The sequence below is a fragment of the Salmo trutta genome, chromosome 3 (assembly GCF_901001165.1).
Source record: "Salmo trutta chromosome 3, fSalTru1.1, whole genome shotgun sequence".
Lineage (NCBI taxonomy): Eukaryota > Metazoa > Chordata > Actinopteri > Salmoniformes > Salmonidae > Salmo > Salmo trutta.
The window spans coordinates 49,509,508-49,581,596 of record NC_042959.1 but is presented as its reverse complement, the minus strand read 5'-3'; the positions used below and the strand labels follow the sequence as shown (position 1 = coordinate 49,581,596).

The window sequence follows — 72,089 nt, the reverse complement described above, 5'->3', positions numbered from 1 at the left end:
ACAGTATTATATAGAGCCCTAATTGCATGGAACTTCTGTCCATCTCATATTGCTCAAATAAACAGCAAACCTGGTTCCAAAAAACAGATAAAGCAACACCTCGCAGCCCAATGCCTCTCCTCTATTTGACCTAGATAGTTTGTGTGTATGCATTGATATGTAGGCTATATGTGCCTTTTTTTAATGTATGTAGTTCTGTCTTTGAGCTGTTCTTGTCTATTGATGTTCTGTATTATGTCATTCTGTATTATGTTTCATGTTTTGTGTGGACCCTAGGAAGAGTAGCTGCTGCTTTTGCAACAGCTAATGGGGATCCTAATAAAATACCAAATACCAAATGACAATTTAGTTGAGGGCTTATTAACGAGCAAAGACGTTATAGAGGAGGGAGGGAAGAGAAAGGAGCTTCGGAGGAGATGAATGTGATGAAGTAGGGTGCATCTTTAATTTAAGGATTATATCACAAGCTCGGGGATTTAATAACCAGCTGTCATGGTAGAGGATGTTATACATCTCAAAATAAATAGAGCTCCAGACTGGAAGGTTTAGGTCACAGTAAACAGGATGGGAAGGGGGAAATTGGCGTCTCATAACACGATTTGCTTAGCAGAAACCGTTATCCAGGGGCACCTTGCCCTGTCCCTATTGTTCATGTGGCTGATAATGTGATTCAATGTGATTCAGTATCAGACTCAGGCAACAGTTCATTTTGCAGGAGCAAGTGGTGTATTTTACTTCAGCTTGAAGCTGGGGTTTTTGCTAAGCCAATCTTAAAGGAGTTAGATTTGACATCTCCAAGTATAATGTAACTGGAAAAAATGGTTGAAACAAAACATCAAGACCTTTTAGGTCCTTGAGGACCTCAACTCTAAAAACCGATCAGGCCATGCCATCACAGTACAAAGTTTAAAGTATGAAATAACTGATCTGTGATAAACAAAAAATATGCTTGTTTGATCTATTCAAATTATGTCAAAGCAGTACAAACCGCGAAAAGTAAACGCACTGAGGTTAACTCTTACACAGTGCTGTGAACTCTGGTTCCTCTCTAACTAGAAAGCCAAGAAAGTTTAAGAAGCTATCTGGCAGTCACTGGCAGTGATGAATAGAAAGATTGAGTGAAGTGGACCGTTGCTCCTTCAGAAAAGAGGACAAGTGTTTGACAGCAGGAAGATAGAGATGCAGACTGAGAGGAAGAGTAAAAAAGAAAGGAACGTTGTGGATCACTTGAGAGAAAGCCCATGCATCTGACAGCAGTAATAACCCTCAGCTGTGCAGAAGTGCCCGCATCTCGTTGTCATCTGTGTGGAATGCTCTTTCATGCCCTCTCGTCCTCCCATCAAGTGGAGTGCCAACCAGACCTCAGCCTGCTAATGTACTTAGCTCTAATTCCAAGGCCCAGGCTCACCTTTTTATTTCTCTGCCTAGTAATCCCTTTTGCTCAGACATTAACAAGGCCTTTATCCCTTCCGAAGTATATTCGCTGTATGGAAACCTAAACCCGTTCCCCCCCAGGAGAGGAGCTGGAGGAGAGAGTAGAGACTGATGAAATCCTCCTTGAGTGAATTTGGAAGGATATGGGGATGGATTCTAAACCCCTTCATGGATTTGTTGAATCTATTTCTGGGACACCTGAACGAACACCCCGGGATATGAGATTGGCATGACATTCGTTTTGATTCGATAACAATGTGAGCACGATGCTCTCTCTCTCTATTTTTTTTTTATTTTTATTTATTTCACCTTTATTTAACCAGGTAGGCAAGTTGAGAACAAGTTCTCATTTACAATTGCGACCTGGCCAAGATAAAGCAAAGCAGTTCGACAACATACAAAAACACAGTTACACATGGAGTAAAACAACATACAATCAATGATGCAGTAGAAAAAAATAAGACTATATACAATGTGAGCAAATGATGTGAGATAAGGGAGGTAAAGGTAAAAAAATGCCATGGTGGCAAAGTAAATAAAGTATGGCAAGAAAAACACTGGAATGGTAGATTTGTAGTTTGAAGAAAGTTAAAAGTTAAAATATAAATAATATGGTGCAAAGGAGCAAAATAAATAAAATAAATACAGTAGGGGAAAAGGTAGTAGTTTGGGCTCAATTAAAGATGGGCTATGTACAGGTGCAGAGATCTGTGAGCTGCTCTGACAGCTGGTGCTTAAAGCTAGTGAGGGAGATAAGTGATTCCAGTTTTAGAGATTTTTGTAGTTCGTTCCAGTCATTGGCAGCTGAGAACTGGAAGGAGAGACGACCAAAGGAGGAGTTGGCTTTAGGGGTGACCAGAGAGATATACCTGCTGGAGCGCGTGCTACAGGTGGGTGCTGCTATGGTGACCAGTGAGCGGAGATAAGGGGGGACTTTACCTAGCAGGGTCTTGTAGATGACCTGGAGCCAATGTGTTTGGCGACGATTATGAAGTGAAGGCCAGCCAACGAGAGCATACAGGTCGCAGTGGTGGGTTGTATATGGGGCTTTGGTGACAAAACGGATGGCACTGTGATAGACTGCATCCAGCTTGTTGAGTAGGGTATTGGAGGCTATTTTGTAAATGACATCGCCGAAGTCGAGGATTGGTAGGATGGTCAGTTTCACGAGGGTATGTTTGGCAGCATGAGTGAAGGATGCTTTGTTGCGAAATAGGAAGCCAATTCTAGATTTCACTTTGGATTGGAGATGATTGATGTGAGTCTGGAAGGAGAGTTTACAGTCTAACCAGACACCTAGGTATTTGTAGTTGTCCACAAATTCTAAGTTAGAACCGTCCAGAGAAGTTATGCTGGATGGGCGGGCAGGTGCAGGCAGCGATCGGTTGAAGAGCATGCATTTAGTTTTACTTGTGTTTAGGAGCAGTTGGAGACCACGGAAGGAGAGTTGAATGGCATTGAAGCTCGTCTGGAGGGTTGTTAACACAGTGTCCAAAGAAGGGCCAGAAGTATACAGAATGGTGTCGTCTGCGTAGAGGTGGATCAGAGATTCACCAGCAGCAAGAGCGACATCATTTATGTATACAGAGAAAAGAGTTGGCCCAAGAATTGAACCCTGTGGTACCCCCATAGAGACTGCCAGAGGTCCAGACAGTAGGCCCTCCGATTTGACACACTGAACTCTGTCAGAGAAGTAGTTGGTGAACCAGGCGACGCAATCGTTTGAGAAACCAAGGCTACTAAGTCTGCCGATGAGGATGTGGTGATTAACAGAGTCAAAAGCTTTGGCCAGGTCAATGAATACGGCAGCACAGTAATGTTTCTTATCGATGGCGGTTACGATGTCGTTTAGGACCTTGAGCGTGGCTGAGGTGCACCCATGACCAGCTCTGAAACCAGATTGCATAGCGGAGAGGGTGCGGTGGGATTCAAAATAGTCGGTAATCTGTTTGTTGACTTGGCTTTCGAAGACCTTAGAAAGGCAGGGTAGGATGGATATAGGTCTGTAGCAATTTGGGTCAAGAGTGTCACCTCCTTTGAAGAGGGGGATGACAGCAGCTGCTTTCCAATCTATGGGAATCTCAGACGACACGAAAGAGAGGTTGAACAGGCTAGTAATAGGGGTTGCAATAATTTCGGCAGATAATTTTAGAAAGAAAGGGTCCAGATTGTCAAGCCCAGCTGATTTGTAGGGGTCCAGATTTTGCAGCTCTTTCAGAACATCAGCTGAATGGATTTGGGAGAAGGAGAAATGGGGGAGGCTTGGGCGAGTAGCTGTGGGGGGTGCAGTGCTGTTGAATGCAGTAGGGGTAGTTAGGTGGAAAGCATGGCCAGCCGTAGAAAAATGCTTATTGAAATTATCTATCTCTAGCCTCCAATTAGAGGTCTGAGAAGATGATTGACATGTTTATTCTTGTTTCACCTCTCTCTATTTCCCTCTCTCCCTCGCTCTTTCCTGCAACTCCCACCCTCCTATCTGGGAGGAGAGTGTAAATTCAGTACAGTATGTACATTTACTGGATGACTCATAGGATTTAGCTCTTTTGTGGGGAGGTCAATACACTTCCAACACCGTGAAATGATCTTGAAATGTCCACTTGGAGCCCAGTAAGCTATAAAACTGCAGTTTCAGATGGATGTATTTATTGCCCAGCCCTGACTGACAGCCACACAAAATCAGCCCTGCAGCACTGAGTGTGTGTGTGTGGCACGTGTGTGTGTGGCACGTGTGTGTGTGGCACGTGTGTGTGTGTGTGTGTGTGTGTGTGTGTGTGTGTGTGTGTGTGTGTGTGTGTGTGTGTGTGTGGCACGTGTGTGCACACTGGCTTGTGTCAAGAATTGCAACGCTGCTGGGTTTTTCACGCTCAACAGTTTCCTGTGTGTATCAAGAATAGTCCACAACCCAAAGGACATCCAGACAACTGTGGGAAGTATTGGTGTCAACATGGGCCAGCATCCCTGTGGAACGCTTTCGATACCTTGTAGAGTCCATGCCCTGACAAATTGAGGCTGTTCTGAGGGCAAAATGGGGGCTGGTGCAACTCAATATTAGGAAGGTGTCCTTAATGTTTTGTACACTCAGTGTATGTGCATGCATGCATAAATGACCACTTTTACAATCACGTATGTGAGAATAAGTAAATGAGTGTAACTGAAAATGTGTGCGTCACAATGTGCGTGTGTGTGTTCACACTACCAATTTCAGAGGACTATCACTGTCAGTCAGTCAGGCAATGGGACACCAGGATGGACACCCTTCTGGAGATCAGAGAGAGCCTAGGAATGTGTATGATAAAAGGCAGATGGAGACCTTGATCGGGGCATGTGTTGGGTGGGATTGGCCACCAATCAAAGTGAATAACTGAATATCAACACATCAACATGAAATAATAATCAGGGCAATGACATAGCAGTCTTGACTATACTGTAGCACAGCTCGGTAGTGATTCTCTTGAACTAAGCTAGAGACCAAAGGGCTACACACTGAGTGTACAAAACTTTAAGAACACCTTCCCTAATATTGAGTTGAACCCCTTTTGCCCTAAGAACAGCCTCAGTCCATCTGGGCATGGACTCTACAAGGTGTCGAAAGCGTTCCACCGGTGGAAAACACAGCAGCATTGCAGTTCTTGACATACTCAAACCGGTGCGCCTAGCACCTACTACCATACCCCGTTCAAAGGCACTTCAATATTTTGTCTTGCCCATTCCCCCTCTAAATGGCACACATATACAATCCATGTATCAGTTGTCTCAAAGCTTAAACATCCTTCTTTAACCTGTCTCCTCCCCTTCATCTACACTGACTGAAGTGGATTTAACAATTGACATCAATAAGGGATCATAGCTTTCACCTGGATTCACTTGGTCAGTCTATGTCATGGAAAGAGCAGATGATCATAACGTTTTGTACACTCAGTGTACATCCAGCATATTGAACATCATTTTCTAATTGATCTTGATTATTAGAGGCCGATCTCTCACCAAATCACCAGGATCATACATATGCTATCTATAAAACCTGATCATAAGCAGAAACAGTATGTCAGATTTTTTGATTCTACCCCAGGAGATTTTCCCAGGCTAATGTTAGCTAATGTTGGATTGCAACATGCTTTTGTAATACTTCTACAATGCCGCATTTATCAATATTGCATTGCTGCTATTGCTTTTGTTTCATGTGTGTTGTGGTTTTCATTGTTGGTCCCTGGTGTGTAATGAGGAGCAAACAGACGCTGCACTTGACACATTTATGAAATTGCTTATTCCAGTTACTAATAAGCATGCACCCATTAAGAAAATGACAGTAAAAATGATTAAATCCTTGTGGATTTATGAGGAATTAAACATTTAAGGTTGAGAGGGACGAGGCAAACGGAATGGCAAATAAGTCTGTGCTGCACAACCGATTGGCAAACGAGAAATCATGTGACTAAACTGAATAAAAAGAAAAAGAAACTACACCGTGAAACAAAGACATATGACATAAAGAATGATAGTAAAAGCTTTGGAGCACCTTAAATGAAACTTTGGGAAAAAAGGCTAACTCAACTCCATTATTCATTGAATCAGATGGCTCATTCATCACAAACCCGACTGATATTGCCAACTACTTTCATTATTTTGTTCATTGGCAAGATAGCAAACTTAGTCATGACATGCCAGAAACAAACACTGACACAACACATCCAAGTATATATGACCAAATTATGAAAGACAAGCATTGTCATTTTGAATTCCGTAAAGTGAGCGTGGAAGAGGTGAAAAAAGATTGTTGTCTATCAACAATGATAAGCCACCAGGGTCTGACAACTTGGACGGAAAATTACTGAGGATAATAGCAGACAATATTGCCACTCCTATTTGCCATATTTTAAATTAAGCCTACTAGAAAGTGTGTGCCCCTGGGCCTGGAAGAAAGCAAAAGTCATTCCGCTACCTATGAATAGTAAAGCCCCTTTTACTGGCTCAAATAGCCAACCAATCAGACTGTTACTAACCCTTAGTTAACTTTTGGAAAAAAATAGTGTTTGACCAGATACAATGCTATTGTACAGTAAACAAATTGACAGACTTTCAGCATGCTTATGGTGAGGACATTCAACATGCACAGCACAAATGACTGATGATTGGCTGAGAGAAATTGATAATAAAAAATATTGTGGGGGCTGTCTTGTTAGACTTCAGTGCAGCTTTTGACATTATCAATCATAGTCTGCTGCTGGAAAAACTTATGGCTATGGCTTTACACCCCCTGCTATATTGTGGATAAATAGTTACCTGTTGAACAGAACACAGAGTGTGTCCTTTAATGGAAGCCTCTCCAACATAATCCAGGTAGAATCCAGAATTCCAAAGGGCAGCTGTCTAGGACCCTTACTTGTTTCAATCTTTACTAACGACATGCCACTGGCTTTGAGTAAAGACAGTGTGTCTATGTATGTGGATGACTCAACACTATACACGTCAGCTACTACAGCGACTGAAATGACTAAAACATTTAACAAAGAGCTGCAGTTAGTTTAAGAGTGGGTGGCAAGGAATAAGTTAGTCCTAAATATTTCTAAAACTAAAAGCATTGTATTTGGGACAAATCATTCACTAAACCCTAAACCTCAACTAAATCTTGTAATAAATAATGTGGAAATTGAGCAAGTTGAGGGGACTAAACTGCATGGAGTAACCCTGGATTGTAAACTGTCATAGTCAAAACACATTGACACAACAGTTGCTAAGATGGGGAAAAGTCTGTCCATAATATAGCACTACTTTACCTTCTTAACAGCACTATCAACAAGGCAGGTCCTACAGGCCATAGTTTTGTCGCACCTGAACTACTGTTCAGTCGTGTGTTCAGGTGCCACAAAAAGTGACTTGGGAAAATTGCAATTGGTTCAGAACAGGGCAGCACGGCTTACCCTTGGATGTACACAGATAGCTAACATTAATAATATGCATGTCAATCTCTCCTCAGACAACAACATTGATGTATACGCTGACTCGGTGAGCGAGTGTATTAGCATCGGTGATGTTGTACCCACGGTGACTATTAAAACCTTCCCTAACCAGAAACTGTGGATTGACAGCAGCATTTGCGCAAAACTGAAAGTGCGAACCACTGCTTTTTATCATGGCAAGGCGACCGGAAACATGACAGAATATAAACAGTGTAGCTATTCCCTCCGGAAGGCAATCAAACAAGCTAAGCGTCAGTCTAGAGACAAAGCAGAGTCCCAATTCAACAGCTCAAACACGAGACGTATGTGGCAGGGTCTACAGTCAATCACGGATTACAAAAAGAAAACCAGCTCCGTCGCGGACACCAACGTCTTGCTCCCAGACAAATTAAACAACTTCTTTGCTCGCTTTGAGGACAATACAGTGCCACTGACACGGCCCACTACCAAAACCTGTGGGCTCTCCTTCACCATGGCCAACGTGAGCAAAACATTTAAACGTGTTAACCCTCGCAAGGCTGCTGGCCCAGACGGCATCTCTAGCTGCGTCCTCAGAGCATGCACAGACCAGCTGGCTGGTGTATTTATGGACATATTCAATCAATCCCTATCCCAGTCTGCTGGGCCCACATGCTTCAAGAGGGCCACCATTGTTCCTGTTCCCAAGAAAGCTAAGGTAACTGAGCTAAACGACTATTGCCCCGAAGCACTCACTTCTGTCATCATGAAGTGCTTTGAGAGACTAGTCAAGGATCATATCACCTCCACCTACCTAACACCCTAGACCCACTCAAATTTGCTTACTGCCACAATAGGTCCACAGACGACACAATCACAATCACACTGCACACTGCCCTAACCCATCTGGACAAGAGGAATACCTATGTAAGAATTCTGTTCATCGACTACAGCTCAGCATAACACCATAGTACCCTCCAAACTCGTCATTAAGCTCAAGACCCTGGGACTCGACCCCACCCTATGCAACTGGGTCCTGGACTTCCTGACGGGCCGCCCCCAGGTGGTGAGGGTAGGAAACAACATCTCCACCCCGCTGATCCTCAACACTGGGGCCCCACAAGGGTGCGTTCTCAGCCCTCTCCTGTACTCCCTGTTCACCCATGACTGCGTGGCCATGCACGCCTCCAACTGAAATCATCAAGTTAGAAGATGACACTACAGTGGAAGACTTGATTACCAACAATGACGAGACGGCCTACATGGAGGAGGTGAGGGCCCTCGGAGTGTGGTGTCAGGAAAATAACCTCACACCCAAAGTCATCAAAACAAAGGAGATGATTGTGGACTTCAGAAAACAGCAGAGAGAGCACACCCTATCCACATTGACGGGACAGTAGTGGAGAAGGTAGAAAGTTTTAAGTTCCTCGGCGTACACATCACGGATAAACTGAAATGGTCCACCCACAAAGACAGCGTGGTGAAGAAGGCAAAACAGTGCCTCTTCAACCTCAGGAGGCGGAAGAAATTTGGCTTGTCACCAAAAACACTCAAACTTTTACAGATGCACAATCAAGAGCATCCGGTTGGGCTATATCACAGCCTGGTACGGCAACTGCTCCGCTCACAACTATAAGGCTCTCCAGAGGGTAGTGCGGTCTCCACAACGCATCACCGGGGGCAAACTATCTGTCCTCTGGGACACCTACATCACCCGATGTCACAGGAAGGCCAAAAAGATCATCAAGGACAACAACCACCCGAGCCACTGCCTGTTCACCCCGCTATCATCCAGAAGGCGAGGTTAGTACAGGTGCATCAAAGCTGGGACCGAGAGACTGAAAAACAGTTTCTATCTCAAGGCCATCAGACTGTATTTTTATTTACAATGACGCCTTCCCTGGCCTAATCTGGACGATGCTAGGCCAATTGTGCGCTTCCCTACGGGACTCCCAATCATGGCCAGATGTGATGCAGCCTGGATTCGAACCAGGTACTGCAGTGTGTTAGACCACTGCGCCAGTCGGGAGCCCAATGTATGTTGACTTTGACATGTTGTGGCTATTCTTACACATATTTCATTAGGGATTATATATTTAGGTAGTATATATATATATATATATATACACACACACACACACACACACACACACACACACACACACACACACACACACACACACACACATATATATATATATATATATATATATATATATATATAAATATATAGCAATCAAAGAAAATATTTCAAAAATCTCTCAAATGAATACTATGCAACCATTGAAACAACTGCATTAGCTCGGATTTACAATATGAACTAATATAAATACAAACACTGGTATTTCACTTACCAGTCTAAGGTAGTGTCCTCTCCTTTAGCTGTTGTCTATGACACTTTCCCGTTAGATTTCTGCTAGAATATCGTCCAAAATCTGTATACCTGGATGTTGATTTAGCTTTTACAGAATTAGTAGCCATACTGTAAATTCTAAATGTGCAAAACACTTAGTTTTTATAACTCACAGATATGCGTAACGCACTTCGACATGCTCTTGCATAAATGTCCAAACGCCACTTGACTATTACGTGCGAGATTAGCTGAAAGATTTTTCTTCTTATACTCTGGTAAAGCACAGCTCATTGGCTATCTAGCTAGCTTGGTTTCAAAATGATAGGTAGTCATTTTGACAAAGATACAGTCAATCAGGTGAACATCGCCCGTGTCATCGGTGCCAATGATGTTGTATCTTCCTGGCTAAAATTGGCTTTTCAGTGGATATACTGAATGCAGAGTGATATAGCAAAGGCTGGTTACTTTTTAGAGTGTCTGAGGAATAAATATGAATGTAATTTGACTGGTTGAAACAACGTTTAGCTTTTGATTTTCACAGATGTATTTATTTGCAAGTTGAATGAGTGGAAATACAAAATCGACCGTGCATACTATATGGACCTTTTTAGGATATGAAAAAGGATTTTATCAAACAAAACTACACTACATTTTATCTCTGGGACCCTTAGGATAACAAATCAAAGCAAGATTTCAGAATGCAAGTAAATGATTTACCTTCAGATGTGAATATATCAAACCTGTCACTTTCTGCCCATATAAGACACTTATATGTACCTATTATTTTGTTTGTTTAAAACTACGTTTTAATCACATTGTGCATATTGAGCAACAACTGTCCCGTTGACGGGACACTGTAACGGCCGTCGTTGAAGAGAGTAGACCAAGGCGCAACGTGGTTAGTGCTCATCATGAATTTATTAAAGATAGAACACTTTAAACAAAAAACCGACAGCCAAACAGTTCTGTCAGGTGCAAAAAAACTAAACAGAAATTAACTACCCACAAACCCCAAAGGAAAACAGGCTGCCTAAGTATGACTCCCAATCAGCGACAACGATGTACAGCTGTCCCTGATTGAGAGCCATACCAGGCCAAAACAAAGAAATACAAAGCATAGAAAAAGGACATAGAATGCCCACCCAAATCACACCCTGACCAAACCTAAATAGAGACATAAAAAAGGCTCTCTCAGGTCAGGGCGTAACACTGATCCATATGAAGTTGGTGAGGCATTAACCTTGAACGGTTAAGGTAAGGGTTACGGTTTAGGATAGGCAGATCTTAAGGTTAGGCATTAACTCAGAATGGTTATTAAGGTAAGAGTTAAGCTTTAGGATAGGCTTAAAACTAAACTCTCAAAAACAACTTTGTATCTCTGTATTTGAACAAGCAACTTTTTGGCACCAGAGGCAGATGCTTTTTATTCTTTTTTTAAAATTTCACCTTTATTTAACCAGGTAGGCCAGTTGAGAACAAGTTCTCATGTACAACTGCAACCTGGCCAAGATAAAGCAAAGCAGTGCAACACAAAAAGAGCTAAGACAACAACGGGTAAATGGCGATGACTGGGCAGAGCAGGTCAGTTTGGTACATACAGGACCTGAGTTCGAGGCTGGGGCCGACATGTAATGCTTAAAAACAACAAAAAACAACTTCACGCTGGATTCAAAAACGCAACCACTGGCAACAGAGGCAGATGCATAACCATATCGAACATCCCCATACACAAAGCCTTAGCAAAACCAAAACCTACTTGAAGGTGATATATTGTATCGCCTATAGGCACAAGCTGTGTGATTTATTTTGCTGTATTCATTGTGCTTTGTCCAATTTGTCCTTTCCCCTTCTTCCTCCAATGACATCCTCACAGTTAAACTGTTATCTCAGAGAGGCTGCAGTGTTGCCTTGACAACAACATTTGTTGCTCATGGTCTTGTTTCTGCTTTGGATTTCTGGGGTGGGCATGATCAGTGCATTTGTCAGCAGACAACAAGAACAAAATGTGCATTGAGTCTATATGAGTGCAACACAATAGAACTACACATTAACAGAACTTTGGACCATTCGCTACACCACCACAACAACTCTGTTGACAGAAGGGATGTTAATAATATTACAAGAGTAATTAATTAATTCAACTATGAATCTTTTCCCCATGCTTCTTAATGGCCTAGAAACAGTGTGAGAGTTCCCTGACAATACCGGGACACTCCTTCTCCTCGTAGATCAATTAAATGGCGAAGGAGTAATGAGACACTTCAAGGGGCCAAGCACTCCTATTCACCTATCATCCATATTTCACATGCTCACATTCTCCTTCGATTGTTTAAAATAGGTTAAAGGGAATATTAGTTGTGACGTGTATACAAGTGGCTTTGCCAGGGTTGATTTGTCTCTCTTTCTCTCTCTCCTTTCCCTCTAACTCTCTGCACTCTCCCCACCCCTCTCTCTCTCTCCTCCTTGTCCCCCCACTCCACGATTCAGCATATCAAGGAGCCGAGGCCTCAATCGTGCAATCCTGGACCTCCAGTAAGTTTCATGCAGTGTCTAATGAAAAACGTCCTTTTTAATTTCTCTGCAGCCTTTTGAAGTTCACTCTCTTCTCCTCTGCTAAGACTGAGCCTTTGAAGACACTGACAACTCTGAAGCTCTGCTGCATGTACTCTGACATGGTTTGGCTGACTGGATACAAGGATGGATTTGATGGCAAAGGGATGCTTATGGTTCATCGGAGTGTGTGTTGAGGGAGTGTGTGTCGGGGGCGTGTGTATGTGAGTATGTGCACATGTGTGCGCCTGCATATAAAGGAGTTGATTGGGAGGGGCAGGTGAACGAAGCGCTGCCATTTCAGCACCAGTCAGAGTCATGTATATTTCAGCACAGAGAGAGAGAGTGTGCGATTTGTACACGTTTGCTGGAAGCTTAGGAGCCCTATACATATAGGCTATGTCCCTCTCCCACCCAGATACTGAGCTAGTAGAGAGGCTGGTTGCACCCACATGGAGACCATGCAGAGTAGTGATTAGACACTGACTTAGAACCAACGGATTATTTATCTAGATTGTTTAGCACTGCTGTGTTGCCTTAGTAAATGACTTGCTCTTCCTACATTGTGTCAGCATCACACACAACTGGATCAAACTGTTATTGACAAAAACAAACTCACTGTGTCACACATTGTTTAAAGTGGTATGTAAGTCACAATCAATGGACTCAGACAGTGGTGTCCTCTGCACGTTTGAAATGAAATAGCAATCATTCTGAATGAAGCTTTATCAGCATGTAATGCCATTCTTACACACTTGCCGAGGAGAAAATGGGATTTGAATTGCAGAATGACATTAGTGTGGTGCTGAGACTTCATTATGCCATGTGGAGCAGGGAGACAGATACTATTAGCCAATGTGGATTACTCCCCCCCAAAAAGGGCAACCCCAGCACATTTATCATAATCATGATGGGGACGTGCAGGGAATGATTGAAATAGAGAGAAAGTTGGGGAGAGATGGCGAGTTATTAAATTGATGTCCATCCGAATGATTGCCCTGGTCTGTTATTTAGAAAAAAATCATTATGGAAACATGTCCGCGACCTTTCAGATCTGTTGGTGGGATTGGGATCTGACAAGGCCTGGTCGTTTTCAGTTTTATCTCACAATTAGGCTGGACCCTGTTTTGTAGACGGAAAAGGGGAGCTCCGAAAAGGAAGAGTTTCATGTTCGTCAATTAGCTTTTATTGTTTAAATACATTATGAAAGAGATTGGTGTGTGTTTTTTCACTATTTAGTCACGGCATGGGGTTGTTCAGTGACAGACATGTATTTGTTTAACATCCATCACTTGATTGTTTTGTTTCAAAGAGACATATAATCATGTTTTTTTTGCTAAATGCTATATATCCGCCTCACTCTCAAATAAATAAGTAGTACTGATAGGTTTTACACAGTCAAATGTAACAAATAATGAATTGCTTATAAATAACTGTACACATGATACATACAATATTCAAAACATGTTTTTAAAAACATTATTCACTACAGTAATATGAGATCTGTTTGTAAAACATTGACATTCAACATTTTAGTCATTTAGCATATGCTCTTATCCAGAGTGACAGAGTAGTTGCATTCATCTTAAGATAGCTAGGAGAGACAACCACATATCACAGTCAAATATACAGGATACAAACATTCCATTCCAGCTAAATCATTTATATATAGCATTTTGGGAAAACACATTTTCATACATATCTAAAATCTGAGAAGAGTAATAACATTTTACACACATATGAAGGTACCCATAAGCAATCATTTATGATGAAAAAACAAAAATGTGAAACATTTGTGGATATAGCATTTTGGATATAAACTCTTAATACAGTGCATTCGGAAAGTATTCAGACCCCTTGACTTTTTCCACATTTTGTTTTGTTACAGCCTTTTTCTAAAATGGATTAACTCGTTTTTTTCTTCTCATAAATCTACACACAATACCCCATAATGACAAAGCAAAAAATAACATATATATTACATTTACATAAGTATTCAGACCCTTAAATCAGTACTTTGCTGAAGCACCTTTGGCAGCGATTACAGCCTTGAGTCTTCTTGGGTATGACGCTACAAGCTTGGCATACATTCTCCTCTTCAGATCCTCTGAACCTCTGTCAGGTTGTATGGGGAGCGTTGTCAGCTACTTTAAGGTTTCTCCAGAGATGTTTGATCGGGTTCAAGTCCTGGCTCTGGCTGGGCCACTCAAGGACATTCAGAGACTTGTCCCGAAGCCACTCCTGCGTTGTCTTAGCTGTGTGCTTAGGGTCATTGTCATGTTGGAAGGTCAACCTTCGCCCCAGTCTGAGGTCCTGAGTGGTTTGGAGCAGGATTTCATCAAGGATCTCTCTGTACTTTGCTCCGTTCATCTTTGTCTCGATCCTGACTAGTTTCCTAGTCCCTGCCACTGAAAAATATCCCCACAGCATGATGCTGCCACCACCATGCTTCACTGTAGGGATGGTTCCAGGTTTCCTCCAGATATGACACTTGGCATTCATGCCAAAGAGTTCAATATTGGTTTCATCAGACCAGAGAATCTGGTTTCTCATGGTCTGAGAGTCTTTAGGTGGTTTTTGGCAAACTCCGAGCAGGCTGTCATGTACATTTTACTGAGGAGTGGCTTCCATCTGGCCACTCTACCATAAAGGCCTGATTAGTGGAGTGCTGCAGAGATGGTTGTCCTTCTGGAAGTTTCTCCCATTTCCACAGAGGAACTCCAGAGCTCTGTCAGAGTGACCATCGCATTCTTGGTCACCTCCCTGACCACGGCCCCTTCTCCGCCAATTGCTCAGTTTGGCTGGGCGGCCAGCACTAGAAAGAGTCTTGGTGGTTCCAAACTTCTTCCATTTAAGAATGATGGAGGCAACTGTGTTCTTGGGGACCTTCAATGCTGCAGAAACTTTTTGGTAGCCTTCCCCAGATCTGTGCCTCGACACAATCATGTCTCGGAGCTCTACGGACAATTGTTTCGACCTCATGGCTTGGTCTTTGCTCTGACATGCACTGTCAACTGTGGGACTTTATATGAACAGGTGTATGCCTTTCCAAATCATGTCTAAATTGAATTTACCACTGGTGGACTCCAGTCAAGTAGTAGAAACATTTCAAGGATGATCAATGGAAACAGGATGCACCTGAGTCTCATAGCCAAGGGTCTGAATACTTATGCAAATAAGGTATTCATTTTTTCATTTTTTCTAAAAACCTGTTTTCATTATGGGGTATTGTGTGTAGATTGATGAGGAAAACAATGAATTTAATCAATTTTAGAATACGGCTGTAACATCACAAAATGTGGAAAAAGTGAAGGGGTCTGAAAACTTTCCCAAGTGTGTGTGTGTGTGTGTGTGTGTGTGTGTGTGTGTCCTTCGTGCTTGTGTGCGTGCATGCATTCCTGAAGATGAAAAATTACCCCTTCCGTTACTAGTACATGCCAGTTGGCATATTTGGGCCTTTGTCCAGTTAATTAAGGTCCTCTTTGCATTGGGCATTTTCACTCTGCTGCCACAAGTGAGAGAATCTGAGGGAGTGCAAGGCTTCTTACTCATTGCTTGCCAATAATAATGGGATGTGTTATCCCATTATTCTCTAGTGTCCTCCATAGTATGCAGATGGCAAACCTCAACTTCATCTGACATAACGTCATCGTGAGGCTGGAGATGGTGGGAAAATGAGTTCTCATCTCAGTGGATTATTTCCCATCTATATGTTTGTTCTTGCCTGTCGGTTATTTCTCTTCTTCACCCAACTTTCCCACCTACACCTCCTCCTTTTCCCTCTTCCTTATCGTCTTACTCTTCCTCCTTCCCCCACCCCTCCTCCTCTTCCTCTGTAGTTGCAATGCTGGAGCGGGAGGCTCTATTTGAGTTCAGCTTCCCTCCGACCTGGGTGAAAGAGGGGGAGAATCTGACCCTGCAGTGTGGCTTCTCCTCGGCCCTGCTGCCCTTCCAACAGGACGTGGCCTGGTTCAGAGATGGTGAGTGGAAGTGGCTATTAGCTTGGTCCCAGATCTGTTTGTGCGGTCTTGTCAACTCCTATCGACAATGACTATAGGAGTTGGCAAGATAGTACAAACAGATCTTAGACCAGGCTAGTATGAATCCTTTCCAAATATCAACTAGTATTGGAATAGTTGGCTGTATGGTCTGAACTGTATACAAGCCATACTTTATACACTAAGTATACAAAATTAGGAACACCTTCCTTATATTGAGTTGCACCTCCTTTCACCCTCAGAACAGCCTCAATTCATCGGGGCATGGACTCTACAAGCTGTCAAAAGCGTTCTACAGGGATGCTGGCCCATGTTGACTCCAATGCTTCCCACAGTTGTGTCAAGTTGGCTGGATGTCCTTTGGGTGTTGGACCATTCTTGCTACACATGGGAAACGGTTGAGCGTGAAAAACCCAGCAGCATTGCAGTTCTTGACACACTCAAATCAGTGCGCCTGGCACCTACTACCATACCCCGTTCAAAGGCACTTAAATATGTAGTCTTGCCCATTCACCCTCTGAATGGCAAACATACACAATCCATGTTTCAATTGTCTCAAGGCTTAAAAATATTTATTTAACCTGTCTCCTGCCCTTCATCTACACTGATTGAAGTGGATTTAGCAAGTGACATGAATTGAGGATCATAGCTTTCACCTGGATTTACCTCAGTCTGTTCCTAATGTTTTGTACACTCAGTTGAATCGCCAAAAGCCTTCCCACTGGGCACAGACATCAAATCAACATCTATTCCATGTTCGTTCAACAGAAATGACATGGAAACAACATTGATTCAACCAATGTGTGCCCAGTGGGCTGTTTTTTGTTGCCTCAGCTTCTTTGTATTATTCTGATGTTTATCACTTGCTAGAGGGTGCTGGGCCCAAGAAAACTGGTATAAATGAAGTAGGACCTGCACACAGGAATGCCACCTCCCTTCTACAGGAGTCCAACTGCGCCAGTTCAGCAGGGTGGAGCTTCAGACCGCCCTTTGCTCCGCTTCCCTCACCCTGAAGGGCGTGCACAAGGAGCAGGAGGGCATGTACATGGTGCATCTGCATACCTGGGAGGGGGTCAAAGAGCATAAAGCCTACATTTTTGTCAAATGTAGGTTCTGTGATGTTTTGTGTGTATCTGTGGGTCTGGTGTGAGGTTGCATGTTCCCTATAACATTCACAATAGCAACTCTGAGTTTGGAGTGTTCATAGTTTTTCTGGTGAAAATGTGGCCACCATACCTTTGGTGGCAGTGGTGAGATTTCGGTGCCAGTAGGGGCCCTATACCAACATTAAGGCAATAATAAGAAACCACAATGCCAAGAGCAAGGCAGCTGACCAGTTATGATCTTCAAGACACTAGCCAACACTACAATAAAAGTAGCTTCTTCCCAAAGTTGCCTGGAGACCTTGAAATAAGTCTGGGTCCCACAGGTTTCTGAGGTGGGGTTTAGCAGTAGTGCGTTTCAAAACAAACCTAACACTTCCACACTTAATTTAAACCCACCACATTCACAGTCACGTCCACTGAATATTTAATGACTCCAGTCGCCCACACCTCCCCACCCCCTTGTCCCTCCTCTCTCCCTCATCCCCACCACTGCAAACTCCCAGCCAGAGTAAGACCTCAATATCACTAGCAACCATTGCACTGCATTGTATTTTCTGTCTTATTAAAAAAATCTTGGTCCTTAACTCCTGCTGGAGTTAGAGTCATTAGGGAGTGGAAGTGGATTTTTTCTGAATTTTCATTACAAATGAGAGGTAAGAGAGAAGAGACAAGGGCTGTGTTTGGTTTAGCCTTATAGCTTATCGGAGGGATGGAGGGAGGGAGACATATGTAGGGACCTCTTCACCACCGAGTACAGCAAAGTAAATTATGGATTGAGGGTGTCTACCAGTTCAAAATGGTCTCAATAGAATATGTCAAAATAGTGAAATGTCTGACATTTGACCGCAAGGACATTTATGACCAGTCATGCTGATACCTAGGCAATTGGTCATGACTCATCGGCCTTAAAGCTGAGATCTGCAAAAAGGGAAACAGCGCCACCGGTCTCCCAAGGCACATTTGTTATTGTTATTGCTGTTCTATGGCGCGTGCAATGATGTCCGAGGTTTGAAGTAACGTATTTTATTGTTGTAATATTGCAAACGGACGTGGCAGTTTCACCGCAACGGATTCCAACTTCAATTTCTCACACTTGCAGCATAAACTGTAAGAAAGTTGGAAAGACGTTTTACTTGACATTTCTCTACTCTTTTGTTGGTGCAAAAGCAACAGTCTCTCAAGCCTCAGAGAATAGAAAACGGGTCTAATACATGTCACATCTTATCTCTTTAATCCTCTTAACATAATTCCCTCATTCCTTCTCTCTCTCCTATCTCTCACTCCTATCTCTCCTCTCACTCTCTCTTTTTCTCTGTCTCTGTTTATTGTTCTCCTTTGCGCTGTCTTTATAGCTAATGCAGATTTGACCTGTTAATCTTACCTCCAGACAATACATCACCCTTCCCTGGTCTTGCTTTCACATGGCTGCTCCAGACAGACTTTGTGGGAGGGTTTAATTGAACTGCTGTGGATTACATTACCTTGTTGGCTTTTAATTATCCCTCTCTCCTTCTCCCCCTCTCGCCCCCTCTAATTTTTACTCCTTCAATTCAAGGGGCTTTATTGGCATGGGAAACACATGTTAACATTGCCAAAGCAAGTGAAATAGATAATATACAAAAGTGAAATAAACAATAAAAAAACGAACAGTAAACATTACACTCACAGAAGTTCCAAATGAATAAAGACATTACACATGTCATATTATGTGTATATATACAGTGTTGTAACGATGTACAAAAGGTTAAAGTACAAAAGGGAAAATAAATAAGCATAAATATGGGTTATATTTACAATGGTGTTTGTTCTTCACTGGTTGTCCTTTTCTTGTGGCAACAGGTCACAAATCTTGCTGCTCTGATGGCACACTGGTATTTCACCCAGTAGATACGGGAGTTTATCAAAATCCTTCTCTCCCTCACTTTCTCTCTCTTTCTCCCTTTTTTCCATCTCTCTTTCCCTCTGCGTTACTCTCCATGTCCCTGTCTCCCTCTCTTTCTCTCCGTGTCCTCTCCCTCTCCAGCCTTTCAATTCAATTTCAATTTAAAGGGTTTTATTGGCATGGGAAACACATGCTTACATTGCCAAACCAAGTGAAATAAACAAAACAGTAAACATTACACACAAAAGTTCCAAAATAATAAAGACATTTCAAATGTCACATTATGTATATATGCAGTGTTGTAACGATGTCCAAATAGTTAAAGTACAAAAGAGAAAATAAATAAACATAAATATAGGTTGTATTTACAATGGTGTTTGTTCTTCACTGGTTGCCCTTTTCTTGTGGCAACAGGTCACAAATCTTGCTGCTGTGATGGCACACTGTTGTAGTTCATCCAATATATATAGGAATTTATCAAAATTGGATTTGTTTTTTTTAAATTCTTTGTGGGTCTGTGTAATCTGAGGGAAATATGTGTCTCTAATATGGTCATACATTTGGCAGGAGGTTAGGAAGTGCAGATCAGTTTCCACCTCATTTTGTGGGCAGTGTGCCTTCGGCGGCCTTTCTCAATAGCAAGGCTATGCTCACTGAGTCTGTACATAGTCAAAGATTTCCTTAATTTTGTGTCAGTCACAGTGGTCAGGTATTCTGTTTAGGGCCAGATAGCATTCTGGTTTGCTCAGTTTTTTTGTCAGTTCTTTCCAATGTGTCATGTAATTAATTATCTTTTTGTTTTCTCATGATTTGGTTGGGTCTTATTGTGTTGTTGTCTCTCTCCCCCTCCTCCTCTCCCTCCCTCCTTCCTCACTCCCTCCCCTCTTCTTTCATGCCTTCCCCATTCCCTTCCCTACTCAGATGCGTCTGCAGTAGTGTCTGGTGGTCCAGGCTCTCCTCTGGCCCTGAAGGTTTCTGATGTACAAAAGGACTATGTCTTCCTCACCTGGGAGCCTCCCAGTGCTGATGGAGACTACCAAGTGGAGGGTTACTTTGTGGAGAGGTGCTTTTCGACTGTAACACCGGTGTTTCACTAGTATATACATCGTTATGTTATACTAGGGAAATTGTGTTTCCATAGCTAGGGCTGACAGTGAGGAGTTGTGAAGAGCAGAGTCAACATCCACTGCATCATCAAAACAATTGCTTTGTGAGAAGGTGTTAAAGTTCGCAGTTAGCCATTGTTATGTAAATGATGGAGAGGCCTTTGCATGGATACCGTACCAAGGACATGGGTTCAGGTCTCGTATAACCTTTTCACACTACTAAGCCAAGCTGGCATGCATACCTGAAAATATATATATTTTTTTTTATTTAACTAGGCAAGTCAGTTAAGAACAAATTCTTATTTACAATGACGGCCTAGGATCAGTGGGTTAACTGCCTTGTTCAGGGGCAGAACGACAGATTTTTACCTTGTCAGCTCGAGGATACGATCTAGCCGGCCCAATGCTCTAACCACTAGGCTACCTGCCGCCCCAGGACAAAACAGTATGTTTAGCGTTGGCACAATTGTGTGAAAAGGGGATTAGAATTACTTTGAGGAGGTAAATGGCAATAAACTACTCTCAGGGTAAATTCTCGAAGTGCAACGTGCGCTCTCAATATATCACGGATAATGAATAGGTCTACTCAGGTGTACGTTCGATCTAAACGATAAGAGTTATCTTAGATATGAGCTATCGTTGTTTACTCAAAATCAACAACACACAGCAAACAAGACTAAACTGTTGGGCCACGACTTACTCTGCTGTGTGTGAGGAAATTGGAGCGGGCAGATGAAACCTCAGCCAACTTTGATGTAATATCCATTTGGCAAAGCCCAAAGAAGATGGATGATATGCATGATAATAATTCAACATGGAACACAGCGCTAACAGCATCAAAGCCCTCCCATAGGTAACTGGTGCTCACTAATCACTGACGCTGATCGATGGGTGTGTGTATGCATACTTTCATCGGACTTACACATCTTCTCTATCATGCATGCAGAGGGCACATTAAAGACTAATGTTGCATCTCTCTCTCTGATGTTTTATACTATATATATATATATATATATATATATATATATAATATATATATATATATATATATATATTTATATATAATATATATATATATATATATATTTATATATAATATATATATATATATATATATATATATATATATATATATATATATATATGCATCAGAGAAAGACCTAACATCAGAGACCTAACCTTCCAGTTGCCTAGCAACACATACACAGCTTAATGTTCTCTCATGCTATTTCCTTACTTTGTTTGCTTTCCCAGGTGGCATTGCTTCATGTTCAGTATTGATTTATCAGCATTTGACGGCTGCTTTTCTTCACATTTTCTTCAAAATGAGTTGTGAGACTTGTTATTTTGAGATTATATATTTGGGTTGAAAAACAAATGTCCTTTGTTGGCTGAAATGTGCTTTTCTTTTATGCAATCAAAAATGTTTACAAATGTAGTTTATAATGACAAAATTATATTTCATGGAGAAATAACAACATTGGGGAATGTTGCGCTAAAACTTTTTTGTAAGTCATAAAGTTGTGAAATACATTTTTTGAAGTCTCTGAGCTCCTTTCCCTTCTCACATGGTCTCTTTCTCTCTCGCTCTCACTCTCCCTCTCTCTCTTCCACTCTCTCTCTCCCTATTCCCAGGTGTGACATTGGTAGTGGGCAGTGGGTGAGCTGTAATGACACCATTCAGAAGGCATGTCACTACCCTGTGAGGGGTCTGAGTGATAACACCATCTACCAGTTCAGGGTGTGTGCCGTCAACCAGGCAGGTGTGGGACGCCCCTCTAATGCCACCGAGCCTGTCATCACCACCGACCCTTTAGAACACACCAGAACTATGGGTAATCTGCACACTCAGATTTACACACCGAACACACTCTGGGTAGAGGTCATTACATAGAGAGAGACATAACATAGGCTAAATAGAACACATAGAGTATATATAACACATGCGTGTGTCTGTGTTTCTGTGTGTGTGTGTGTGTCTGTGCTTCTGTGTGTGTCTGTGTCAGTGTGTATGTGCTAAGTTCATGCACAAGAACATACAGTATGCATGTGTGTGAGTACGTGCGTCCGTGTGTGTGCTGTGGGTGGGGGCTATGAGAGAGAAAGAGGAGCGGAGAGGACAGGTAGGTGCTCAGGTCAGACGCTGTGGATCATTAGGCGCAGATGAAGTACAGCCAGAAGCTTGGCTTGCCTCTGACTGTTTCCCCCATCTCTCTCTCTCTCTCTCTCTACCTTTCTCTCTGCTGAGCCCTGGCATGCTGGCATTGAATGGACGGTTTCTTCCATGTTATCTACTCATTGTGTTATCATGCGTTTCCTTTCTTTATTTCTCTCTCTCTTTTTCTTCTCAATCAGTTATCAAGGTGGACAGAGGTAGAGAGATCACCATCACCAAAGATCAGCTGGAAAGTGAGAAACCACTTATATCATCATTGTAGTACTATTAATAACAGTGTTTGTAGCTATGGCACTATAGCATTTTCAATGGTATCCCCCAGCTACTTACCCTAGACCGAATACTTACGATACAGTATCACTGCATATTTCTGCTTTCCCCTTGGTACTCTTTTGTCATTTGAAAACATGTGTTCTGCAATTCTATACAGTTTGACATGATGTATCATTCCTTCCTCTCTTGAGGGGATTTTATTTTATTTTTTGGTGGGGGGTTATATGGAGGGGTATTTTGAAAACACAGTATAAGTGGAAAGTGAAAGTGATTTTTAGTTTTTGTTTGGTAAAACCGATTTTTGGGGGGAGGAAACAGTTAACTGTAACACTTTTGCCATGGGGCAGAAAGAACATGTGGCAGTTTAAAATTGTAACATTTGTCAACTTCGTATTCATCATTTCCACCACCAACATGTGTGAAAATGGCATGTTTCTATGTATTGATTTCCAATGACATCATCAACCAATTAGCAGACAGGCAATGCCTACTAACAATTGGTCAACATCACGCAATGCACACACTGTTGTCATTGGAAACACTTGTCTTTCACTATCTTTTTTTACTACAAAACCCCCTGTGGCAATTTTGCCTATGATATTTAATATAACAACGTCATGTTTCTTCATATCTTCCATCATGTAATTGCTTTGTGAAAGCAATGTACTTTGTTCCATTAGGTGGACTATTCTCTATGGTGTTCTAGTAAATGCACATTATAGGCCAGGGTAGTCAGAGTGCTTCTCTCTGAATAGGAATCATAACATGCCCCTGATGTAGCTCAAAGAGGGAGGAGGAGGCAAACACCATGGAAACACCAGGGAATGGTGTACCATTATGATGAGAAATAAAGTACTCTCTCAGCCTCATAGACTGCCATACTCTCTTTTTCGAGGCACCCTGGTACAGCTTTAGGTTTCAATGAATCAATGTGTGTGTCTGTGTGTGTGTGTGTGTGTCTGTGTGTGTGTGTGCGTGCGCTTCTCATTAAACATTTTTTTATATCTGACCCTTGCTTGGTCATGTGATCCAATGCTCTGGGTCTTGTTTAGCAGGGTACACCGTAGCAAAAATATTTGCAATGGAAAAGGAAAATATGTGTTCCTATTGGACAAGTTCAGATAGTATACCTCCCCGTTTCAAAAGGTTTTCTCCTTCTGACCATGACCCTGTTGTCTTTACTATCTTCTACACCCATCCTCCCTTTTCCCTCTGACCTCAGGTCAGATGAAAGTCCCATTCCCTCCCACTGGTGTCCATGCCTGTGAGGTGAGTGACAACTACGCCGTGCTTAGCTGGACTGAGCCGGAGCCCAGAGGCAAGGAGCAACTTACCTTCTATGTGGAGAGTTAAGGCCTGTGCTCGTACTCATACGCACAATACAGAGACACAGGCACACACACACACACACACACACACACACACACACACACACACACACACACACACACACACACACACACACACACACACACACACACACACACACACACACACACACACACACACACACACACACACAGACCACCTAAACACTCATTAAAACGCAGGTCCAATTAACCCTCAACCCAGCCATCTCAGTGCGTGTAGCGTCAGCCCGCAGCTTCCCATTGACCTGTTTTACTGTTGTGGTTCTGTAGACCAACTTTAGACTCAGGGCCAAATTAATGAAGAGCTTTGACCACTATGCTAACTAAAAATTAAAGGGGAGGGGGGTGGGGAAACCACTTATATGGCTGCCGGTGTCAGTTTGTGTGGGCATCAGTGCACTCATTAAAAACTGAGACCTTGAAGTTGCTCTCTCGTGGAGTGCGTTTTGGCGTTGCTAGTTAATTTGCTTTTTCATGAACTAACAACAAACGTTCCCGTAATGTGCAAGGAATGTTTCCAAGAGACCATTCCTTTAATGTCAAATAGAACATACCCGGAACGCGGTTACCATGTTCTCAGAACTTAAGATATTAAGAGTACAAAACATTTCCATGACATAGACTGACCAGGTGAATCAATGTGAAACCTATGATCCCTTATTGATGTCACCTATTAAATCCACTTCAATCAGTGTAGATGAAGGGGAGGATACAGGTTCAAGAATGATTTTTAAGCCTCGAGACAACGATTGTGTATGTGTGACTTTCAGAGGCTGAATGGGCAAGACAAAATATTTTAGTGCCTTTGAAAGGGGTATGGTTGTAGGTGCCAGGCGCACCGGTTTGAATATGTCAAGAACTGCAACGCTGCTGTGTTTTTCACACTGAACAGTTTCCTATGTGTATCAAGAATGGTCCACCACCCAAAGGACATCCAGCCAACTTAACACAACTGTGGGAAGCATTGGAGTCAACATGGGCCACCATCCCTGTGGAATGCTTTTGACACCTTGTAGAGTCCATGCCCTGACAAATTGAGTCTGTTCTGAGGACAAAATGGGAGTGGAACCCAATATAAGGTGTTCCTAATGTTTTGTACACTCAGTGTATGTTCTAGACACATTTCATTGGAACGTTGCAAGAACAAAATATTTACGTATCCAGTTTTCTGTAGGTTAGGAGAATATTCCATCAAAGTCCCACCAAGCATACACGGAACATAAAATGTGAATGTTCTAGACAAGTTAAATGAGAATGTTGCGAGAACATTCATGAGTCCCCCCCAAAATGAATTACACATCACTTATTGATGCCAAGCCAAGCAAGGCCCTGATTGGTGAACCACTGATGGTGCATGCATAGGTTAGGGATACACACACACAGGTGCTTTTAACATAGCGTTTTCAACGTACATATTTTATACACATCATTGCATTATGCATGTTCATTTATAGAGTAATTATTATTCAACATGTCCTAACCTGGGATTTGAACTCACAACCTCTTGGTTTGCCGTACTTCTATCTTCCAGATGCGCCACCATGTCTGTCATGTGTCAGTTCTATTAGCATTGATTTTATTTACTTATTTCAGCAATTTAACGGCTTTCTGTTGTCACGTCCAGGCCAGTATATAAGGTTAATTGTTTTGTAGTTTGGTCAGGGCGTGGCAGAGGGTATTTGTTTTATGTGGTCCAGGGTGGTGTGTTTGTTCAAAGGGGGGTTTGATTTAGTATTTCCGGGGTTTTTGGTTGATGTTCTATGTTTATGTATTTCTATGTGTAGTCTGGTGAGTGTGTTTCTATGTTGTGCTGATTGGGGTTGGGACTCTCAGTTGAAGGCAGGTGTTGTCTATCTGCCTTTGATTGAGAGTCCCATATATGAGGGTGTGTTTGTTATTCGTGGGTGATTGTTCTGTGTTGAGCTTTGCTTGGCCAGACTGTTTGTAGTTGTTCGTTCTTTTGTTTTGTTATTTTGTACGTTCATTTTTGAAGTTAATAAATTCTCAAAATGAGCATACACGTACCTGCTGCGTTTTGGTCCTCCTTCACCGACGACAACCGACATCTGTATAGTTGTCTAATATTGGTGGGGCATATTAACCTGTTTAATGACCTGTTTTAAAGATAGCCCGGAATCACTGTGATCAATAAAATATTTTCTTGAGTGTACTTTCAACAGAGCTGAGATTTACTTCAAAGTGTATTCACCGAACCAGTTGTTTCAGATCTACACAAGTGCCTAGGTTAGGGTTTCTTCTGGACAGGGCCTCTGCAAGAACACATGCCCTAAAGGTATCGAAACGTTGGTGGAATATTCTCCTAACCCTCAAACTGGACGCATTAATGTTCTTGCAATGTCCCATAAAACACGTCTAGGACATTAACCTTGTATAATCTGAGAACGTTGTAACCACATTCTTGATAAGTTCTGTTTGACATTAAGGGAATGTTCTCCTAACTTTAACACCAAAACATGCACAAAAAAGTCTCACAAGGTTTTAGCTAACATAGATAGAATGTTCCCCTAACAAACGGAAAACTGGACTCTCAAACATTAGGGGAACATTACGTGTAACATTACAAAAACGTTCTCTCTCCCTATAATTGTTAGCTGGGTCAAAGCTCTCTCTCTAGGCTTTGGGGGTGATTAAAAGTATAACTCTTGGTTTTATAGGTTCACGGTTGTGAATTAGCCACAGTTTTGTTCTGGTTTAGTTTTAATGTTAAGGAGGTTTTATAGTACATGTTGTGGTGTGTGTTCATACATGCCCCAAACTATACAGGACACAAGTGTTCCTATTTTGATGAATGTTTTACAATGAGTTTGTCAAAGTTCTGGTTTATCAAAATGGCCGCCTAGGAAAATAAAATGTTCCCTAAAGAATTAAAGTGCTGGGAGGTATCATTCATTTTACATCTTGCCCAAAGTGCCCCAGTTCTTCAATATCAACCAGGACTCTGCATTCTAGATGCCCAACAGCTTGCAGTTCCAATAATGAGAAGAAAAGTGGCAAACTGCCACAGGAAATTGCTTTTTATTGGACTTTTATAAGTAACTCTGTAATAAAACTGTCCAATCCATCAAAAGCATCTGAAATTATCAAGATCTCCCGCATTCGGTTCCACCCAGGAATATTCAAATATCCTCGGCTCATCCTTGGGCTTGCACTTTATAATTTCTGATCTCCTTTTAAACACTGGGTTTTATTCAAATGTAAATGTAAAAAAATTACTAAAAGATATGGGAGCCAAGTTAATGGAGCAGAAGAAAATTCTTCTTTTTTTTGTCATTTAGCAGACGCTCTTATCCAGAGCGACTTACAGTAGTGAATAAATACATTGCATACATTTTTTCTCCGTACTGGTCCCCCGTGGGAATCGAACCCACAACCCTGGTGTTGCAAACACCATGCTCTTCCAACTGAGCCACACGGGACAAGATACATAATAGTGAAAAACAATTTCATTAATAGAACTGTCTGTCTGTCTGTCGGTCGCAGGGAAAAACAGTTGGCAGCTGGCCAGCATGGACATCACGGTGGGCTCTCCCAGGTTCCCCATGTTTAACCTACAGAAGGGGAAGTCCTATTGCTTCCGGGTGCGCTCCGTCATCAAGTTTGGCGTGAGCGAATCCTCAGAGCCAAGCCTGCCAATCTCACTGGGACAACCCCAAGGTGAGGGAGGGGAACAAACTATTTATTTATTTATTTAATGTTATACTAGTTCCATTGATATGGATTTGTGTATACTGATAGAACAAAAAACTGTTCTAGGGTTATTCTACACAGGGACAATGGTTCTTCAATTAAACCTTTTTCATCTAGGGTGGTTCTTCCTTCAGGACTTTCTCTATGGAAAAGTACTGAACGCACTGTCCCATTTAAATGAACTGAGATCCTCTTTTTGAATGCTGTTTCTATTGTGTGTTGGATAAATATTGCTAATTCTCTTGCCACTAATTCTACAACAGAACATGATGGGCCAGTTTCCAGGACACAGATTAAGCCTAGTCCTGCTCCATTGGCATTTCCAGTTAAATGTTTTTTTAGTCCATAGAACCATCCCAATGTAGAAAGCAATGCTTAGGCATTAGGACTATATGAATAGTCAAATTTGACATTGCAACACCTAGGCCTAAATGACTTGTTTTTTCCTCTCAGGTTTACAGTCCATGGTCTGAAGTCGAAGAAGGAGTATGTGTTCAGAGTGAAGTCTGTGGGGCGAGCTGGGAACAGTACCTACTCCAACGAGTCTCCCCCTATCTTGGTGAAAGCAGCTCTCGGTGAGTACCAGACAAAAACTGCGGACTGACCCACAATGGTGGACATGCTCCTGGGACATATTCATTAGGGCAAACTGAAATAATTAAGAAATAATTAAACAAATAAAACTAGTGTTTCTTATTGGACAAGTTCAGATAGTTGCTCCCTTTTTTCCCTGTCCGTTTTCCTCCATTTGGTGCCTGATGAATACGACTCTGCTATCATATCAAACAGTTACACCTGACAGGGACACGTGGGAACGTTTTGATAGTTGTGAATGCTTTCGTAGTGATCTCTTATTCACACTTTCACTGGCTAATTTGATGGGATAAGGAGGTGTAATGTCAAATATTAAGTCATCATGTGAATAATTTCACGTTTCGCAACAAAGCATCCTTCACTCATGCTGCCAAACATACCCTCGTAAAACTGACCATCCTACCAATCCTCGACTTCGGCGATGTCATTTACAAAATAGCCTCCAATACCCTACTCAACAAGCTGGATGCAGTCTATCACAGTGCCATCCGTTTTGTCACCAAAGCCCCATATACTACCCACCACTGCGACCTGTACGCTCTTGTTGGCTGGCCTTCGCTTCATAATCGTCGCCAAACACATTGGCTCCAGGTCATCTACAAGACCCTGCTAGGTAAAGTCCCCCCTTATCTCCGCTCACTGGTCACCATAGCAGCACCCACCTGTAGCACGCGCTCCAGCAGGTATATCTCTCTGGTCACCCCTAAAGCCAACTCCTCCTTTGGTCGTCTCTCCTTCCAGTTCTCTGCTGCCAATGACTGGAACGAACTACAAAAATCTCTGAAACTGGAAACACTTATCTCCCTCACTAGCTTTAAGCACCAGCTGTCAGAGCAGCTCACAGATCACTGCACCTGTACATAGCCCATCTATAATTTAGCCCAAACTACTACCTCTTCCCCTACTGTATTTATTTATTTATTTATTTTCCTCCTTTGCACCATATTATTTATATTTGAACTTTGAACTTTCTTCAAACTACAAATCTACCATTCCAGTGTTTTTCTTGCTATACTTTATTTACTTTGCCACCATGGCATTTTTTTTTGCCTTTACCTCCCTTATCTCACATCATTTGCTCACATTGTATATAGTCTTATTTTTTTCTACTGCATCATTGATTGTATGTTGTTTTACTCCATGTGTAACTCTGTGTTTTTGTATGTTGTCGAACTGCTTTGCTTTATCTTGGCCAGGTCGCAATTGTAAATGAGAACTTGTTCTCAACTTGCCTACCTGGTTAAATAAAGGTGAAATAAAATAAATAAAAATAAAAATAAGTTGGGGTCCATTTTCTTTTTCAGTCAGTCTTTGTTAGTAGCCAAGGCTTGTTACTGTTTTCTCCTTTCTCTTCATCAATCTATTCCTGATCTCAATTCACCATTAGTTCATAACAGCCTCATGAACCCATTACGTGATGACAGGTATTAGATTTAATGGGTAGGCTCCTGATTTTCTTTTGGTTTGTCCACAAACACAATGAAATAAATAGACTTGTGATGAGGTAGATGTAATATTCATATGTGTAAACATACTGAATTATAGTTGTATGCATTTTACCGCAGTATCATACTGTGCTATGATTGGTTATGACCACCCAGATGGTTAGGTCATGGTCAGTTGATCATAGTTGGAGATAAGTGAACATGCCAGTTGTAGCTAGCTAATAAAGAGCTACATTAAGAAATATCCTGTAGTACTGCATTTTATTATTTTGTACAAAGCGTGCAAAACAAGACATTGTGTCAGAGTAAAAGGTCTTAAAAGATGGATTTTTCTGGAGTTCCTTCACCTCGAATGGACTGGGAGTCTACAAACTTACCCGATGCATGGCGTAAGTACAAACAGCATGTGGAGCTAATGTTCACGGGTCCTCTGAAGGAAAGAGGAGAAGAGGAAAAGTGCAGCTACCTGCTCCTCTGGATCGGTGAAAAAGGGAGAGATATTTACAACACATGGACACTTACTGAGGCTGAATCAAAAGGTACTGAAAACATACTACAATCGTTTTGAAGCATATGTTGTGCTGAAGACCAATCCGATTTTCACTAGGTACAAATTCCATGAGAAAATACAGGGAGCTAGCGAGTCTTTTGAACAGTTTGTGACTGAGCTGCGTCTGCTTGTGAAAGACTGATTATGCAAACAAGGATGAGATGGTCAGGGACCGTATTGTATTTGGAATACACTCACCACGAGTGAGAGAGAAACTTTTGAATGTTGGGTCTGAGCTAACGTTGGACAAAGCTATCGACATAGCCAGATCTCACGAGCTAGCACAGGCTCAAATGAAAACAATTTCGCGCGGCAGCACGAGCGCATCACGTGAACAAGCAGTGCACGCAGTCAGGCAGACATCAAATCACACCTCCGGTGCCCAGAGAACGCATTTTAGAACAAAGAGAGACAACTCCAAAACAGAGCGACATAGACTCAAAACGCCCCAAAACATGTGGATACAAAGTGCATGGCGAACAAGGAAATTGCCCAGCTAAAGGCAAAGAGTGTACTAAATGTGGTAAATGGAATCACTTTGCAAAAGTGTGCAGAGCTTACCGTGGAAAAACAGTACACGCAGTGAGTGAAGATGAAATGTCAAAGAGTCAAACGATGATGAACTGTTTATTGATTCAATGACACAGAAAAGTCAAATATCAGAGACAGAGCAAGCCTTTGCTGACATCGAGATAGGAACACAAGGCTCAAAGCTAAAGTTCAAACTAGACACTGGTGCACAAGTAAACATTATTCCTCTGAATAAGTACCGCAGCTTGACATCTGAGTGCGAGCTACAGCCCACCATGCGCAGACTGACTGGTTATGGTGGTGAACAGCTCCCAGTAAAAGGCACACGCACTTTCAAATGCAAATACAAGGAAAGTGACATGATGTTGGACTTTTACGTTGTTGACACTAGAGCACCTGCAGTGCTAGGTCTTAAAGCATGTTTAGACATGGACCTCATCAAGCTAGTTTTATCAGTGACAGCACCAGTAGAGACAGAAAATGTACTGGAGGAGTTTGCTGATGTTTTTACAGGAATAGGATTTTTCCCAGGAGAATGTACCATTCACCTTGACCCAGACGCAACCCCTGTGGTCTACCCACCGAGAAAGATTCCCCTTGCACTCCGTGCCCGTCTGAAGAAAGAGTTGGAGAGCATGGAGCAATCTGACATAGTCACCAAGGTTTTACAGAACCGACTGACTGGGTAAACGCGTTAGTGGTGGTGGAGAAACCACGCACAGGCAAGCTCCGAATATGTCTCAACCCAAGAGACTTGAACAAGGCTATCAAATGCCCCCATTACCCTTTACCGACGCTAGATGGCATCACACACAAGCTAGCGGGAGCACACTACTTCAGTGTCATGGATGCTAGATCAGGCTACTGGGCTATCAAGCTCACAGAAGAGTCATCTAAGCTCACAACATTCAACACACCGTTTGGACGCTACAGGTTCCGTCGCCTGCCTTTTGGAATTATCTCATCCCAAGACGAGTTTCAGCGAAAGATTGATGAAGTGTACGATGGCCTCGATGGAGTTGTGGCAGTTGTGGACGACATCCTTGTTTATGGTCGAACCAAAGAGGAGCACGCCCAAAACCTCCGCGCGATGCTGCAAAGGTCCCGCGAGAGAGGAGTCCGGCTCAACCCTGAGAAGAGCACAGTCGGCGCTAGAGGTCAGCTACTTCGGACATCTTCTCAAAGCAAATGGAATCAAGCCAGATCCACAGAAGATCTCAGCAATAAAAGAAATGGAGCCACCAAAGAACCGTGCAGAGCTGGAAAGAATGCTTGGCATGGTCAACTACTTAGCCAAGTTTGCACCCAGCCTCTCCAATGCTAATGCACCCCTGCGTCAACAGCTAAAGCAGTCCAGTGAGTTTCTCTGGGACAAGCAACATGACATTGCTTTCCCGAGAGTGAAAGACTTGATCACGAGAGAACCAGGACCAATCCTTGCCTACTACGACCCCAACAAAGAGCTCAGACTCCAAGTGGACGCGTCGAAGTATGAACTAGGTGCAGTGCTACTGCAAGAAGGAAAGCCCATTGGCTATGCTTCCAAATCTCTCACAGACTGAAATCAACTACATTCAAATCGAAAAGGAGCTCTATGCCATCCTGTTCAGATGTAAATGTTTCCATCAGTACGTATATGGACGACAAGTCATTGTGGAATCCGACCACAAGCCCCTTGAGTCAATCATGAGGAAACCACTAGCTGCAGCCCCTCCAAGGCTACAGAGAATGATCCTTCAACTACAAAAATACGACTTCACAATCACTCACCGTCCAGGCAAAGACATCCCTGTCGCAGACACTCTCCAGGAAGTTTCTTACCTACAAGGACAGCAGCCTCAGTGAAGGCATGGACATGCAAGTGCACACTGTGTACAGCAACTTACCAGTTAGTGACACAAAACTGAAGGAGATCCAAGCAGAAACAGAAAAGGACTCAACTCACACAGCTGAGGAAAGTCATACAGGATCGATGGCCTGAGGAGAGGAGAAAATGCCCTCAAAGCATCTCAGAATTCTGGAACCATCATGATGAACTATCACAGATCAACGGAATAATTTTCAAAGGAGAGAAAATCATTATTCCTACCAATCTCAGAGAAGAGATTTTGACAAAGATCCATGCTGGACACATGGGCATGGAAAAGTGCAAACAGAGAGGACGGGACATTTTGTTTTGGCCCGGAATGTGCAAACAAATAGAGGACAATGTTGGTAAATGCACCATCTGTCTTGAACGATGCCCCTCAAACACCAAAGAGCCAATGTTACCTCACTGTATCCCAGACCGACCCTGGCAGGTCGTGGCAACCGATCTGTTCACCTGGAACAACGAGGACTACATCGTAACAGTAGACTACTACAGCAGATACTTAGAACTCGACAAGCTTCACAGCACCACATCTGCAGCTGTGATACACAAGCTGAAAGCAGCCTTTGCCAGGCATGGCACTGTAGAGACTTTAATATCTGACAATGGGCCCTGTTACAAATCAAATGAGTTTGAATCCGTCACAAAAGCATGGGAGTTTACACATGTCACCACAAGCCCACATTACCCTCAAAGTAATGGCCTTGCTGAAAAATCGGTGCAGATTGCTAAATCACTCATGGACAAAGCAAAAGCAGACAAGAGAGACCCCTACTTCAGTCTCCTTGAATACCGCAACACTCCAGTTGACAACTTCAAATCACCAGCCCAGCTGTTGATGAGCCGCAGACTTCGCTCAATCCTTCCCAGCACCAACCAGCAGCTGCAACCTGAGGTCGTCAGCTACAAGGAAATGCATGAAAAACAAAGCGATACTATGACAGGTCAGCTAGCCTGTTATGGATAGGGGGCAGTATTTTCACGGCCGGATAAAAAACGTACCCGATTTAATCTGATTATTACTCCTGCCCAGAAACTAGAATATGCATATAATTATTAGCTTTGGATAGAAAACACTCCAACGTTTCTAAAACTGTTTGAATGGTGTCTGTGAGTATAACAGAACTCATTTGGCAGGCCAAAACCTGAGAAGATTCCAAACAGGAAGCGCCCTCTCTGACCATTTCTTGGCCTTCTTGATCATCTCTATCCAAAACAGGGGATCTCTGCTGTAACGTGACACTTCCTACGGCACCCATAGGCTCTCAGAAGGCGGCAAAAAGCTGAATGATGTCTTTGCAGGCCCTGGCTGAAAAACACTAGCGCATTTAGATAGTGGTCGATCAGAGAACAGAGACTGGAGGCGCGTGCACGAGGCGACACCATGTTTTTATTATTTCGTCTTTGAACGAAAACAACGACTCCCGGTCGGAATATTATCGCTTTTTTACAAGAAAAATAGCATAAAAATTGATTTTAAACAGCGGTTGACATGCTTCGAAGTACGGTAATGGAATATTTAGAAATGTTTTGTCACGAAACGCGTCGGGCGCGTAACCCTTCGTCACCCTTGGATAGTGCCTTGAACGCAAGAACAAAACGCCGCTATTTGGATATAACTATGGATTATTTTGAACCAAACCAACATTTGTTATTGAAGTAGAAGTCCTGGGAGTGCATTCTGACGAAGAACAGCAAAGGTAATCCAATTTTTCTTATAGTAAATCTGAGTTTGGTGAGGGTCAAACTTGGTGGGTGTCAAAATAGCTAGCCTGTGATGGCGAGCTATCTACTCAGAATATTGCAAAATGTGCTTTCACCGAAAAGCTATTTTAAAATCGGACACCTCGATTGCATAAAGGAGTTCTGTATCTATAATTCTTAAAATAATTGTTATGTTTTTTGTGAACGTTTATCGTGAGTAATTTAGTAAATTCACCGGAAGTGTTCGGTGGGAATGCTAGTTCTGAACGTCACATGCTAATGTAAAAAGCTGGTTTTTGATATAAATATGAACTTGATTGAACAAAACATGCATGTATTGTATAACATAATGTCCTAGGTGTGTCATCTGATGAAGATCATCAAAGGTTAGTGCTGCATTTAACTGTGGTTTTGTTTTTTGTGACATTATATGCTAGCTTGAAAAATGGGTGTCTGATTATTTCTGGCTGGGTACTCTGCTGACATAATCTAATGTTTTGCTTTCGCTGTAAAGCCTTTTTGAAATCGGACAGTGTGGTTAGATAAAGGAGAGTCTTGTCTTTAAAATGGTGTAAAATAGTCATATGTTTGAAAAATGGAAGTTTAGGGATTTTTGAAGAATTTGTAATTCGCGCCACGCCTATCATTGGATATTGGAGCAGGTGTTCCGCTAGCGGAACGTCTAGATGTAAGAGGCTAGGCCACTGCCACCACTGATCGACGGAGAGTCAGTTAGAATCCAGGAGCATGGCCTCTGGAAGCCAGCAGTCGTCATCCAGCCAGCTGACACTGAACGTTCATATCACGTCCGCACCGCAGAAGGAGCGGTGTACCGCTTGGTGTATCGTCACCTACTGAACACAAAAGAACACACTGATGAGATGAACTGTTCCCCTGAAAGAGAACGTGATGGACTAAACACACACACAGCACAACATACACCATACTTACCTGCAACACCACAAGAACTGTTGACTGACACAGAAGCATGCTCAGCATCATATCGCACAAGGTCAGGAAGAGAGGTCAAACCCAGGGCTGTCCTAGACCTGTGAAATGTCAAAGGGTGTAGGTGGATCGCTGCCCTAAAAGAGTTCCAGCCTGTAAACTTGTTATTGAAAATTCACTTGAAATGCTTTGGTGTTGTATTTGTTTGAAATGTTAAGATGTCATTTCTACAGTGAAAGCTGAGTTGCTGAGAATCCCTTGTTCGAAAAGTAACAGTATGTTGGATCATTGTTTCAGAATCTATGTTGATTCAGTTGGTGTAGTATGCAATATAAATGGTTACTTACCTCGAGTTAAAACTACAGAGCATGTATTCAAAAGAAATGCTTAGAATATCACTCCGCAAGGCAATCAAAGAAGCTAAACGCCAGTATAGAGATAAAGTGTAGTTGCAATTCAACAGCTCAGACACGAGATGTATGTGGCAGGGACTACAGACAATCACGGACTACAAAAGTAAAACCAGCCACAATGCCGAGACCGGCATCTTGCTTCCGGACAGGCTAAACACATTCTTTGCACGCTTTGAGGATAACACAGTGCCACTGACACGGCCCGCTACCAAGGTCTGTGGGCTCTCCTTCTCTGTGGCCAATGTGAGAAAAACATTTAAACGTGTTAACCTTCGTAAGGCTGCCGGCCCTGACGGCATCCCTAGTCGCGTCTTCAGAGCATGCGCAGACCAGCTGGCTGGTGTGTTTAATGGCATTTTCAATCTCTCCCTATCCCAGTCTGCTGTCCCCACATGCTTTAAGATGGCCACCATTGTTCCTGTTCCCAAGAAGGCAAAGGTAACTGAACTTAATGACTATCGCCCCGTAGCACTCACCTCTGTCATCATGAAGCGCTTTGAGAGACTAGTCAAGGATCATATCACCTAGACCCACTTCAATTTGTTTACCGCCCCAATAGATCAACAGATGATGCAATCGCCATCACTCTGCTCACTGCCCTATCCCATCTGGACAAGAAGAATACGTTTGTGAGAATGCTGTTTATTGACTATAGCTCAGCATTCAACACCATAGTACCCTCCAAGCTCATCATTAAGCTCGAGGCCCTAGGTCTGAACCCCGCCCTATGCAACTGGGTCCATGACTTCCTGACAGGCCGCCCCCAGGTGGTGAAGGTAGGAAATATCACCTGCACTCCTCTGATCCTCAACACCGGGGCCCCACAAGGGTGTGTGCTCAGACCCCTCCTGTACTCCCTGTTCACCCATGACTGCGTGGTCAATCACACCTCCAACTCAATCATCAAGTTTGCAGACGACACAACAGTAGTAGGCTTGATTACCAATGATGACGAGACAGCCTACAGGGAGGAGGTGAGGGCTCTGGGAGTGTGGTGCCTGGAAAACAACATTTCGCTCAATGTCAGCAAAACAAAGGAGATGATCGTGGACTTCAGGAAACAGCAGAGGGTGCACCCCCCTATCCACATTGATGGGACCGCAGTGGAGAAGGTGGAAAGCTTCAAGTTCCTTGGCGTACACATCACTGACAAACTGAAATGGACCACCCGCACAGACAGTGTGGTGAAGGCGGCGCAACAGAGCTTCTTCAACCTCAGGAGGCTGAAGAAATTTGACTTGTCACCAAAAACCCTCAAACTTTTACAGATGCACAATTTAAAGCATCCTGTCGGGCTGTATCACCACTTGGTATGGTAACTGCACTGCCCGCAACCGCAAGGCTCTCCAGAGGGTGGTGCGGTCTGCCCAACGCATTACCGGGGGCAAACTACCCACCCTCAAGGACACCGACAGCACCCGATGTCAACAGGAAGGCCACAGAGATAATCAAGGACATCAACCACCCGAGCCACTGCCTGTTCACCTCACTATCACCCAGAAGGCGAGGTCAGTACAGGTGCATCAAAGCTGGGACCGAGAGACTGAAAAACAGCTTCTACCTCAAGGCCATCAGACTGTTAAACAGCCATCACTAGCACATTAGAGGCTGCTGCCTATAGGCATAGACTGGAAATCACTGGCCACTTTAATAATGTTTACATATCTTGCATTACTAATCTCATATGTATATACTGCATTCTATACTATTCTACGGTATCTTAGTCACTTCATGTTTACATATCTGGCATTACTCATCTCATATGTATATACTGTTTTCTATACTATTCTACGGTATCTCATTCACTTAATAATGTTTACTTACCTTGCATTACTCATCTCATATGTATATACTGTATTCTATACTATTCTACTGTATCTTAGTCTGTTCTGCTCTGACATCGCTCCATATGTATATAGTCTTAATTCATTCCTACTTAGATTTGTGTGTATTGGGTATATGTTGTGTAATTTGTTAGATATTACTTGTTAGATATTACTGCACTGTCAGAGCCAGAAGCACACTCATTTCGCTATACCCGCAATAACATCTGCTAATCACGTGTTAGTGACCAATAAATAAATATATATATTTTACCTTTATTTAACAAGGCAAGTCAGTTATGAACAAATTCTTCTTTTCAATGACAGCCTAGGAACAGTGGGTTAACTGCCTTATTTAGGGGCAGAATGACAGCTTTTTTCCTTCCCAGCTCGAGGTTTCAATCTTGCAACCTTTCGGTTACTAGTCCAATGCTCTAACCACTAGGCTACCTGCCGCGATTTGATTTGCTTTTGTTTTGGCTTTCTGTAACTTTGTAGCAAGTAAGTTCTGCATGGTGCAGTGGTTTGGAAAGGTAAAAAGGTGCCTATTGTTGGAACAACTTCAGAGGTGACCTATATATTTTCCAACTGTCCCGTGTATCTACATGTAATGCCCTCTCTAGAATGCCTTCCTTGCCAATTATTCAACAATGCCGTGGAATAACTCAAATGTAATAACCAACAGGGGTGCAACTTTCCCTGGGGAAGGGAGGAACCCCCCCCCCCCCCCCCCCCATTTTTACCATTGGAATGTGATACTAAACGAGGCTTTTTGGGCCATGCGGACGCCTCGGAGCGGTCGGGTAGGCTGTTTGGAGTGTTTATCTGACTGGATAAAAAAAATGTCCAGATAATTATGTCCCCCCCACTTCTAAAACCAAAGTTGCGCCCCTGATAACCAATAATGATGTATGTAATAAACCAGTAAAAAACATTTATCCCTGGAATACACTCCATTAGAACTAACGTCTTTGTATCTATGTAGAAAACAGAATTAGTGGTGGTCAGAGAGCTGAACATAAGGCTCTGGTGGAGGTATACAGGAAGGAAAAAAACATTCCCTCTACTACCTTAGCTGTGTCACTAGGCAACGAATGGTGGTGTCCATGGAGACTAATGGAAAGTTAAAATTGTCACCTGTCTCTTTTTGCAACTGTGACCTGTAATTTTATGATGTGCAAAAGAGTTATTGTTTTTAGACTCAACAGAACAAAGCAATTGAAAGTCTGCTATACTACAAAATAGTTTAGAAGTGTGGAGTAAACCGTACTTTTTCACTGCCCAGGGTCTTGTCCAGGAGGAGGACGAAAGCAAATGGAAACAGGGATGTAATGTCCAATAAGAAACGCTTGTTTTCGTTTTCCATTGCAAAACATATTGCTACGGTGTGCCCTAATGTCCAAGGTATTTAACATATAAAGCCATTGATCTGCTTGCAGGCATTTATAAAACACAGAGGTCACATGCAGTGCCATTCCCTACAACTGCCCAGTCTCCTCCAATAATAGTTCCTCCCATCTCTGAGTTTGCTTTTTGCTTGTATTTTTACAAGCTGCTCACTTGCTGCCTCCATGTAAATGAGATTAATTAGAATATTGATCCAATGGAGGCTTCATGCTCGGGGCACTTTGGTCTTCCTGCTTGTGTAAGCCAATGTAAATGACTTTACCCCCTGAATCCTTTCCATCCACCACCATCAGTTTAGCAGTCAGGCAGGCATGCCACCTATCCAGCCTCATTAGAAGAATGTCTGAGATGTGAACCCTTAGGATTTTTTGTTATCTCGCTTAGTTTGGAATTCCACCTCCATCTCCATGGCAGTGCCTTTACTTCCACTGATTCAGAATCAGGTGAACTGATGCCATCTAGTGGCGATATGTCGAATCCACATACACTTTGGGACAAATGCCCCTTCTCCCCTGCCCCGCTATATTTCACTGCAGAGCTCCAAGTGGCACTGTTTAGATATTGATTTGATAAAGAGGCTTTTGTTGTACCTAAGTATGGATGGCCTTGTGACCAATCTATACATTTAGGAGGCATAGTCTTTTGATGGTGTGATTCCCATCACACTTAGATAAGCCCCTCAGGTTTGTCTATTGATAGCCATTGTCCCTTGGCTCAGTCCCCCTAAAGCAGAAAGACTTCATAGGCGATAAGGACTTTAAAGGCTAAGTGGCTGTGAAAAAAAGTGGTTGAGATCAATGATCTGAATCCCCTTCCTAAAGCCAGCCTCTATTGGGCTTTTCCAAACTACACTGGCAGAATTTATACTTGGCTTTACAGTATGTGGCTCGGTAAGGATTAGCCAAGTTTTTTTCAACTACACAAAGTCCATCACATCAATGGAGTTGCGTGGAGACGAGAGTGTGCGGACTGTATCTCTGACTACGTCAAGTCGCTGTCAGTCGATACTTCTAAACATGTAAATATGTCAACCCTTACCGTGTACCTATGTTTGTCCTCTGTAGCTGTGTGCCTTTCTTTATTTGCTGAAGTCCATCATTTTTAATAAAACGTTAATCAAATTCAACCATCAAATGCAAAATGGTTTCTTCGTCTTGACTGACAGCGTCTACATGCAGTCAGAGGTGCACCCCTTCCACAGTCGTTGTAACCCAACTCCACCGACATGTCCATATGTGTGGAGTTGAGAAACCCAGCTAAATTAGGACGTGAGAGCACAACCTCAGATTTCAAATGAACTCTGCGAATATCAGGACTATCCTTACAATGTATCTTTTTTGTTTTGTCCACCGTTTGTCCATGTAAGAACTGACATCCTGAAACTCAGAGCTAGCTGACCCTTGTTTTCTCAATGACCAGGGTATTGTTCCTTAGGCACCAAACAGAAGAACTTGACCAATAACAAACCCGAATGAACACAACCCTGGTTATAATTTGGACAGTAACTGTATTCATTTTGTGTTGTCTTATTTACAGGTCTGTAACCTGGATGGAGGGGGGCAATACTATCAGTTCCGTGTTTTTGCTGCCAACGTGGTTGGTGTTGGTAAACCCTCTGAGCCCAGTGAGGCTTTCCTGTGTGAGGAGTGGACCATGCCTGAGCCAGGTGAGGATGATGCAATCATGAAAACACACACTTACTCATGCACGCACATACACACGGACGCACGCACACACACACACACACACACACACACACACACACACACACACACACACACACACACACACACACACACACACACAAAGAGTTCGCACCCACACGCACGTTTACTCTCTAAAACACACACACATTCATACATTTCCTCTCTAAAACACACACTCTTTCTCTCTCCCTGTACCCACTCTGTCCTTCGGTAATGGAGCAGTTCAGTGCACAGCCGTGGCCAGCTGTGTTGGCCCCATGGTCTTTCTCATAGAATGGCTGCCTGTTGTGATATTCATATTGGAAATGGAGAGAGCCACACACCATTTATCCCTCACAGCCCATTAATCCAGCTGAATCCATCCTGATCTCCCCGTGTCTTAAATAATTTAAATGCGACTGAAAATCATTAAGCAAATGAACTACCGTGCACTGGCACTAAAAACGAAGGGGTAGATTAAGCAAAATCACTTTACTTGTTTTTTTAAATTGTGTTATTATTATTCGTTCGTTTCTTTATGATGGCCTGTTCTGTCATAGACAGCTGTTTATGGGTGATTATATAAGACGGGAAAAGGATTAATAACAATATTCTCCGTTTTAGCCTGATTTTAAATCATTTCAAATAGTTTATCTGTGCTTGAATAAGCATGCATGTTGCAATGTAACCAATAGAAAATTCCAAAAAGTGCAGACCCTGCCCACCTGGCACTCCAGTCAGGATGAACCAAACACTGGTTTCAAATAGTACTTGAACCCATGTCTGGTTGGTGTATTTCTAACACAGTAGACACTTATCAATCCATGTACTGTATAGAATGAAACACTGTATGGGTTGACACAGATAAACAAATGTGTTTTTTTCCTATATTTCTCTCTTTGTGTTATGCTAACCCCACTCATCCCCCCAGGCTGCCCTTATGACCTGGAATTCAGGGAGGTGAGGCATAACTCTCTAGTCGTCCTGTGGGCAGTGCCTCTCTACGAAGGACAGCAAGGACCAATCACAGGGTACCTGGTGGAGCTGAGCGAGGGCGACCAATCACAGAGCTGGACTGCTGTGAATGAAAAGCCAATTGCAGACACCGTTTTCAAGGTTGGTGAGATATACTTGTTTTATGTAATAAGGATATAGATAAATTAAAATAGAGTTAATATGTTTTTGTTTTTGATTAAAAAAATTATCAAATAGATTTTGGTGTGTTTGTGTTCCCAGGTGTCAGGTCTCCAGTCTGGTCAGACCTATCGTCTCAGAGTGTGTGCCTTCAACAAGGCTGGAATGGGCATCCCTTCTCTGCCCTCTGAGCTTATCAGAGCCCAGACCCAACCAGGTGAGTCATTTTAGGGTTTTAGTTAGCTTGGTTCACGGTCTGTTTGTGTTTGGGGTAACAATGACCATAGGAGTTGGCAAAAGAGCACAAACAGGTCTGGGACCAGGCTTGATTTTAGCAATACAGGTCCCTGATGAACAACATCACCAGAATGACTTTTGATTCATGTTCTTTCTCCATCAGACACCAGAGACATAGAGATTGGTGTGGACAATGATGGCTTCATCTTCCTGGCCTTTGAGGCCACTGAAATTACGGAGAAGAGCACGTTTGTCTGGAGCAAGAACTACAAAGAGGCTATTGAAGCTACAATAGGTACTGCAATGTTGTGTGTATGTGTGTGTCTGTCTTTTACAGAGAGAGAAAAAAAGTGACCTGTAGAGTTGTGAGAGGGCATGTAACCCATGAAAGACTTTAATGTTAAGAGGTCAGCAAAGGGTCAGACTCAATGGAGATTCTTCCTCACCTCACACTACGATGCAAAATGTCCTCTCTTTTCACTGAGCACTATGGTCCCAGTCAGGCCTACTGAGTCCCCTGGTCTGTCCTTTAAGCCCACTGTCCTTCTGTCCGTCCTTTTAGCTAACTGTCCTTCCTTCTGTCCATCCCCAGGTCCATCCTAACCTTCACAAACGCCACTAAAGAGGACCTGGGCCTGTACACAGTAGAGATGAGTGACAACTCAGACATCTCTTCCAGTTTCACCTTCGCTGCGGAAGGTACTTTATACTCAAAGCTAAAGAAGACCTGCGCAAAAGATGGCTGCTCCCTATAATTCTCCCTCTTTCTTTTCCCATAGATCTGGAGAGACTGACTGAGCTCGGCAGGCACATCTGCCACCCATGTAAGACTTAGTTACTGTAATAACACAAGTCTCTATCGAGCTAAAACAATTGATAGTGCTCCTTTTCAAATAGAAACAGGCAATATAATATATTGTTCAACATCACAATTTCAACAACCTATTCCCTCAGATGTTTTCTTTGGTAAGCCCTATTTTTCGATTCCTGTCATTGCACCCTTCCTAGATTATTTTGTTTGCTGAAGCTTGGAGGCCAACCTGAATGCATAACCTATTCCCTATTCATTGTTCCCTCCCCCTACAGTGATAGCCCTGCGCTCCAAGTGGCAGGTGGAGGTGTCAGAGGAAAGGGAGCGTGCGTCTCTGGATGCAGACTGAGAGCCCGAGCAACGCTGCAGAGCTCCGCCTCGTTCTCAACGACAGAGAGATCTCTAGTACTGCAGTAAGGAGCACTTCAAAACACAGGCTATATGTTCTAATCTCAGAACCCAGAACTAAACATTGTGTGTACGAGTCTGTCAGGAGAGTGTGTATGTCTCAAATGAATACTAAAACTAGCTTGGGTGTCAGAATGTTCCTGCTTTAGTCGATGGTGCAGTAATGTACGAGTAGGAAGACGATGACAAGTTGGCTGAAGCAGAAATAGACTGGTCCAGGCAAGTTATAGCATGCCTCCCAGAGGTGTGTATAACGCATAAGCTACTGAATTTTGCTTACACACATTTATTTTTAAATATATGCAGATGATTATGTGTTCCCGAATCCATTTCCAGTGACATTCTCCATAAAACAACGAAATGTAGATGTGCCACAAAATAGCAAAATGTTTTATATTTTCCTCATTCAGGTTTGCATTAGTAAGAGGTATTGGCTGTATAGAAAGAGAAAGTAATCACAAAAATGTTTACCCTCACCATCGTATTTGCAATTTCATTGAAACATAAATCACCTTCATAAAGATTTTCACCCGAATGTACGTAGCAATATGATAGCAATGTTGATTTGTTATGAAATCAACCTAAAAATAACCACAGGTTGGAAGTCTACTGTCGGCAGAGGTTGTTGCAACAGATGTGGATTTCCCATGGGGTTAAACTAATATCACCCCACATGCATGGTTTTTGGACTCAGTGTCTTGCATGTGGTTACTCGGTACGGAATAGCATGATTGCATCCATGCACGTGTGTATACATGTACGTCAACACTGCTAAGGGTTTATTACTAAATGACTACAGATGAGGATTTTGTGAATAAACCAATCCCCATTTTCCCCATTTTAGACCCCTTGCCTTGATTAGGCCAAATCAACATGCAAGTCACACTTGTAGAAGTTATTGTTAAAAACATGGTTTCTGTGAGGTACGCGTGCCTGCGTGTGTGTGCACATGTATGTACATACGTGTGCCTTCATGTGCTTGTGTGTGTCCTCTCTCTCTCTCTCCCTAGGCCCATAAAGATTAACTTTGATAAGGCCAGTGGGCTGATAGAGATCCTGTTTGACCAGCTGTCTAAGGAGGACGAGGGCTCCTACACAGCTCAGCTCTGCGACGGCCGCGCCAAGAACCAGTTCACCCAGGTGCTCGTGGACGAGAGTGAGTCCATCTGGTCACCCCAACTCACTGCCGGGATGTTCATACTACCGAACCGAGCTGAGCTAAACCAATCTGTGATGAGCTGGCCAGTTTTCGCATCCTCCGTAGTTGCTGGAAGTGCTGAGCCAGCACAGTTTGCTTCAGATCGGCACAACAGAGTGAAAAGGGCAACTTACTATTGCTGTGAACTCTAAAGAGCAGTAAATGTTTGGCTTGGCTTGATATATAGATTTGTTCCAATCAACTATATTGGTAGTTAATATATATATCCTCAGTGTGCTAGTAGGTATGTGACCCTGTGGTTGTGTCTTTGGCACACTTTGGGGGGGGGGGGGGGCTCTGACGGGGGCTCTGAGGTACCAGAACACATTGAGAAAAAAAAGTGTCAACCGCGAAGTGGCAGCGCAGCAGACAGAGTAAACAGCCAAGTAGCCAACCGTCTATGGTGGTGAAACGGACAGTACTCTCCAAGGTGTTGATTCATTCAAAGCATTTTAGACGTCACTGCAGTATGCCCACATAGTTGAGAATAGCTGCAGGGCTTACACAAATTTCTTATAGCCTAATCTTCCAGACATCAATGTACAGCAACATTTTTAGACGACACTGCAGAACACCTGTCATATTATGCATATGCACACATACTCAGCTATGGGGCTTGCAAGACCAGAATTTCATGTAATTTTCAAGACGTCAATGTAGTAGTAGAACAAATATCACGATACAGGAATATAACTTCAAATAAAATAAATCAATGTATGCTACAGCAGAACACACATATGATAATATATAGGCCTCCAGCCTGTGTGATAATATGAAGCACATATCCATATTACCTTCACAGCACCGAACAACTTTGTAAAGGAAATAAAAATGTCCTACCTTAGTTTTCAAAACCTCCCACAATGACTCTCCCCATGTCAAGTCCATTTAACTCCAGAGAGTCAATTTGTTGCTCAAAGCCATGAGCGGGCCTGTGACAATTAGCTTCCTTCTAAGGATTTTCTGAAGACTCTGGCTGTAGTGTCTATTTTTTCATTTTGAGTGTTAATTATTTTAATTTAACCTTTATTTAACTAGGCAAGTCAGTTAAAAACAAATTCTTATTTACAATGACGGCCTACCCCTAATCCAAACAACGCTGGGCGAATTGTGCGCCGCCCTATGGGACTCCCAATCACAGCCGGTTGTGATAGAGTCTGGAGTCGAACCATGACACCTCTAGCACTGAAATGCAGTGCCTTAGACCACTGCACCACTCGGGAGCCCTAAAAACTATAACCTGATTGTCCTCTTTAGCCTTGTCTATAAGGCTTGCTGCAACCAACTGTGCCTTGGTTCCGGCATGTTGAAAAAAAAATCTGTGGGCTTTGTTTACGTCTGAGGCATAGGATGTTAATTTTCTGTACATCCCACCCACTCTTTTGCTAGTTTAATCGCTCCCGGTCGTTTCTAGACCCAAGCTCCCTACCCTGTTGCACGTTGTACAGCCCAACTTTTAATTCTACATGACAAGCCAGGGGTTATACGTTTGATTGTTCTTGAACTGCAAATTGCACCTGCTCTGAGCACTTCGTCGGTGGATGCACTACCCCCCCCCCCCCCCAGCTCCCCGTCTCCCTCTCCTGCTGAGTCTGACTTGCTAGTAGGCCTACTAGCTAGAGGAAGTGCCTGTGGTGATGCTGAACTGGCGGGATGGCGATAAAAAAATATAAAACTCGTTTAGATAAAAAAAAAAGACAACAAAGAATCGTTAAAACTATGTGCAACTAGCTAAGGCATCGCCATCAGGAACAGTTTGCCCCTCATCAAACTCGATTGCCTTCTCTTATCCATTTTTTATTTGGCTTTCCCACAATTGAAATTCAGTAGGGAGACGACTAGCATAGGCTACGTAACGTGATTACGTAGGGACTTCTTCACCAGCTGACCACCACTACCAAGACCTGTGTCAAGATCAGTTACTTACCACACCGGCCCTCCCTATAACCTCTATGTACAAATAAGAGAGCAGGTCTGGAATCAGTGTGGCAGGATAGGATGATTACACAGAAGGATCGCCATGCTTTTACTTGATGGTGTTTTTGGGGGGACGGGAGAAATAATGAGGAGGTAACTTGATTTAACGCCGATCGCTTTTATTCAAATGTCTACAGTGCGAACAGTGAAACAATTAATAAATCATGCCGCGAGAGGTACCGGATCAAACAAAGTCATATCTGAAAAGGTGCCGGATCCTCTCAGAGAGTTTCTCCCATCCGGCTGACCAAAGTCCATGTAGGATGTGTTTTCATCTACTGCCAACAGTAGATAAATATCTAATTTCAGTGTAAAATGCTCCTGCCAAATAGGTTCCAAATGTGCTGAAACAGATTCAATACGCCTCAATGCCCTAGTTTCCTATCTGTCACCAACCGTTAGTCCCTTTCCTTAGCTTTGTGGCTAGTGGCAAAAACATACCCATCTACAGTTTATGGAGTGCAAACAGTGTTGAACAGGCAGCTATATCTTTACAACATATAGTGCTGACACACCAGAATATAGTGAGTTTCATTGATTGAGTGCCAGCAAAGATGGCCGCTGTATCTCTGGTCCAGTGTGCGCAGTTAATCATCGCTCTGTTTTTCCAAGGACCCTATTTTCTGGAGTTTTTGTCATGGACCGTGACAGAGGACTGTGAGTTTATAATCAAATGCAAGGTAATTTGTAGATTAGTTATCATTTATAGATCAATTATCCAATATCTTGTTATCTGTGTTATGAAATAATCACATGGATTCTGTATTCTAATATGCATGTGTGTTGTTATGAATGTATTCAGTGTTACTGTATCCTTAGAATCCTCTGTCATTCTGGGTCCAGGTGACCAACGTAAGCAAGGATACGACTCTGAAGTGGTTCAAGGACGGCGTGGAGACTCCAGCTGTGTATGACCAGCAGACTGGAGTCAGCACCATGACTGTGCAACAGGTACACATACCACATCCAGTCCTCATAGGGCTGGTTTCCTGAACCCAGATTAAACGTAATCCTGGACTAAAATACACTTTCAATGGAGATTCTCTATTGTGAATGATTTTTATCCAGGAATAGGCTGAATCTGGGTCCGGGGAACTGTCCCAAAATGTCACATCACTTTGCTCAACCCCACTATTTAGCGCAAACGTGGAGATTTGACCTGGCGACTTTCCGGCTACAGATCCCCCGCTCTAACTATTAAGCTACCTACCACCTCATATTTGCAGTATAGTAATGGATATGTAAAGTAATGCCCAGTAGTACTGGATGTACAGTAACGGGATGGTGGCAGATGAGGGAATAGGGTTAAGTTCAGTAGAACACATATCATCAGTGATCATCACACACACACACACACACACACACACACACACACACACACACACACACACACACACACACACACACACACACACACACACACACACACACACACACAGAGAGAGAGAGAGAATCTGTGTCAGAGTGTTTCTACAGTATGAGTATTTATAGATCATTGCATAATTACCCACTGGGCACACACTGGTTGGATCAACATTGTTTCCACATCATTTCAATGAAATTGCGTTGAACCAATGTGGAATAGACGTTGAATTGAAGTCTGTGCCCAGTGGGTAGGATTATCTGTGTACAGAAAGTCAAATGTGTTCACAAACCCTATGTGTATGTGCGTGCTGACATTGTTTATTTATTTGTATTTTTGTGCCTTTATTTAAGTAGGCAAGTCAGTTAAGAACAAATTCTTATTTTCAATGACGGCCTAGGAACAGTGGGTTAACTGCCTTGTTCAGGGGACATGAATAACGCAGGCATGTCTGGTTACCAGACATGCCTGCGTGTGTGTCATAATGATTAACTGTTGTCTCTCTGGTGAATCTCAGGTGACTAAGAAGGAGGCAGGCCACTGCAAAGCTGTGGCGTCTGATGGTAGAGGACAGGATGTGAGCACACTGGAGTTACTACATGAAGGTGAGACATCATGGCACTGTCATGGACAACCACAGACATGGGCCCATATTCGTAAAGTACCGTTTTGCTTCGTAGATCCTAATGAATATGATGACTTGGACTGGGGGGGACCTGATCGTAGATCAGCACTCCTACTCTGAGGTGCTTTATGAATACGGGCCCCGGTCTAGCCGAAATATCGGTGAAATATTACAGTATGTTGTCTCTCAAGTTACATTGTTATGAGGCAATTTCAAAGTGTATTATTGGTTTATGTCTCGTGATCATTCTGAAGATGCAGAAACTGAGACTGCACATGATGTAATATTATCATCCATGTATTATTTTTTATTTATTTATTTATTTATTTTATTTAATCTTCATTTAACTAGGCAAGTCAGTTAAGAACAAATTCTTATTTACAATGACGGCCTACCAAAAGGCAAAAGGCCTCCTGCGGAGACGGGTGCCTGGGATAAAAAAGAATAAAAAGGAATACAATATAAATCTAGGACAAAACACACATCACCACAAGAGAGACACAACACTACATAAAGAGAGACCTAAGACAACAACATAGCAAGGCAGCAACATATGACAACACAGCATGGTAGCAACACAACATGACAACAACATGGTAGCGACACAACATGGTAGCAGGACAAAAACATGGTACAAACATTATTGTGACCAGTCAACAGCACAAAGGTCAAGAAGGTAGAGACAATACATCATACAAAGCAGCCACAACTGTCAGTAAGAGTGTCCATGATTAAGTCTTTGAATGAAGATGCATAGAGGTTAATGAACATTATAAACGGGGTGGTTTGAGCCCTGAATGCTGATTGGCTGAAAGCCGTAGAATATCAGACCATTTATCAGGGGTATGACAAAAATGACTTCTGACTACGTTGGTAACCAGTTTATAATAGCAATAAGGCACCTTGGGTGTTTGTGGTATATGTCCAATATACCACTGCTAATGGCTGTATCCAGGCGTTCATAGAATGTCTTATATGGACTTTGGTCAGCCGGATGGGAGACACTCTTGTTGGCCCTGGCAGGAACACTGTGGACCAATCACAGCGCTTAGGGACCCAGCCCAGAGGTCAGAGGTGAACCAGGGGCCAATAGGGGAACACTCACGACGTGTTGCATCATGCATAAGAACAGCCCTTAGCTGTGGTATATTTGTCATGTACCACACCCCCTCAGACCTTATTGCTTAAGTAGAGCCCACTGTCTGGAGACAAAATTATTCTGTCTTTATTTACAGAGTATGACAAGCTCCTCCAACTCCTGAGCAAACAGTGTGGTAAGTTCAGCATAGAGTTCCTAATACTATTACGGCAACATTTCAGTACTGAAACATGAGTGACTACTCAAGCATTCTATGGACAGTTTTTGGATGGGGACAACTTAAGATGAAGTCATATCCTGACTACAGGTTAGAATCAAATACAAATGTATTGGACCTAGACTACAGTTTAGACAGCATGCCCTGTCAACTGTCAATATCCCAACAAGGACATTCTGTCACAGAGTATCATCTCTCTGAGTTTGACTTTTTCCTCTCTCTGTGGCACAGCGCTGTCTGCAGGCCCAGTGAGGATTCAATGCACTGCTGTGGGCTTCAAGCTCTACTGCTCTCTCAAGTACTATATCAGCTACATGAAGACCAGCTGGCACTTCAAGTGAGTTCCCTTGCTTGGCCTGGCCTCTGTACTCTGCCCTGCCGCACGGGCTGTGCTCCAGGCCCACTGGTTCTACGTTGTATACATTATACAGTTAGCCTTTGCTATACGGAATAGGGTGAAGTTGCCCCCTAGGCGCTGATCTTGGGTCAGTTTCCCCACTAATTGTTAAGGCTAGGATTGGGGGAGGGGAAGTTGACCCTAAATCTGCACCTAAGGGACACTTCACACCAGAGCATGGTACAGGGAACAGGGTCTGGACTTTTATCGCCACCTGCTGGCAGCTTTTATGGTTAGCACCAACCACCAACCCTGGTCCTACAGAGTTACGGAGCAGGCAGGCTTTTGTTCTAGTCCAGCATTAACACACCTGATTCAACTAATAGACGGATCATTAAGACTTTGATTAGTTGAATCAGCTGTGTTGGTGCCTGTCTGGAGATCCTGCACATCCTGTAGCTCTCCATTACGAGAGCTGGTGACAACCCAACACAGAAAAACCACATGAATTTTACACGTGAACACAGGTGAAGTGCTCCAAAAACACGTTTTCATGTGATCACATGTGAAGTTAATGTGATAATATGTAACGCAACATGAAACTACACGTGAAAATGTGAAATTTCATGTGAAATCATGTGATTTGTCTGTAAGGGCACTGCTGTAGCAGCATGGTTTGTTGTCCAATTTAAACTCAGTTGCTTTAGCGTTTTTGTTTTTCTTCACATCGCCCCACAGCTTCCTTAGTAAGACAGTCTGAGCCTTTAATCCCAAATCCATCTCATCGCACCAGATTGAAAAAGACCAAACATAAAGGCTTTTACAAAGAAACTTAAAAATGAACAAGTAAAGCCCTCAGACATAAATAGTTTTAGGCCTTGTATGGAAGTATCTTTTGTTGGATTTTAGACAAATATATTCTATTCTATTGAATCGTATTATCATATTCTATACCAGGGAGAGTAGGATTGGCCAGTTGGAGAGGTGTAAGCCCGGCAGCAGTATGCAGAAGCTGCGGGTCGAGGTCTTTGCGCCCACGGAGAACGATAAGGGGAAGTACACCCTGGAGATGTTTGATGATCAAGAAAAGCACACCCGCTCACTAGGCCTATCTGGACAAGGTTAGTCTGACCAGTCTGATTCACTCAAAAAGCAGTATTGTCTCAAAGCAGTTAAGCGAAATAGGCTTCGTACAGGGATTTTACTGCTTCAGATTCATGTCAATGTCTTCACAACTAGAATGTAAACTTCAGAATCTGACTATTATTACTCAATTATAATTTAATTTGTCTGCAATCTTGATCTACATTCATATCTTCTAAGACAGGCAGTTGGTGAATATTACATTCTTCCTAAATACATTTCAGTAATGTATATTTAATTATCTCTCTCTCTCTCTCTTTAAAAGCCTTTGCTGATGCTCTTTTGAAATACCAGAGGTTGAAGTAAGTGCATTACCATATTGATGGTGATCGCCCAGCATGGCTTGCAGTGGTAAACACTAACACAAACAATTGCAGGTACTATTTCCTATCACTATTCTCACATGGACAAACAGAAAACTGTTCTATATTCAATATTAATGAGTTTACATATAGTATGGTGATGGATATGAAACCATTTGCAAATGTATTTACCGGTTTTACCCTTGTTTTTTACTACAAAGGCAAGTGACGGTTGCTGCGAAAAGTGAGTAGCACACTCTTTCATTGTTTCTTAATTATTTAATTTTCTGTACACTGGAATGATTGAATGAGCTTCCTATGGATGATTCAAGGGAGTAAATGTCCTTCTCGTTGCTTTAGATCGGGCCAAGGTGACCAAGGGCCTACCAGATGTGGTAGCTATTATGGAGAGTAAAGTAGGCTAACTACTAAATAATACTGTCCTATTACGTGGTTACCATGTTCACTAGTACTTCATTAACCTTTTACGTTCGATTTTTGTAATTGTACTGTTAGACCAACGAGTAGAAGAGCTGATCTAGGATCAGTTTAGCCTTTTAGATCATAATGAATACAATTAAATGGACAGGGGGAACTGATCATAGATCAGCACCTTCTCCAATACGTTATTTAAAAAAAAAATAGCCTTACCTGCCCAAGTCAACAGTGACAAGTGGTATTTGGTCATTGTTCATATTTACATTGACTGTTGTGAATCATGTCATCTCTATTTCCCTCTCCTCACCAGTCTCTGTGCTTGACCTGCTTCGCTGACGGTGACCATGCCCCAGAGATGTTCTGGCTGAGGAACGACAAAGGCATCGCCTCGGGGGGGCCAGTTCAACATCGCCAACGAGAATAAGTGCAGCACTCTGACCGTCCACATGACATGAAAACAACGTTAATTCAACCAGTGTGTGCCCAGTGGGTTGTGTTTGTGTGGTGGTTGAGCCAGTTAGTTTTCATGGGGTTAAATTGGAGTTAATGGGGAGTGAAATGCTAGAAGCGGTTAATTTGTGGCATTGGGATGTAGCAATGACTAAGAAGTTACTTGTGCAAGAGGGAATGCGGTCAATTAGGACTATTTGAGGTCCAGTCAAAAATGCAACAACCTGTATTGTTGTGTCATTAGACTACCAATAAATATCCCAAGAGTGTCAGCTACAATTTTATGATGTCGTCCCTTTCTTTCTGGAGCAATTTAATAATAGGACATGTGAGCAGGGGCTAGAAAGCTCTGAAGTAGGATTCAATGGCCAAGGCGAGCACGTTAAATGTTAATTTCATGTCTTGACAGCAGCAGACTTGATGCCAATTGCAATTATCTCCCATGTTGTATTTCACTAGAGGTGTCATGTTAGTCATGCACACGGAGCAGATTACATAGGTGCGCGACACATCAAGTGCGTTTTTCTATATCAACCTAATTTATGCTCTGACCTCCCTGTAATAAGGCTGTAATCTCACTCACTCAGTCGGCACCTGCATCTCAAGTAGGTCTATTAGCCTGTTAGCTCTCCACATACAGCGGTTGTCATGCACGTGTCTCTGCAATCGCTTCTAATAAAGCTGCTAATAAAGTAATTTGATCTTGGTGGCTCAACACCGTTTCATTCACCTCAGCATGCCTCTGATGTTGTTATTGTGTGCACTGTTTGAGATGTCTGCTGGAGGGATTCGTAATTCAATGGTTATTAGAAACATCTCAAAGTGCGGGAAAGTATCATGCAAGCAAAGAGTAGCTACAATATGTCTTCTGAACTGATAGAGGAGCTCTTGCCCAAGGTGTCATTCACCCATTGCCTGGCTAAACAGTGGAGTAGATTTGAACACTGTTTTTAGGAAGATTCCACAGGACATCAGACCTGGGTTCGAATACTATTCAAACAGTTTCAGAGTTTGCTTTAGCCTGCCCGGAGAGCCATGTGGCCTGGTTTGCACTTTTGCACTGATTTTATCGGTTCCATTGTGCTAGGCAAGCTCGATAAAGCCCAGCTAAAGTATTCAAAGTGGTTTCATATAGCAATTTAAACACGGGTCTGCATTTAGGACCGTATTGCAAGAAGTGCTCAGAAACAAACTTGAGATCTGCGTGTCAGAAGTTTCAGAAGCCAATCTATTGGGATGAGTAAAACCCATGCATAAGTCATTTTATAGCTGACATAACGTACTCTTCCCCATCCCAAGACAACTGGAAGTTGGAGTCGTGCCAGACAGATGTAAGCGAACTCTGGGTTGTTCAAACAATGGGGAACATTACTTCAGAGGCTGTGTTACTGATTAGACACAGAGACACAGAGCAGAGCCCCCTCTACCTGCTGATATAAGTAGCTGTGGGGGACGCAGTGCCATCTCTACATTTGTGTTGAGCTTCGCACAGCTGTCTCAGGCTCTTATTGCCCATCTTGGTGAAGGAGAAGAAACCGGACCGGTACAGACACAGACAAAATGGCCTTCAGTGGAACGTGGCAGGTGTACGCTCAGGAGAACTACGAGGAGTTTCTCAGGGCCATCTGTGAGTTTCCTAAAGATCCATTGCATTGCCTGTATAGGGTTGTTTAGGGGTGAATCTGAAATGTATTTGCTTGATTCCTCGTGTCCTCTTTTTCAAAACTCATTGGAGGAGAGAAGATTAATGGTTCCTCCCCTCTGACCTTCTCATCCAATAAGTTTTGAGGAGAGAGGATGTAAGGAATCAAGGAAATACAAGAGATTCAACTATAGATTCCCAACTATGACCCAAAACGAAAAGGTAGGGTTTGCCTCCATGGGTCCAATCCTAAGCTAATGAGTCCTGCCTGTCTATCAGCCCTCCCAGAAGATGTTATCAAGCTGGCCAAAGACATCAAGCCCGTCACTGAGATCCAGCAGAACGGCAATGACTTTGTCATCACCTCCAAAACTCCTGGCAAGTCCGTCACCAACTCCTTCACCATCGGCAAAGAGGCCGACATCACCACCATGGATGGCAAAAAGATCAAGGTAGGCAATCCCAATTTACCTGTCTGTGTTGAATCTATACTTATGAAAGTATTGATTGATTGACTGACATATTGTTAAATCGACAGGTTTAATCTTTGAACTGAAGTCCAGTAATCGGGGATAGTCTTGTATCTGCAGTTAGTGTTCACTCTTCCAAGTTTCTCAGCTCATCTGTCCTCACTTGTTATTGCTTCACATTACTGATCACCTCTCTCTTCTCTGGCCCCTACAGTGCACTGTCAGACTGGAGGGAGGAAAGCTGATGTGCAACACAGATAAATTCTCCAGCGTCCAGGAGCTCAAGGGAGGAGAGATGGTTGAGGTAATTTGACTTAATGTTGGTACCACTGAAAAATAACACACTACACATCTGTCAGTACAGCGTGTCAAATATAAGCATATACAGTTGTGAAACATGGGGCACAGATCAAACAAGCTGTCTATTTCTACCTTATGTGGTTTTATTTGTATAATAGTGACCTGACCACAGTAACTAAACACTTTTCACTACCTCCTCCATTTCAGACGCTGACAGTGGGCTCTACGTCACTCATCAGGAGGAGCAAAAAGTTGTGAACCTGGAATGGTAGCAGGCAGGCGGCAGTCCTTGGATATTTAAATAAACTTGCTTGACATAAAACGTGTGATTTATTATGTGTGCTGTGAACATGCTGCTGTGCATCATCTAATAAACCATGAACACTGATTGAATAATAGAAAAGTATTCAATATATATTTCATATATGATTCAAAATACACAGTCTATCTTTTCACAGTGCCCTATCAAATACTGAATAGGCCTATAGTGTGATAATTCACACTCAAAACAGCAAAGTTGGGTACATCAACTCATTTCACATTGTAAAACAAACCACTGAATCGCTAATGCATAATTTACATTCAAGATGTACAACTAAAAGAAAAACCTGTATCTACGGATTTCACATGACTGGGAATACAGATATGCATCTGTTGGTCACAGACATTTTTTAAAAAAGGTAAGGGCGTGGATCAGAAAACTAGTCAGTATCTGGCATGACTAGGGTTGCACATTTTTGGGAATATTCAGAGCTGGAAACTTTCCGTAGGAATTAACGGGAATATATGGGAATTAACGGAAATGTATGCAAATTAATATTAATACCATTTAAATGTAGATGTTTTTTGCATTGGATATATTTACCATATCAAATGGGGAGAGAAACATAAACATTTTACCTTATCATAAGTAGACATAATTTCAAATGATTAAATCCTTCCAATAGAAATAAAAAAAATAACAATTTAGTTACAAATTTAACTTTAATTCCTCTTCCCATGGGATGATTTCACTGAACAACAAATGATCCCCAATGATCCATCGCATCTCCCAAAAACGTTTTCAACATACAGTTGAAGTTGGAAGTTTACATACACATAGGCCGGAGTCAATAAAACTCGTTTTCAACCACTCCACAAATGTCTAGTTAAGAAACTATTGTTTTGGCAAGTCAGTTAGGACATCTACTTTGTGCATGACACAAGTAATTTTTCCAACAATTGTTTACGGACAGATTATTTCACTTATAATTCATTGTATCACAACTCCAGTGGGTCAGAAGTTTACATACTGTGCTTTTAAACAGCTTGGAAAATTCCAGAAAATGATGTCATGGCTTTAGAAGCTTCTGATAGGCTAATTGACATCATTTGAGTCAATTGGAGGTGTACCTGTGGATGTATTTCAAGGCCTACCTTAAAGTTCAGTGCCTCTTTGCTTGACATCATGGGAAAATCAAAAGAAATCAGCCAAGACCTCAGAAAAAAAATTGTAGACCTCCACAAGTCTGGTTCATCCTTGGGAGCAATTTCCAAACCCCTGAAGGTACCATGTTCATCTGTACAAACAATAGTACACAAGTATAAACACCATGGGACCACGCAGCCGTCATACCGCTCAGGAAGGAGACGCGTTCTGTCTCCTAGAGATGAACATACTTTGGTGTGAAAAGTGCAAATCAATCCCAGAACAACAGCAAAGGACCTTGTGAAGATGCTGGAGGAAACAGGTACAAAAGTATCTATATCCACAGTAAAACGAGTCCTTTATTGACATCACCTAAAAGGCTGCTCAGCAAAGAAGAAGCCACTGCTCCAAAACCACCATAACAAAAGCCAGACTACGGTTTGCAACTGCACATGGGGACAAATATACTTTTTGGAGAAATGTCCTCTGGTCTGATGCAACAAAAATAGAACTGTTTGGCTATAATGACCATCGTTATGTTTGGAGGAAAATGGGGAGGCTTGCAAGCCGAAGAACACCATCCCAACCGTGAAGCACGGGGGTGGCAGCATCATGTTGTGGGGGTGCTTTGCTGCAGGAGGGACTGGTGCACTTTATAAAATAGATGGCATCATATTATGTGGATATATTGAAGCAGCATCTCAAGACATCAGTCAGGAAGTTAAAGCTTGGTCGCAAATGAGTCTTCCAAATGGACAATGACCCCAAGCATACTTCCAAAGATGTGACAAAATGGCTTAAGGACAACAAAGTCAAGGTATTGGAGTGGCCATCACAAAACCCTGATCTCAATCCTATAGAAAATTTGTGGGCAGAACTGAAAAAGTGTGTGTGAGCAAGGAGGCCTACAAACCTGACTCAGTTACACCAGCTCTATCAAGAGGAAAGGGCCAAAATTCACCCAACTTATTGTAGGAAGCTTGTGGAATGTTACGTGAAACATTTGACCCAAGTTAAACAATTTAAAGGTAATGCTACCAAATACTAATTGTGTGTATGTAAACTTCTGACCCACTGGGAATGTGTGGGTCAGAAGTTGAAAGAAGCTGAAAGATATCATTCTCTCTACTGTTATTCTGACATTTCACATCTGTAAAATGATTTAGTCTAGAAACTAAAGCTTTGGTTGTCTTCCTCTCAGGCTTCCATGCCTTCTCCCTGGACCCCCTCAATGTCCACCTCTTGAACATACCTCTTGAAGACTCTGAGGCCTCATCTTCACCCTCACTTTCCAACATTGTTGAGGATGGCTCGTTGTCAGACTCAAAAAGCCTCAAATTTGCCCAGATGGCCACCAATTTTTCAACCCTTGTATTGGTGAGCCTGTTGAGTGCTTTGATGTGTGTGTTCCCAAACAAGGACCAGTTGCACTCTGAGGCGGCTGATGTTGGTGGGATTTGGAGGATGATGGAGATAACAGGGGAAAGAGCCTCAGATCCACAAAGTCCCTTCCACCAGGTGGCTGGCGAGATATGTTGGCATGACTGCCATATTGCATCTCCATCCCAAAGCCCTTGCTTGGAAGTGTACTTCGCCAGATTGCCAAGAACCTTGCCCTCATCCAGGTCAAGGTGGCGAGACATGGTAGTGATGACACCATAGGCCTTGTTGATCTCTGCACCAGACAGGATGCTCTTGCCAGCATACTTGGGGTCCAACATGTACGCTGTGGCGTACAGAAGTCTTCATGCTTTTTGATGTATTTCAGAACTGCAGTTTCCTCTGCTTGGAGCAACAGTGAAGTGGACAGGGCAGTATGGATTTCTTCTCTTATATCTGCAAGCAGAGTCTGAACATCAGAACGGATGGCATTGTCTCCCTCAATCCGTGCAATGGCTACTGCTATAGGTTTCAGGAGTTTCAGGCTGCTTACCACTCTCTCCTAAAATACATCATCCAGGAGGATCCTCTTGATGGGGCTGTCCATATCAGGAGACTGTGATATGGCCATTTCTTGGAGAGACTCTTTCCCCTCCAGGAGACTGTCAAATATCATGACAACACCACCCCAATGGGTGTTGCTGGGTAGATTCAATGTGGTGCTCTTATTCTTCTCACTTTGCTTGGTGAGGTAGATTTCTGCTATAACTTGATGACCCTTCACATACCTAACCATTTCCTTGGCTCTCTTGTAGAGTGTATTCATTGTTTTTAGTGCCATGATGTCCTTGAGGAGCAGATCCAATGCATGAGCAGCACAGCCAATAGGTGTGATGTGAGGGTAGACCAAGCAGCCTTCATGTTCGCAGCATTGTCTGTCATCAGTGCAAATACCTTCTGTGGTCCAAGGTCATTGATGACTGCGTTCAGCTCATCTCAATGTAGTGACCGCTGTGTCTGTTGTCCCTTGTGTCTGTGCTCTTGCAGAATACTGGTTGAGGGGTGAAGATGATGTAGTTAATTATTCATTGCCCACGAACGTTCGACCAGCCATCAGAGATGATTGCAATACAGTCTGCTTTCTCTATGATTTGCTTGACCTTCACTTAAACTCTGTTGAACTCTGCATCCAGCAAATGAGTAGATAAGGCATGTCTGGTTGGAGGGGTGTATGCTGGGCGAAGAACATTCAGAAATCTCATCCAATACACATTGCCTGTGAGCATCAGAGGTGAACCAGTTGCATACACAGCTCGAGCAAGACATTCATCAGCCTTTCTCTGACTACGTTCCTCCATTGAGTCAAAGAAACTTCTGATTCCACGAAGACCATGAGCTGTTGCTATCGATAAGGTGTCTGATTAATAATTTTTTACCTCGAATAGAAGTAGAGGGACTTTTGTCAGAGATTGTTTGTTGTGAGCACTGAGGGAACTTTATGCACTTGGCCAGATGATTCAGCATCTTCACATATGATTTGGCACATTTTTTGCACATGTACACAACTTTTCCTTCTACGTTAGCTGCAGTGAAATGTCTCCACACATCAGATAGTTCCCGTGGCATTTTCCTGTAAAGATTATAATTTTTTTTGTAAAATAACAAACAAATACAATTTAATGTACAGATAAATAGTTAAGCAGTTAGATTAAACAACTCCTTTGTAAGATAAATGTTTTAAAATGTAACATGTATGGAAACAAGTGAATTAACACTCCTCAGTTAGCAGGCTCAAGCAAGCTATAACCCACATGGTAGCAAAAACTAACTAGCAGAAATTGTTAACAAGTTCTAAATGATTTAAACACACTTTGCTGTAGGCTACCATTTACTAGTTAACAAACAATTATGTATGTCACATAAAATATTTTCACCCCACCCAGTATTGTAATCAAAACTTACCAGAAAGCATGTAGTCCTTGGCTCAGACAGTGTAGTAATGTGGGCTCAATAACATCTCATTAGTGTGCAAGATCTTGAGAATCAGCTGTACATGTGATGGAAGAGTGCACTGCACATGTGATGGAAGAATGCACTGTGCATGCAGAGGGTTGCAATTCCATTGAATTGGGGATAGTTTAATAACCAAAATATGCCACAAGACCTAGAACTGCCTTATGTCTACCCCACAAAAAAGGTTCACTGTTATAAGCTAACTTTTTTGATGAATTTAAGCAAAATTCCTGGCCTTAACTTCCCATGGAAAAGTTTCCGACCCTTTGCAACCCTAGGCGACCACCATTTTCATTATGAAGCGCTGCACATCTCCTTCGCATAGAGTTGGTCAGGCTGTTGATTGTGGACTGTGAAATGTTGTCACACTCCTTTTCAATGGCTGAAGTTGCTGGATATTGGTGGAAACTGGAACACGCTGTCATACATGTCAATCCAGAACATGCTCAAAAGGTGACATGTCTGGTGAGTTTGCAGGACATGCTCAACTTCCAGGAATTGTGTACAGATCCTTGCGACACGAGGCCGTGGATTATCATGCTGAAACATGAGGTGATGGCAGCTGATGAATGGCACAACAACAGGCCTCAGGATCTTGTTACGGTATCTCTGTGCATTCAAATTGCCATCAATAAAATGCAATTGTGTTCGTTGTCCGTAACTTATGCCTGCCAATACCATAACCCCACTGCCACCAATTTCACACTCCCTCAGAACTTGGGAGAAATGAGCTTTTGTGCGTATGGAACATTTCTGGGATCTTTTATTTCAGCTCATGAAACATAGGACCAACACCTTACATGTTGCATTTATATTTTTGTTCAGTGTAATTTATTCCACTGTAGGGATGAATATTTTAGCTGAAACCTTCCTCAGCGTACATGGTCATTACTAAATACACAGGTGGTCACAGGTGTTCAGTCTGATGGGTAATATTGGCCAACAAAACCCAAGCAGGGGATACTGTTAAGCCACTATTTGAAGTTGTGATTCTCACCTGATGAGTTCAGGACAGGCTGATCTTTCTATTAAGCTGCTCCAGTGGGCTTCCTCCGGGAAGTAAACCTGACGGCCCCACTGGGCACAGACGTCAATTCAACGTGTATTCCACGTTGGTTCAATGTTGAAGGCATCTGAATACTTTACGAATGCACTGTACCTAGTATCAGGCATAATTACATGTGACCATTGACCAATTTTATAAAATGACTGCAAAATAGAGTTGTTTTCCTTGCAAAACGTCTTCTGTTTGGAGTAAATGGTTTCTGTTGCAAAACGTTTTGCAACAGACAAAATTATTTGCAACAAAATCAACGTAAGGAATAAACCCCAGGTGTCAATCAAGTTTGACTGGCCATCTTCCATTTTGTGCTTCCGATCTTCCCCTTTTGCACATTAGTTTGACTAATCTACAATGACTAATTTACTGTATGTGACTGTGAAGGAGAATGAATGGGCACAAGCCAAGGTAGAGAGACTGTGAGGGAACCACCTGCCGGAACAACCAAGCTACCCCCCACTAAGGCTGCGTTTAGACAGGCAGCCCAATTCTGATATTTTTCTCACTAATTCAGAGGTGTCCAACTCATTCCATGGAGGGCCTACTGTCTGCTGGTTTTTGTTTTTTTCCTTTCAATTAGGACCGCCCCGTAGCACTCCCGTCATCATGAAGTGCTTTGAGAGACTAGTCAAGGATCATATCACCTCCACCCTACCTGACACCCTAGGCCCACTCCAATTTGCTTACCGCTCCAATAGGTCCACAGACGACGCAATCACACTGCACACTGCCCTAACCCATCTGGACAAGAGGAATACCTATGTAATTATGCTGTTCATCGACTACAGCTCAGCATTTAACACCATAGTACCCTCCAAACCATGGGTCTAGATCACACCCTGTGCAACTGGGTCCTGAACTTTCTGACGGGACGCCCCCAGGTGGTGAAGGTAGGAAACAACATATCCACCCCACTGATCCTCAAAACCCCACTGATCCACCCCACAAGGGTGTGTTCTCAGCCCTCTCCTGTACTCCCTGTTCACCCATGACTGCGTGGCCATACACTCCTCCAACTCAATCATCAAGTTTGCAGACGACACTACAGTGGTAGATTTGATTACCAACAACGTCGAGATGGCCTACAGGGAGGAGGTGAGGGACCTCGGAGTGTGGTGTCAGGAAAATAACCTCACACTCAACGTCAACAAAACAAAGGAGATAATCGTGGACTTCAGGAAACAGCAGAGGGAGCAATCCCCTATCCACATCGACGGGACAGTAGTGGAGAAGGTGGAAAGTTTTAAGGTCCTCGGCGTACACGTCACAGACAAACTGAAATGGTCCACCCACACAGACAGCGTGGTGAAGAAGGTGCAACAGCGCCTCTTCAACCTCAGAAGGCTGAAGAAATTTGGCTTGTCACCAAAAACACTCACAAACCTTTACAGATGCACAATCGCGAGCATCCTGTCGGGCTGCATCACCGACTGGTACGGCAACTGCTCCGCCCACAACCGTAAGGCTCTCCAGAGGGTAGTGAGGTCTGCACAACGCATCACGAGGGGCAAACGACCTGCCCTCCAGGACACCTACACCACCCGATGTCACAGGAAGGCCAAAAATATCATCAAGGACAACAACCACCCGAGCCACTGCCTATTCACCCCGCTATCATCCAGAAGGCGAGGTCAGTACCGGTGCATCAAAGCTGGGACCGAGAGACTGAAAAACAGATTCTATCTCAAGGCCATCAGACTGTTAAAGAGCCATCACTAACATTGAGTGGCTGCTGCCAACATACTGACTCAAATCTCTAGCCACTTAATAATTACAAATTTGATGTAATAAATGTATCACTAGTCACTTTAAACAATGCCACTTTATATAATGTTTACATACCCTACATTACTCATCTCATACGTATATACTGTACTATACCATCTACTGCATCTTGCCTATGCCGTTCGGCCATCGCTCATCCATATATTTATATGTACATATTCTTATTCATTCCTTTACACTTGTGTGTATAAGGTAGTTGTTGTGAAATTGTTAGATTACTTGTTAAATATTACTGCATGGTCGGAACTAGAAGCACAAGCATTTTGCTAGACTCGCATTAACATCTGCTAACCATGTGTATGTGACCAATACAATTTGATTTGATTTGATTTAGACAACCAGGTGAGGGAGTTCCTATCTATTAAGTGACCTTAATTCATCAATCAGGTACACTTGGCCCTCCGTGGAATGAGTGTCGTGCACTAATTGGTCTTTTGACCAATCACATCAGATCTTTTTCAGAGCAGATCTGATTGGTTAAAAGACCAATTAGTGAAGAAAAAAAAGATCAGAATTGGGCTACCTGTCTAAATGCAGCTTAAGGTGTGCTGAAGGCCAACAAACACTAACAGGAGAATGCAAGAGGCAGGTAAGTAATGCAAGTAAACTGAGTTATTGGCCAAATATTCTCAGCCAGGTTTTGGACTGAAAAATCATATGTAGAATAAAAGGTGTAACCATTTAGTAGTTATAAAACTCAGTCAGTAACATTTCATTTGCATAACATTGAAACCATGAAGGGCACCTAGTTCAACTGCACTGGGACAGACATGATTTTCATTCAATGCAAAATCCCATATTATACAGTATATTATAGAATGACCAGAGCTTTTGCCCACCCAAAATCATAAAAGTGCATGCAAAGGATTATTTTGTTCCCCACTTTAGAAACCACACATTTTTACACAAGTCATTCCAGTAAAACAGACCACTGAACCCGTAAACAATGTTTAAAATAAATGTACAAACATTTAGGGTACATACCCACTTACAATATCACAAAATTAAAAACCTTGCAAAAAAAGGAAGGGGTGGAGTATCCACAATCAAATACTTTACAGAACATGTACATAACTAGAAGAAAAGCTGTATTCTGATTCAAATGAATGTGTGCACTCATTCAATTCAAGATGACAGACAATGAAGGGGAGATGAATGTTTACACATCTGAAATGACTACTTAGATGAGGCTCTTAAAGTCCAACTTTCACTAACAACCAAGGTAGTGAAAGATCTAACACATTTTCAAAACCCATCAGACAGTTGGGTTTCAGTACCACCTTTGAGTGACTTTGCATAGGCACACCTAACTGAAACAACCAGGCAAGTTGTGAAATGGTACAAATCAAATGAATGAAACTTGTGACATTTTCAAACCATTGATTTCCATATTTTTTTATGGTTTGGTTTGAAGACCCACACACACCAAAACCTCACATGCACAGATAGGCTTGCTAGGTCTACACAAGACACTTCAGTATCATGGCATTCACACATTTTGTTTGTGCATGCCGCCACCTACTGTGCGGTAGCGTATAATGTTACATATTGATACAAACTGAAAAATGCACCACCAACCAATCCTACAGTACCAGTCAAAAGTTGACACACCTACTCATTCAAGGGTTTTTCTTTATTTTTACTATTTTCTACATTGTAGAATAATAGGGAAGACAAACTATGAAATAACACATGGAATCATATAGTAACCAAAAGTGTTAAACAAATCAAAATATATTTTGAGTTTCTTCAAAGTAGCCACCCTTTGCCTTGACGACAGCTTTGCACACTATTCGCATTCTCTCAACCAGCTTCACCTGGAATGCTTTTCCAACAGTCTTGAAGGAGTTCCCACGTATGCTGAGCACTTGTTGGCTGCTTTTCCTTCACTCTGCGGTCCAACTCATACCAAGCCATCTCAAGTGGGTTGAGGTCAGCTGATTGTGGAGGCCAGGTCATCTGATGCAGCACTCATCCCCCCTCCATGGTCAAATATCCCTTACACAACCTGGAGATGTTTTGGGTCATTGTCCTGTTGAAAAACAAATGATAGTCCCACTAAGCGCAAACCAGATGGGATAGCGTATCGCTGCCGAATGCTGTGGTAGCCATGCTGGTTAAGTGTGCCTTTTATTCTAAATAAATCACTGACAATGTTACCAGCAACGCACCCCCACACCACTGCCTCCATGCTTCACGGTGGGAACCACACATGCGGAGATCATCCGTTCACCTACTCTGCGTCTCACAAAGAGATGGGTAATCTGCTTTTACCATCAGTCGTATTAGCCTCCGTACAATCATTGGATAACAAAATAGACAAACTACGATCACATATCCTACCAATGAGACATTAAAAATTATAATATCTTATGTTTCACCGAGTCGTGGCTGAACGACGACATGACTAACATACAGCTGGCGGAATTTATGCTGCATCGGCAAGATAGAACAACCACCTCCGGTAAGACGGGGTGGTGGTCTGGGTATATTTGTAAACAACAGCTGGTGCATGAAATCTAATAGTAAGGAAGTCTCAAGGCTTGCCTGAGGTAGAGTATCTCATGCTCCAGATACTCAACTAGTCTAAAGAAGGCCAGTTTTATTGCTTCTTTAATAATAGGGAAGACATCAAAACTATTAAATAACACATGGACTCATGTAGTAACCAAAACTGTTAAACAAAACTGTTTTACAGCTTTCAGCTGTGCTAACATAATAGCAAAAGGGTTTTGTAATGATCAATTAGCCTTTTAAAATGATGAACTTGGATTAGCTAACACAACGTGCCATTGGAACACAGGAGTGATTGCTGGTTGCTGATAATGATATGCCTAATGTAGATATTCCATTAAAAAAATCTGTTTCCAGCTACAAGTCATTTACATCATTAACAATGTCTACACTGTATTTCTGATCAATTTGATGTTATTTTAATGGACAAAGAATGTGCTTTTCTTTCAAAAACAAGAATTTCTAAGTGTGTGTGTATTACGAGTGGAGAGAAATACTCATTGGAGGCAATCAAAAAGTGTCAAATTTAGTCAAGATGAACATTGTATTGAGGCTTATTTGATCTAATAGAAGTTTCATAATCCTTAGGTTGTTATGAGTGTGTCACGTGTGTTGCACGTGACATCCGGCAACTTTGAGGAAAAAATACCATCGCGAAATTTGAGTCTATGCATATTCATGAGGCTAGCATAGCATCTCACTCTCCATTGCATACAGGCAGTTGACATCAATATTTTAAAAAATTATTAAAATAACAAATGTGTCCACCAATCCAAAGAGAGGAATAGGCGGGAGCTTGGCAGAACGGCAATCACCGGCCCTGCGAGTAACCAGTTTATGTTAAGCACATTGGAATACTTCAGGGTGTATATCTCAAGCACACTGGTAAAACACTGGTGTTGCAGTAATTAACATTTACCAAGAGATGGCATCAATGTGCCCTTGTACACACAAGGGCTGGTCCATTAATTTATTATTTCGTTTTTTTGTTGCCTGTTGAAGTTGCATTATTTGGCTAATATTAGGAAGCGTCATATGAGTCATCCTGATCTTGGTACGCTTACGTTCTGTTTCACTACACGGATATCAGTATAGCGAAACAGACCGTAAGCTCTCGCAAGATCAGAATGGTTCGTACAAGGCTAAATAAAATGGGATGGTAGCTTCAAGGAAAAAAATTGTCCAGTGTGTTAGAAATGCCAGGGTCGATTTCTAGTCCGTCTGCCCCTGCTGCATCCCTCTCCAGACCACTGGAGACCAGGGGCCATCACTAGTTAACACAGCCACAAAGACAAAAAAACACCTATTTCTACATTTTCTCTTCTTAAAATCTGATTTTAAACCTAACCCTAATCTTAACCCTAAAAATCATATTTTTGTTTTCATAAATGTTTAGTGGAAACCTATCACCTTTGTGGCAAAAATATCTATTGAATTTTTCCAGTAATTGTCTTCAAAGCTGATTCGTTCCATCACTCACAGCTGAAGATTTTAATATTCATCCAATGTCTGCCATGCTTCTGGATGACGTGATGGCGTTGTTGATGCTCGCACTTTCTCCAGTGTGCACCGAGAAGGTGTTACCGACTCTGTAAAGCAGATTGCAGCGACCCGGAAACGGAGTATGTGAATGTGAGTAGATTACGTTGAAAAAACATCCAACATGGCCGACTGTCTCCAGTTCAGATTTACCTCAGTGCTCGAGACCCTTCCACACAACTCTCCAAAACTAGGCCTACACCAAACATGCAAAACTCAATTTTTATAATTTTCTTCCTGGATGTTTTTTATATAAATAATTTCAGCAGTGACCCTAGCTCTTGAGAACCCAAGGGTGCCCAAGGGGATTTACAGCCGGTGACCGTCTTTTGGTTCTCAGTTGATGGTATGGAGGACAACTGGATACGTGAACTATCGACGCTCTGTTTTAACATTTATAAACATTTGTCATTCTCCCTAGCGATATGGTTTTAGAAACTTCAGGAACTTTCATATACAGTGTATTCGGAAAGTATTCAGACCCCTTGACTTTTTCCACATTTTGTTACGTTACAGCCTTATTCTAAAATGTATTAAATCGTTTTTTCCCCTCATCTACACACAATACCCCATAATGACAAAGCAAAAACAGGTTGAGTGGTCAGAACGCTCGGATCAACTTGTGCCTCTGAGAGCGAAATGCTCTGAATTTATAAATGGACAATCTGACTGACTCACCAATACTCTGAATTTACAAATGCCCAGAGCACACTCTGAGCGCCCCTGGCACTCCAGATTGAATTTACGAGGTTATGTGAGGTTTTATGTGTTGTTGTTGCAGGTGCGTCTTGGTCAGTTTAGCTCAAAAAATGCTGCCCTCCTCAATGGCCCCCTAATCGTGCCTAATTAGCGGGCCGACCGTGGTTACTCATCATTTAACATCTAAATAGCCCTTGCCCAAAATGCCAGATGGCCAGGCCACCCCTGGTGGGCAGGGCTAAAATAATGGTATCTGAGCCTGCGCCCTGGCCTCTGTTCGCCGATAGACGAGACCACCTCGCTGCTTTTTGCTACAGCTAGAACAAGTCGTATAATTTACTGATATTAAATTATATCAGAAATTTCAACCGTAACAACAATATTTTACAATGGCTAGGTACATGAGGCCCCCTAACCCATCACTCTTCATTAGAAACATCTCCGACGAATCCAGGTAGCTATGTTTTTGAATCATTCGGGCGTGCGAGGTAGTACAGTAGCTAGCTAGCGCTAGCTAACGAGCAACGTTAGCTAGGTGGCTAAACTGTGTTTACTGATTTTAGCTAGCTAGTATTTACAATGAGAACTTATAGCTAAGTGTTGCCAGTTTAAATTTGTATGATGGGAAATGTTAACGTTAGTTGGATAGCTAAGCTAGTTATCTGAAAACGTTAGCTCGCTAAGCTTTGTATCAAAGCTAACGTTAGCATGTCTGCTAGGCTGCACATGAGTTTGCACCAAATGGAATGGTTTGCACAAAAACAGGAGTTGTTTGAACCAACTGTGAATAATTTAACTTAGTTGGGCATCTTTCTACCTGCCAGGTTGCCAGCAGTGGTGGAAAAAGTACCCAATTGTCATACTTGAGTAAAAGTAACGATACCGTAATAGAAAATGGCTCAAGTAAAAGTCACCCAGTATAATCCTACTTCAGAAAAAAAATATTTGGTTTTTAAATATACTTAAGTATCAAAAGTAAAAAATTATTGATATTAAGAAAACCAGACGGCACGATGTTCTTGTTTTTTTAAATTGTATTTACTGATAGCAAGGGGCACACTCCAACTCAGGCATAATTTACAAACAAAGCATTTCTGTTTAGTGAGTCCACCAGATCAGATGTAGTAGGGATGACCAGGGATTTTCTCTTTAGGTCCGCGAATTATACAATTTTCCTGTCCTGCTATACATTCAAAATGTAACGAGTACTTTTGGGTGCCAGGGAAAATGTATGGAGTAAAAAGTACATTATTTTCTTCAGGAATGTAGTGAAGTGAAAGTTGTCAAAAGTATGAAATTAAAGTACAGATGCCTCCAAAAAGTACTTAAGTAGTGCTTTAAATTATTTTTTACTTAAGTACTTTACACCACTGGTTGACTGTTTATGCTCTTTTGCCAACTCCATATCATGGAACTGGCTGAACCAGTACCTGGGCTTAATTGGCATGCATGCCAAACATGACAATAAGTGACAGGAGTTGGCATGATGGCACAAACAGACTGGCACTCAGGCTACCATCTACCTAGCTTGTAATGCATGAAATACCTCTTGTCCAATGTCACATTTTATAACCCTATTTCTATGGTAAGTATTAAGCCAATTTAGTTGAATCTGAAGGTTATTGGCCACAGTTGCAGGTTTGAACTTTGAATCACACTGGTTCAATATTAGCCCAAAAGGGTTATACTTCGCTGGCCATTAGATGAAATGTCCTGTCATTTCATAACACTTTAGGCCAGAGGAACTACGCCGTGAATTTGGTCGTTATGGGCCTATTGTAGATGTCTACATTCCACTTGACTTCTCTACACGGCGACCAAGAGGATTTGCTTACATTCAATATCCTTTATACTCATGTAATGTATTAATGAACATGTCTTTCATTCGGTGCATTATTATTATTCACACGTGGGGTCATATTGACAATGTCACACGTCTTGAGTTTGCCTACTGTTTTGAAGTATTGTATATTTGTCATAAAAGTAGGCTATACTGGTTTGTGGGAGGGGAACATTGAATGTTGTTAAACACAGTAAAATGTGTACAGACATGAATCAACATCTCCTCTCATAACTAAAATTGCTTCTGTTACCCTAGAAATGTTAGACGTACAGTTCTGGAGAAACCCCAACAAAGAATGTAAAGACTGGTGTAGTGTAGTTTCAAGCCAAAGGGACCATAATGATTTCAGGCGACAGGAAATAGTGGGAGAAGAACACAAAGAGCAAAGTTAAAGCATGAAGATACAAGGAGGCGAAAAGAGGGCACGAAGGCAGCCGTTTGTCTACCAAAGAGAGGAAAATAAAAGGATGTATTGGGCGAAGACAAGCCGGAAATCTCAAGTTCTTCTGCCAAGCAGTTAAAGAGCATAAAGGTCAAGCTGAAGCTCAAAGGTCAAGCATGTTAAAGGTAACAAGCTTAATGTTTTGTATCCTACCAAATAGAACCCTTGCTCTTCACCTCCAGATATTTTGCTCTGTGTGTTCTGTGTACGAAAGGGCAAGACAATTATAACTTTAATTGTAAGCAAGTTTACTGAAATAAGATTTCAATGTTGCATTTGTATGGCCTTTGTTCTCGTTTCCTCACGAAATTTGAACAGAAGTTTCAGCTTCATGTTTTTAATCTTTTAGCTTACTATTATCCCATGTTGGCACACAATTGACTTAGCAATTTGAAGCGTCCAGCCTCTTTACTGAATTTTTTTAATACTTTCGTAGTTTGTATGTGTGCATACATGTCTCCCCATTTCCACAAGTGAAAGTAAAAAGCCTTAAGTCTGTAGCACATTCGAGGACGTGCGAGATGCAGAGGATGCCCTCCACAACCTGGACCACAAGTGGGTGTGTGGTCGACAGATCGAGATCCAGTTTGCACAGGGTGACCGAAAAAGTAAGAATGGGTTTTATTTAGGTGCCCTGTATGAATGCACTATTTACTACCTACCAATCAATTCAATGTGAAGAATTTCAAGTTTCACTGTCAAAACAGTTTACCCAAGAATCTAAGTAGGAAAGTCTAACTAGGCTTACAGCTTCACTTTTAGTGGTAATATCTTGACTCGGGTCTCTCAGACTAGTGACATCATTGCCAACCTGAATGCAAAATTATTTTTAAAACCCTTCTTGCTCAACTATCCCTGTGCCCAGTATTGCATTTTAATAACTCTTGTCCCTCCAGCCCCCAACCAGATGAAGACTAAGGAGAGCTCTCCTCGCAGAGGGTCCCGCAGCAGCTCCTTCTCCCGCTACGACGACTACGAACGCGGCGATGGCCGACGCAGACGCTCTCGCAGTCGCAGCTACGAAAGGCGCCGGTCGCGCAGCCCTTCCTGCGACCGCCGTCCTCGGAGGTCGGAGAGCCCTAGAGAGTGAGTTCCTCTGTGACATTGAAACTAAACCACCATTTCGCTTGTCAAGTAATCCTCCCAAGGAGCTTTCATTGCAGACCGAAATGCCTTTGTATACAGACTGGTTCTTACTTTTACTTTTCTCTCTACAGCTCCCGATCATATGGCAGGCACAGGCGAAGCAGAAGCCATGAAAATGACAGGTAGACCAATATATACACGACTCATTATTCGGACTTGTCTAACACGACACAGTGCAGTGAGACTGCATTTCTAATGCATAGGCCTTTGTGGTTTCAAAACACTTCACAGTTGTCAAGTCAGTGTATATCATTAGTGTGTTGACTGATTGTTCTGTTCATATGCCATCCTTTTTTCTACAGGTACAGGGGCCCTCCACGTGAACACCACAGGATGCACCACGCACCCCCGTCTCGTAACCGCTCCGCATCCCGCTCCCCCTCTCCTCCCAGATCCAGGCCCAAAGACACAAAGTCTCAGTCCAAATCCCCCAGCCCCGTCAAGGACTTCCACCCCTCTTCTGGCTCCCAGAAACAGGCCTGTCGACGCTCCTACTCCAGATCTGTGTCCCGATCTCGCTCCAGATCCTAGGACCCCACCACCTTCAAACCCTGTTATTCTGTAGCTAAAGGTGTTTTTGTTCAACACTACAACATATGAATATGGTATCTAGGGAGTGGTTATTACACACCCCACCTCGGTTCATTAGTTGAGTTATCATGATATCTCTGGGCTGATGCCATACAACAGGAGAGCTGGTTGTCCCTACAGATGGATAGTACTTTTTTATGTTAGTTCAGTTTCATTCACCTCTGAAAAACATTGGCTGTCTTCAATTTACATTCATATCGGTTTAATTCTATTAATTGAGAACCCAATGGATTTAAGTTCAGCACATAAGAATTGGTCAACTATGAAATGCAAATGTACAGTTTTGGGCTAACGGGTATTAACCTCTGGCTACAGAAGAGGTTGAGAGTTAAAAAACCCATTTATAAGAAAAGAGAAGTTATAAATCTGGAGTTTGCAGTGATATCTAGCCATCAAGTTAACTGCTATTATTTTTGTACATTTGATGTTGCTAAAATCTCCTGCATTTCTTTTTTTTTTTTTATCAATTGTTATTTTTTGTGTTCAAATCGAGCAGCAGTGTTTTCTTTTTGTGGATTAAAAATGTTATGTTTTAACTTTTCTAATCATCCGAGTTGTACAAAGATGTCGCTCCCTTGAAAGTACGAGACACCGGACAGTTTGTTAGGGAAACCTATCCATTACTGTGTTACCCCACCCCCCTTCCCCTCCAGAAGAGCCAGTATTCTTCGGGCCGT

The 72,089-nt window shown here is 42.4% G+C and overlaps 3 protein-coding genes across 3 annotated transcripts in view; all 3 read left to right on the top strand.

Annotated features, from left to right (window-relative positions):
- The first annotated feature begins 27,690 nt into the window (after window positions 1-27,690).
- LOC115165443 (myomesin-3-like) lies at window positions 27,691-53,314 on the top strand. Its single transcript, XM_029718568.1, has 20 exons — window positions 27,691-27,838; window positions 28,333-28,430; window positions 40,693-40,822; window positions 41,773-41,957; window positions 42,078-42,192; window positions 42,376-42,517; window positions 42,805-42,911; window positions 42,992-43,019; window positions 43,299-43,436; window positions 44,442-44,587; window positions 47,219-47,286; window positions 47,450-47,557; window positions 48,487-48,574; window positions 49,830-49,868; window positions 50,142-50,247; window positions 51,205-51,368; window positions 51,656-51,692; window positions 51,914-51,936; window positions 52,053-52,108; window positions 52,441-53,314. Exons 1-20 carry the CDS (start codon window positions 27,691-27,693, stop codon window positions 52,552-52,554), a joined length of 2,040 nt encoding a protein of 679 aa, XP_029574428.1. The 3' UTR covers window positions 52,555-53,314.
- A 713-nt stretch (window positions 53,315-54,027) lies between these two features.
- LOC115177032 (fatty acid-binding protein 10-A, liver basic) lies at window positions 54,028-55,314 on the top strand. Its single transcript, XM_029737487.1, has 4 exons — window positions 54,028-54,207; window positions 54,502-54,674; window positions 54,907-54,996; window positions 55,200-55,314. The coding sequence occupies exons 1-4, from the start codon at window positions 54,141-54,143 to the stop codon at window positions 55,248-55,250; spliced, it is 381 nt and encodes a 126-aa protein (XP_029593347.1). The 5' UTR covers window positions 54,028-54,140; the 3' UTR covers window positions 55,251-55,314.
- A 12,331-nt stretch (window positions 55,315-67,645) lies between these two features.
- Window positions 67,646-72,089, top strand: part of LOC115177024 (serine/arginine-rich splicing factor 10) — a 4,946-nt gene continuing 502 nt past the window's right edge. The window contains exons 1-6 of the mRNA XM_029737473.1: window positions 67,646-67,844; window positions 69,126-69,230; window positions 70,180-70,283; window positions 70,572-70,761; window positions 70,893-70,943; window positions 71,124-72,089. The exon at window positions 71,124-72,089 is cut by the window's right edge and continues 502 nt beyond it. Of these exons, the coding sequence (XP_029593333.1) occupies window positions 67,780-67,844; window positions 69,126-69,230; window positions 70,180-70,283; window positions 70,572-70,761; window positions 70,893-70,943; window positions 71,124-71,352 (744 nt within the window). The 5' untranslated portion in view covers window positions 67,646-67,779 and the 3' untranslated portion in view covers window positions 71,353-72,089. The remainder of the gene's footprint in view (window positions 67,845-69,125; window positions 69,231-70,179; window positions 70,284-70,571; window positions 70,762-70,892; window positions 70,944-71,123) is intronic.

Coding starts and splice junctions, on each gene's coding strand:
- LOC115165443 (XM_029718568.1), top strand. CDS start 27,691: ATGGACATCACGGTGGGCTCTCCCAGGTTCCCCATGTTTAACCTACAG. Junction 43,437..44,441: donor GAGAGATCTCTAGTACTGCA/GTAAGGAGCACT, acceptor CTCTCTCCCTAG/GCCCATAAAGATTAACTTTG. Junction 51,693..51,913: donor TTGAAATACCAGAGGTTGAA/GTAAGTGCATTA, acceptor TTTACTACAAAG/GCAAGTGACGGTTGCTGCGA.
- LOC115177032 (XM_029737487.1), top strand. CDS start 54,141: ATGGCCTTCAGTGGAACGTGGCAGGTGTACGCTCAGGAGAACTACGAG. Junction 54,675..54,906: donor TGGATGGCAAAAAGATCAAG/GTAGGCAATCCC, acceptor TGGCCCCTACAG/TGCACTGTCAGACTGGAGGG. Junction 54,997..55,199: donor AGGGAGGAGAGATGGTTGAG/GTAATTTGACTT, acceptor CCTCCATTTCAG/ACGCTGACAGTGGGCTCTAC.